At 39.4% G+C, this 53,865-nt stretch overlaps 8 protein-coding genes across 11 annotated transcripts in view; 2 read left to right on the top strand and 6 right to left on the bottom strand.

The window, feature by feature from the left end:
• rgs3a (regulator of G protein signaling 3a) overlaps positions 1–1,319 on the bottom strand; it is a 51,159-nt gene extending 49,840 nt beyond the window's left edge. The window contains exon 1 of the mRNA XM_057321044.1: positions 1,111–1,319. Within this exon, the coding sequence (XP_057177027.1) occupies positions 1,111–1,125 (15 nt within the window). The 5' untranslated portion in view covers positions 1,126–1,319. The remainder of the gene's footprint in view (positions 1–1,110) is intronic.
• Positions 1,320–9,559: 8,240 nt separating this feature from the next.
• dnajc25 (DnaJ (Hsp40) homolog, subfamily C, member 25) lies at positions 9,560–13,811 on the top strand. The gene is made up of 4 exons (XM_057326424.1): positions 9,560–10,068; positions 11,128–11,280; positions 11,451–11,921; positions 12,971–13,811. Exons 1-4 carry the CDS (start codon positions 9,670–9,672, stop codon positions 13,091–13,093), a joined length of 1,146 nt encoding a protein of 381 aa, XP_057182407.1. The 5' UTR covers positions 9,560–9,669; the 3' UTR covers positions 13,094–13,811.
• A 127-nt stretch (positions 13,812–13,938) lies between these two features.
• Positions 13,939–17,742, bottom strand: dguok (deoxyguanosine kinase). 2 transcript variants are annotated; one of them, XM_057326438.1, is made up of 7 exons: positions 17,457–17,742; positions 16,484–16,590; positions 16,143–16,318; positions 15,919–16,066; positions 15,503–15,618; positions 15,298–15,397; positions 13,939–14,784 (listed from the first exon to the last, which is right to left on the bottom strand). In XM_057326438.1, exons 1-7 carry the CDS (start codon positions 17,557–17,559, stop codon positions 14,758–14,760), a joined length of 777 nt encoding a protein of 258 aa, XP_057182421.1. In that variant the 5' UTR covers positions 17,560–17,742; the 3' UTR covers positions 13,939–14,757. The 2 variants fall into 2 exon arrangements, with proteins under 2 accessions (XP_057182421.1, XP_057182414.1); XM_057326431.1 differs by having other exon boundaries at positions 16,143–16,321; positions 17,457–17,740.
• Positions 17,743–20,254: 2,512 nt separating this feature from the next.
• On the bottom strand, positions 20,255–21,783 carry arl6ip4 (ADP-ribosylation factor-like 6 interacting protein 4). Its single transcript, XM_057320778.1, has 5 exons — positions 21,465–21,783; positions 20,992–21,318; positions 20,766–20,883; positions 20,604–20,673; positions 20,255–20,537 (listed from the first exon to the last, which is right to left on the bottom strand). Exons 1-5 carry the CDS (start codon positions 21,565–21,567, stop codon positions 20,481–20,483), a joined length of 675 nt encoding a protein of 224 aa, XP_057176761.1. The 5' UTR covers positions 21,568–21,783; the 3' UTR covers positions 20,255–20,480.
• A 983-nt stretch (positions 21,784–22,766) lies between these two features.
• mthfd2 (methylenetetrahydrofolate dehydrogenase (NADP+ dependent) 2, methenyltetrahydrofolate cyclohydrolase) lies at positions 22,767–27,295 on the bottom strand. The gene is given in 8 exon segments (XM_057361237.1): positions 22,767–23,692; positions 23,905–24,030; positions 24,262–24,354; positions 24,461–24,568; positions 24,698–24,850; positions 25,215–25,337; positions 25,761–25,945; positions 27,088–27,295. Coding segments are annotated over 8 exon segments (1,017 nt in total). The 5' UTR covers positions 27,168–27,295; the 3' UTR covers positions 22,767–23,543.
• A 411-nt stretch (positions 27,296–27,706) lies between these two features.
• On the top strand, positions 27,707–30,874 carry mob1a (MOB kinase activator 1A). Of its 2 annotated transcripts, XM_057351672.1 has the most exons (6): positions 27,707–27,881; positions 28,620–28,786; positions 28,862–28,955; positions 29,168–29,301; positions 29,391–29,554; positions 30,135–30,872. In XM_057351672.1, exons 1-6 carry the CDS (start codon positions 27,868–27,870, stop codon positions 30,210–30,212), a joined length of 651 nt encoding a protein of 216 aa, XP_057207655.1. In that variant the 5' UTR covers positions 27,707–27,867; the 3' UTR covers positions 30,213–30,872. The 2 variants fall into 2 exon arrangements, with proteins under 2 accessions (XP_057207655.1, XP_057207646.1); XM_057351663.1 differs by having other exon boundaries at positions 28,620–28,955; positions 30,135–30,874.
• Positions 30,875–32,399: 1,525 nt separating this feature from the next.
• ythdc1 (YTH N6-methyladenosine RNA binding protein C1) lies at positions 32,400–42,098 on the bottom strand. 2 transcript variants are annotated; one of them, XM_057351523.1, is made up of 16 exons: positions 41,883–42,098; positions 41,209–41,310; positions 40,799–41,097; positions 40,340–40,709; positions 38,551–38,616; positions 38,345–38,448; positions 38,142–38,250; positions 37,791–37,908; positions 37,522–37,606; positions 37,167–37,336; positions 35,228–35,307; positions 34,873–34,909; positions 34,763–34,802; positions 33,797–33,862; positions 33,561–33,719; positions 32,400–33,245 (listed from the first exon to the last, which is right to left on the bottom strand). In XM_057351523.1, exons 1-16 carry the CDS (start codon positions 41,908–41,910, stop codon positions 33,024–33,026), a joined length of 2,055 nt encoding a protein of 684 aa, XP_057207506.1. In that variant the 5' UTR covers positions 41,911–42,098; the 3' UTR covers positions 32,400–33,023. The 2 variants fall into 2 exon arrangements, with proteins under 2 accessions (XP_057207506.1, XP_057207515.1); XM_057351532.1 differs by having other exon boundaries at positions 33,588–33,719; positions 41,883–42,097.
• A 555-nt stretch (positions 42,099–42,653) lies between these two features.
• Positions 42,654–46,532, bottom strand: LOC130565050 (UDP-glucuronosyltransferase 2A1-like). The gene is made up of 6 exons (XM_057351586.1): positions 45,818–46,532; positions 45,114–45,262; positions 44,321–44,452; positions 43,494–43,581; positions 43,190–43,409; positions 42,654–42,954 (listed from the first exon to the last, which is right to left on the bottom strand). Exons 1-6 carry the CDS (start codon positions 46,530–46,532, stop codon positions 42,654–42,656), a joined length of 1,605 nt encoding a protein of 534 aa, XP_057207569.1.
• Between the last annotated feature and the right edge of the window lie 7,333 nt (positions 46,533–53,865).

Genomic DNA, 53,865 nt, shown 5'->3' on the forward strand with positions numbered 1-53,865 from the left:
CCATATAGTCACTATAGTATTCAATAGTGTTCCTATGGTAAAATGATCAACTGGAGTAAATACTTTAGTATACTATGGTATTTTAAGGTTAAAAACATTATAGTTTTTACTACAGTTTACTATAATAAATGTACACTATAGTATGTTTTCATGTGGGACAACAAGTCCCATGTTTATGGTGTCTGTCTCTGTCGATTCTCTCTGAACATTGTGGGAGATTTGAAGGGTTGTGCAGTCATAAACCTCACGAGACATCACGCCACTGATCTCTGTGTATGTGAAAGATCATTCAGACACTTGATTTAAATATTTACTACTCTCTTATCTACATCGTCTCATCGGAGTGCCATTCATAACCAATAAACACACACACATCGTTAGACTTTCCATTTACTCGGTTGTCTTTAGTCAATGGGTGCATAAATGTGTGTGTAAATAAACCGCTGGGACAGGTTCACGTCAATATTAAATATCACATTCATCTCTCATCATAAAATGTATAAAATATGACGAATGTAAATGCTATAAAATCAATGATTCATTGATGCGCTTCATACGTACATTTATCATATTTTAAAGTCAACCTATAATCTGTATTAATAATTCAAACAAAATGTACTAAAATAGGACAAATATGATCAATGCATCAAATGATTCTCAATAATCAGCAAATCTCGTCTATGCACAAACTTCGAGCACCTTGTGAATATTCTGCAAAGCAGACACGAAATAAACGCCAACCGGTCAACAGGACAAAATTAAACGACTAATAAAATGTCAACAAGGCGCTTTGACAAATACTCAGGATAAAAGCATCCGCTAATTGAAGAAATGTAAATGCAAATGCTCCAGGTCACAAAAATGAACCCTGGTTTTACTATAGTAAAAATGTAGCAATGTTTTTTTTCTGGCAGATTGATCATCATTTGTATGATCAAAGTTTTACTACAAATCCCATGTTTAAACAATGCAGTAAAACCGTAGTTAATTTGAGATTACCGTACAGTAACAGTGCTTTTTTTTGGTTAATTTCATGAGGGACATGCAAACAAACGGTGTCATGGAGAATAAAGCTCATGCGTGGTCCCGTCAGCAGTGGAGCAGGTGTACCTTAAAAATGGGCATCTGTCCGCTGTGAGCGTGTGATGTATCCTGTAGACGTCTCCTTCAGTGTCTTTGTCCTTTTGGAACGGTTTAATCTCAATCAGACTCTCCGCTGTCTTAATCTGCACTGATCTGTCTGTCTGGACCTGCTTCACACTCCACACGCCGATTCATCCCGAGTTACACTACATTATTCGCTGCAGTCTGCGCGTGAGCGTGTGTGTGCGTGTGTGTGTGTGTGTGTTAGCAGCTGCATGTGTGCCAGTGAACGACTGGAGAGAGAAAGCCAGTGAGCGAGAGAGAAGACAGGAGGGCTGCCCATGCCCTCTCTCTCTCTCTCTCTCTCTCTCTCTCTGGAGACGGGCCCCTGTCCCGCTCCGTGTGCTGTTATTTTTAGAAGCGGCCGAGCCATGAATCAAAGTGTCACAAAAAGCAGCAGCACATGTCACACATGCGACGGTACATCAGAGGTTCCCTCAGTCCCAGATTTCATCAGAGAAACTGCAGGATGTTTTGTTTTTGTCGGCCCATTATCAAGGGGGTTTGTACACCGTGTTCTCATAAACGGGGGTTTTATGACTGCTACAGTATGTGTTATTGTGAGACGCATCCTCTAATATGATTTGTCAGCAATAATGAAGAAAGATGAAGCCACCTGATCTCTGATCCACGCGATGCAAAACTGAAGTAAGGTCGCGTAACATATTAGAAGTCACATCTCTGTCCGCTCGATCGATCTGGTGTCTCATTACTTTTTGTTTTTTGAAAGAACAGTGCTCACAAACACCTGCGAGAATGAAAAAAGTCGAAAAGATCGAATGTCTGTTTTTTTTAACCTAAATGGAGATTTTTTTGTTTGTCAGCATCATGCAATGACATTTAAATGGTGCTTTCAGGTGGGACATTGACTTGAACACCTGCCGAATAACACAGGTTTTGTGAAATGGCTAATAGCGTTCACTCATGATCTGCACATTTAAGGCAAAAAACAAAAAAAGCAAATTACTTGCTGCAATAAACAGAGCATCAAAACTCAGTCATTATTTATTCTCCCTCTTGTGGTTGTAAATCTGTGTGTGAGTTTTTCTTCAGTGGCACTCGAAAGAAGATATTTTGAGAAATGTCTCAGGGGTTTGTGTTCATACACTGGAAGTCAATGGAGTTCAATGTTGTTTGGTTATCGACATCTCTCAAAATATCTTCTTTTGTGTTCTGCAGAAGTAAGTCAGACAGGTTTGGAATGAGGGTGAATAAATCATGGAGTTTTTTTTGGAGAGGAAAAGAGAGAATTTTTTTTATAAATGAATAAATATTGGTTACATTGCAACACATGGCACACATCCAGGCTAAACACACACATTTCTATTGACGAGTGTAAACAAATGAGGAATCAATTACACAACAACAATCCACAGGCTTTCGTAATCGTTTATCAGCGTTGGGCCATGGGTTAAAAAAAGTCTGAGAGAGCCGTCGCTGTTCTCATTTTTCTTCATAAACTAATCAGACTCATTAGGTTGAAGATTTATGTTTGTTTTTGGGCTGTCCCACTCCTCAAGTTGTGTTGTAAAATCAAAGACCAGACGTCATACAATCATTTATTTCTGCTCAACACACCTGCATGAGCACACGTTTACTTCTCATCTATCTTACACATATTGTGTTCTTCACCTGCAGAGACGTGTGTGTGTGTGTGTGTGTGTGCGTGTGCGTGCGTGTGCGTGTGTGTGTGTGTGTGTGTGTGCGTGTGCGTGTGCATGTGCGTGTGCGTGTGTGTGTGTGCGTGTGTGTCTGTCCACCCACTCTAGTGTGACTGACAGATTTTCCCTGGTGTCCAGTATGACGCAAAACCGGTCAGTCAGTGAGACAATCGAGTGGTCAGGGGTTATTTTTAGCCTTTTCCAAGACTGCAAAACAATGTTTATATATGATTTCTGAAGATAAAACACGACATCAAAGACAAGGCATCTCATGAAGTTCCCCATAGGTCACCAATGAAAGCGTTCCGCTTTAGAGGAACTGAGGTGTAAATCTTTGTGACATGCACCTGTATGTGCCGAGAATTCTGCAGTAGGCCAGAAAATTGATTTGCATGCACACAAAGTTCCTGATTTACTTTCCCAAATAAAGGGTTTTAATGATCCTGCGCGAACTGAGAAGTTCCGCATGCACTTTATAGCCGTGCTGTGGGTGGGGAAAAAATGTGCACATAGAATGGACACACCTGTGCTATGTGTTTATAAAACATACAGTTCCAATATCTAATATGTCATCATAATTTCGTTTTCATTTCGGTTACCCTTTTGGCATGTTTTTGTCATTTAAACAAACAGATCTGTTTCTTGCAACCAATTAAAATGATAGTTCGCCTAAAAAAAGATGCAAACCAAAATGTGTTAAATCTTGATCTTGGCTAAAATCAAATCATTAATATATAGCCCATTTAATAAAACACGACAATAGCATCTTTCATTGGTCACGAGTCACACAAGGACCAATGAAATATGATGTCATCGATGTCACATCATATATAAGTGAAGTCATTTACTAGCATTCTATGTTTAAGAGCAGACAAAACATTAAAAAGTCCTTGTTGTGTTCTCCAAATAGATGTTTGGGTGAACTTACTCTATTCTGATTGGTTAACAATAGATGTTTCATCTCAAAAGTAACATAAAACAGCACTAAAGCAAAGTCGAAGCGATGAATTATGAGCCTAAATAATAATCAGTATCATATTCTTAACCCGTCCTCAAACCCTCAGCTGACTTTATTATTTCCGTTCCCTTTCATCATTAAAGCTTCTGTTCACAAGATTCTGTCCACTATGCTTTGGCAATCTTGGGGTGAAAAGCAAAGGCAGCTGAATAAATTTGCCTTTGACTCAGTTCCTATCTCTGGAGACTGTAATGCACTTCAGATGCTCTTTCCAGAAGCTCTGCTCTCTGTGTTTAACAGCATCAGCAGCAGCAGCGAGTACAGCGGGAATAAAGCGCTCGCTGTGCAAACACTCTGAGTAACTCCAGGAATAGAACTTGTGTTATGCAAGCGAGAGGACGAGAGCACAAACCCATCAGGTGATAGTGTGCGTGATTGGGAAAGAGGTCAAATGCCAACGAAAGAACCTAATAACCATCGCTCCGAATCAGATATATAATCCTGAGCTCGACGGGATCAAGAGCGTTGCCGTCAGTGTCTACACAGCAAAAATGAGCTTTGAATGTGAAAAAAATCAATCTACCTGAGATTTTAGAGGTGTATTTTCATGAGTATTTCAACTTTTTTAAATATCAACAATTTCAAGATTTATCCGTTTGTGTGTTCCTGGGACTTGTACCCATGATCATTGAGCTGCTAACACAACGCTGTTCTTGAAGCTACACACTGTTAAAACAGGTGTAGAGGTTTTATTCGATGTTGCTTCTCTTGAAAATCTTGTTTTAAACTTTTTTAAGACACAAGTCCTGCCTCCGGTTGCCCTTTCTTTCCTTCTGCATCAGTACAATGTAGAGATGATCAGCGCTTGAAGTGGGAAAAGAGGTTCCGGTACTCTCTTGTGCACGTTGCCATATGCACATTATTACCTCATTTGAAATTTCTAGAACGAAAAAACTGTATTTGAACATTGCTGGTACAACATTTATTTACTCAAGGAACCATTTGCCAAATAACTGATTTAACAATGTTGAATACAAATTTGACCAAACATAGTCATTTAATTACCTGTGATAATAGTTCTGCAGTCTATTGAATTTATCTGTTAATTAAATCCGTCATATCTTATGCCTTATGGATGCTGTTATGTTTCTAGGCATGTCAAGTCTAACATGCATTACATTACGTGACAAAAACCTAAGTTTTCATTTAAAGTCACCATGAAATCAAACAGGAAAATTCCAAGTGTTTTACACAGTGTTGCAGTGATTCTTATAAATGATTATTTTTTCAAAATTCATCCGCACTTGAAATTTTCAATCAAAAACATTAAGCTCCTCCCCCTCTCAACAACAACTCTTCACCACATGACGTCAGCAACAAAAGAGGTAGGACTATACTGACTGTCCAATGGCCAGGCATTGTTAGCCCTCCCCTCCAGGCCCAACTTACAACAAACCAATCAAAAAGGGAAGGGTAAAATAAAGCCCCGCCCTACATTTATCAAATTTCAGAAGCCATTTCACTCGGCTATACATCACAATATGGAAAAGAAGTCAATCGCAACTTCCGTTTCATGGTGACAAACAGCAGAATTCGCAAAAGAGAAGTAGTTTGCATCTCTGAAATCTTACCTTTTATTATTATTTTTATTGCAAAACATTGTTATGTTTGCCTTCTCACATCTCACTACACAGCCATCCTGAGCGCCCGCCTCCCAACAGTCAAGTTCAAGTCAGTGTCTTCTTCAATTTGATTGGCTGAACGTTGTGCCTTTTTTGGTTTTATTGGTTTAAATGCTGCTTGGCCTCTGTAATTTGACTGGCTGGAATTTTTGCAAACCCTGTTTGATTAGTCAATCTGTTGAAATTGGGTAGCTCCGCACCAAAGACACGAGATGGATAGTCTGCAATCTTCAGCCAAAAAATCACAACGGCTAATGCTAATGCCGTGGCTCCAGCAAAACGCAGGAAAGGAGACCAAAGCGTACCGGCACGTACCGGCCCACTTCAAGCACTGGAGGTGACAGTGAATATCAAAATAATGCTATAAATACCAAAAATATATGTACACTGAAAAACAAGCGATAAACGCTGAAATACACTGAAAGCTCTAAAGCACCACAGATTTTCACTTTCTCTAAAGCTCGGTGGATTTATTTGAACAAGCCACAGCCAGAAGTAAAGAAATCTGAGAGTTTTAAAAGAAATTTTCACACTAGCATCACCAAATGTAATAGCAGAAAAGCTTTACTGATCACTCCCCCGTCTGCCATATCTTCAGACAAACAGACGGTCCCGTCCCAAACTCAAATCATTCAGCTAATGTTGGAGTGTCGGGATGCTCAAACGAACAGCTCAGTATATTTTTCATTGGGTTTAACTGAAAAGGATCTTACGCTGAATAATATCACGGCACAGAAGAAATAAAACAGACCCAGTGTTTGGTCTGGCAGTTTATATGGATGTACAGAATTCTGCAGCAGTCGCATAAAACATTGCTGATGCTCTACTACTAAAACTGCATCAGACACACTGGAAACATAAACACAAATCAACAATGATCTAATAAAAGCACAGAATAGCCGGATCGGATGTAGCCTTTACCAGTCTCACTGTTCCTCATCCCTCCGGATTCAGTCACCAAATATCTGTCAACACATCTGTCTTCCTAAAACACTGCTCTGTCATGAACCTTAAAATATGTTTTATTCACTTTTGGTTGTTTATCTGATCATTGGAGCACCTTTAATGTTTCATATTTGTCATCCTCATCCAACAGTTAGACATTACTTGTTATGCTTGGATGGTTGTTTGTCTTAATGAAGGCCTATCATCCATGAGTCTGTCCATGTGCCTCTGGGAAAACCGTTTTCCAAAACATGAGCCAATTACTGAAATTCTCACAGTTAATATGTCAAGTGGAAACTACAGATATGACACAAAGCCAGCAGTGAACGTGTCACGAAATCACGATCACGAATATCAGACTGACACTCAATTCTTTATTATACAGCGATCTGACTCAAGCAGCAGTAATCCAGAGCTGGACGAAGATGTTTTTAGGCTCGGAGTATCAAGGTTTAATTACAGCTTCTGTATGTCAATTAATTAAAATTGAAAAGGTCTGTCACTGAAAAATACATCTGAATTTTAACATAAAATTAAGAAAAGAATGAAGACAGCTAAACCATAAGAGAGAACAAAATATGATGTTGGCAGCTCAACCGAATAAACAGATCAAATTGCCATAGCTACACAATACTTAAGAAACCCACAAACCCCCTGTACTACCGACAGACCTGTCTCTCTCCTCCCATTTATTGCAAAAACACTTGAAAGGGCAGTTTCAACCAGGTGTCGTCCTACCTATCCCAGAATAAACTACTGGATGACAAGCAGTCTGGCTTCAAAACAAACCACTCCACTGAGACTGCACTGCTATCAGTCACAGAAGCACTGCGGCTAGCCAAGGCAGAATCTAAATCCTCGGTCCTGATTCTGCTAGACCTATCGGCAGCGTTTGACACTGTCAATCAGCAGATACTGCTAGCAACCCTGTCATCTCTAGGAATCTCAGGTGCTCCTCTCTGCTGGTTCAAATCCTACCTCTCCGGCAGATCCTTCAGGGTGTCATGGAGGGGCTCGCTGTCCACTGCTCACCACATGGTCACTGGGGTCCCTCAGGGCTCGGTGCTTGGACCGTTGTTTTTATCCATCTACACCATCTACATCCATCATACGGGCACACGGTTTCTCGTATCACTGTTATGCTGACGACACCCAGATCTACATCTCATTTCACCCAGACGATACCACTGTAGCAGCTCGCATTACAGCCTGCCTAGAAGACATCTCGGCTTGGATGAAAGAGCATCACCTCCAGCTGAACCCTGCCAAGACAGAACTACTCGTGTTTCCGGCACACCCCACGGTGCAGCACGATCTCACCATCCAACTTGGAAATACCACAATCACTCCTTCCAAAACAGCCAGTCATATTTGATGAACAGCTGTCCTTCAATGATCACATTGCAAAGACAACGCGGCCATGCCAATATGCCTTATTCAACATTAGAAAGGTTAGACCCTATCTCACTGAGTATGCAGCACAACTCCTTGTCCAGGCCCTGGTAATCTCAAGGTTGGACTACTGCGATGCTCTCCTTGCTGGTCTTCCTGCAAAGGCTATCAAACCACTCTAGCTGGTTCGGTACGCAGCAGCACGCCTCGTCTTCCAAGAGCCCAAAAGGGCTCATGTGACGCCCCTTTTCATCTCTCTCCACTGGCTACCGGTTGAAGCCCGTATCAGATTCAAGTCACTAATGCTTGCCTACAGGACTATCACTGGATCTGCACCGGCATACTTTCACACCCTCTTACACCCCATCAAGATCCCTGCGTTCAGCAAACCAGTGGCGTCTTGTACTGCCTTCTCATAAGGGCAGTAAATCGCTTTCCCGCTCAAAGCTTTAGTCGCTTTGGATAAAAGCGTCTGCTAAATGACTAAATGTAAATGTAAATATATATCTTGATTTTTTTTGTACTCTGCTCTATGATTCTTTACAAAAAATCGATTTCTTTAACGGTGTACAAATGCACACATTTTAAATGCCCAAGTTAAAGAAAATGTCAAATTAAGACAAAATATAGTCACAATATATCGTGTCGGACATAAACATCTCAAGGTGTCCCGAGTCTGTTCTTCGTCAACTTTAGTGTGTAAACTTTAACTGTTATTCTGTCTTTGGATGTGAAGTGATATTGGATATTTGTTTGCTAAATACTTTAGCAGATGTTTAGTGATGATGTTTGTTAGAAGTGAAACTGTGGTTAGTGAACAGTTACTGACCTGCATTTGACCACTGAACCCATCAGTGATGTCGCTACATGCCGCTGTATTTTCACGAAGGAGTTTTCATTCCGCGTGCGTTTCTCTCTTCCCTATTCCCCACTCGACGCGTCTTCTCCGCGCTCTGTACATTTTAAACCTAACTAACTGCGTTTCAACTGACGCGTTGTGAGCAAATGTTTTCTGTTCATTCGTGTGGAAGCGCGTCACGCAGTCGAAGGGACTTTTGGGATTTACGGCGCGGGAAATCTCAGCGCTCTGGCGTTTGTGAGCGGCGCGAGCGTGTTTCTGTGTAAACGTATGCCGAAGAAGCGCGCGGGCAAATTATCAGAACTAGAGATTATTTATGTATTATTAAATGCATACTCTGGAAATAATCTTTTGTGTGCATTATGGAGTTATGATGTGTTATACGTGAAATGTTAAATTTATGAGGATTTCCATTTGCCTTTTTGAATAAATAATGTTAAAACAATGACGAAACACATTTGAAATACACATCCACTGTGTGGGATAGGGTATTTCAAGAACTAAATTAATTTAAACAATACAGACGTAAGAAAAACACGTTTTGGGAATAGTTTGTCAAATTAAAGCTTTTAAGATCGCCTAGAGATGTTTTTTCGTCTTTCTTTCATGGTGTCTGTGCACATTTTAATTGAACTGACTTGCCGTTTAATCATGTAAAAAGTTCGGATGTCAATTTCTTTCTTTTTTGCTCGAAGCTTTGAAATATTTCTAAACAGGCGCTAGATCTCCAACCCTGTTCCTGGAGAGCTGAGCTACCCTCCTGCAGACTGCAGCTTCAACCCTGTCACAACACACCTGTTTATAATTAGCCGCAAGGTGTGCTTGATTCGGGTTGGAGCTTAAATTTTCAGGACGGCAGCTCCAGCAGGAGCAGGGCTGGGGATCCCTGAGGAATGAATAACGTTACTGACAATCGGCAGACCTTGAACAGTAAAAATAATATATGAAATATATGACTGTAGATGTATTCAGGTAACTATTTAACAAGTAAATGGAAAAACTTAACAATTGCTGGACTAATTTACTCAAATGATTAGTAAGATCTCACGTAAAAGTCCTGGGGAATTTTTGACACGCGTTCATTGCGTCATCATAGCGCGTCAGCAGCAGTATCCGGCCGCATCAGAGCGCGACATGGCCGCTTCCACAGCGCTGACACGCAATGCGTGGGTCTGTGCTGTTCTCTTGCTGGTGTTTCTGGTGACTTCGGTGTCCGCGCTCATTGAAGGACTGTACTGCGGGACCCAGAGCTGCTATGACGTGCTCGGCGTGTCTCGCGACTCCGGTAAAGCCGAGATCGGACGCGCGTACCGACAGCTGGCCCGGAGGTTTCACCCGGACAAATATCAGCCCGGAGTGGCCGACGAGAGCCGCGAGTCTGCGCAGGAAAAGTTCCTGCTGATCGCCACCGCATACGAAACACTTAAGGTAAACAGAACTCCGAGCTTTTGGGTTTAAATCTCTTTCAAGCTCAGGTGACTTCAGACAGTCTGGATCTGAAGCTGTCACCACATAGGCATACAAACATCCTGGGCTGTTTCCTCCAAATTACTAGTCACTTCACTAGTCAGTTGTCACTTCAATATATATTTTTTAATGAACTATAACAAAATATTACAGATTTACATAACAAAATGGCATACAATATAAATTCAACATTTTTTTTAAAAGGACATTGGCACAGACGAATAAGACAACAACTATAACACAAAAAAATAAATAAATACAAAGATAAATAATAATGAAAAAAAAACTAAGAACAATTAAACACTTTAAATAAACACCATAGTATTAAATATAGATCATACAAAGGGGAAAATATTATCATAAATTATTTTTATCAAATAGATCTAATAGTATTCTAGTTTTTTTAACCTTTGTTTTTGGCAGAGTTTTTATGTATTGTCTTAGATAATTTTTAAATACAACAAACGGGGGGTGATTTAAAAAACCTACATTTGTGAATAACACTTTTTGCTAGCAAAAGTAAATTGTTAATCAAAAAACATTTTTCGATCATCTTCTTCATAGTTGCCATACTTAATATCTATAAAAGAAAGACTCTCTTCAACCACCTTTTTCTCCTTTAACCATAATTGGAAATTTTCCCAGAGTGCACTAGAATATTTGCAATTAAAGAAAATATGATCTGTATTTTCTGGAAATAAATTACAAAAATTACAATGTATTGTTTCAACATTAAATCTAATCCTTAGAAACTCTCCAGATGGGTGTATATATATATTTATATCATTTAAAATCTTAAAATGAATTTCTTTAATTTTAGGATGAACTGGGAACTTTAAATAAGTGGTTCTAATATGTTTAAGTAATTTTTTGTCCACATTGTCACTTCAATATAACCGTGGTCGCAGTAGCTCCTGATGTCATTAGAAGAGACAACAGAATGATTAGAATTGGCCAATCACAGTCGAGTATTCCCGCTACGTAATGGCTGAAAGTTATGGATAATCTTGTGTGTTTCAGGATGAAGAATCACGTAAGGACTATGATTACATGCTGGACCATCCAGAGGAATATTACAGTCACTACTACACATACTACAGGAGAAGACTCGCTCCTAAAGTGGATGTTCGGATAGTGATTCTTGTGACTGTTTGTGCAATCTCGTTGTTTCAGGTAAGAACAACTCTCAATTAAAACTATAAGGCACAATAAATAGGTGTTATCGATAATAGACACCACCAAAATCTGCCGCATTATGGTACGGCTATAAAGATGTGTATGGCGTTGAATGTGGCTCGTTAAACTAGAACTGAGAGTCATAACTTTCCACATTTTTGAGTCAGTATTACAGTTGGTGGAGTAGCTACACAGAGGCCATCAATTACCTGATGACGGTTCCCAAGTATCGCATCCAAGCCACTGAACTGGCCAAACAACAGGGTCTGCTGAATAGAAACAAAGAGAAGGGTAAGAACCGGCGATCCAAAGAGGAGATCCGCGAGGAAGAGGAGCAGATCATCAGAGACATTATTAAAAACAAGATCGACATCAAAGGAGGCTATCAGAAGCCCAACGTCTCCGACATTCTCCTATGTAAAATCATCCTGTTTCCTTATCACCTGTGTGTTTATGTTGCGTGGCACTGCTCGTGGTTTTATCGCTTTTTTCTCCGCGGGGAGGAGTACGGCGAGCAGGAGAAACTTTACCTGATCCGCAGGTACATGAAGATGTCACAGGCTCAGTTCGACAGTCTGGACAGCCACCAGATAGAGGAGTTTTTACAGAAAGAGCTCTGGATCAAAGACAAGTGTGAGGTCAGTTTGAAATGGAGATTTACTTGATTTACTTCTGATGAAATGTTTCTGAAGGTGTTTTGAAATGTATGAATCAGAATTTCCAATAAGAAAATGTGATTCAGCAAATAATAAACTATTCCCAATTTATCCAGTAAACTGTAAGAATATGAAATATACAGAAGTGCTGTTGACTGGTGTGTGATGTGCCTCATGAAACCAGAACTGTCCTGATGTGTGTCCCATTCATGTTTGTCTGCTCTTTCCATCTGTCTGTCTGATCCATCCTTCTGTCTGTCCCATACATCTGTCTGTCTGTCTGATCCGTCCTGCTGTCTGTCTGTCCCATACATCTGTCTGTCTGTCTGATCCGTCCCGCCGTCTGTCTGTCTGATCCATCCCGCTGTCTGTCTGTCTGTCCGATCCGTCCCGCTGTCTGTCCGATCCGTCCCGCTGTTTGTCTGATCCGTCCCGCTGTCTGTCTGTCTGATCCGTCCCGCTGTCTGTCTGTCTGTCCGATCCGTCCCGCTGTCTGTCTGTCTGTCCGATCCGTCCCGCTGTCTGTCTGATCCGTCCCGCTGTCTGTCTGTCCGATCCGTCCCGCTGTCTGTCTGTCCGATCCGTCCCGCTGTCTGTCTGTCCGATCTGTCCGATCCGTCCCGCTGTCTGTCTGTCTGTCCGATCCGTCCCGCTGTCTGTCTGATCCGTCCCGCTGTCTGTCTGTCCGATCCGTCCCGCTGTCTGTCTGTCTGTCTGTCCGATCCGTCCCGCTGTCTGTCCTGTCCGATCCGTCCCTCTGTCTGTCCGATCCGTCTCGCTGTCCATCTGTCTTTTCTCTCCAGTTTTCTGTTTATCTTATCCGTTCCTGTCTGTCTGATCCCTTCCCATGTCTGTATGTCTGATCCACCCAGCTTTCTACTTGTCTGTTTGATCGGCCAGGCTGTTTGTCTGTCTGATCTGTCTGTCTGTTTTGATTGGTCCCGATGTCTGTCAGATCTTTTTTAAGTCACTGTAGTTATCAGTATGTTTGTGTTTATCTGATCGGACCATTCATGATGTGTGTGTTTCAGGTATACAGAGAGGAGCAGGAGGAAGAGATGAAGTTGAAGATGGCCACAGACCCCAGGTGGAAACGCTACAGACGCTGGATGAAGAGCGAAGGACCCGGACGTCTCACGTTCGCTGACGATTGACCTCGCACTCTGTGGCAGGTGTCGCCACACATGGACGTCCAGAAAAACGAGCTGAACACACGCGGCTCTGCGCTCTTGTTTACAACGTGCATGAGATTTCAGTGTGCACATGCCTTTTCACATGATCTCAAGTGAGGGCCATTTGACAGGTTGGTGTTCATGTCTTGAATCGTGGAATAAATAAAACGACTCGCTTAAAACTTGTGGCTTGTTTAAGCAGAAGCAGTCTGGACACGGATAAAAGTGTCACAGCAAACTGTGCTTTTCCCAAATACTATGTTAGTTTGTTTACATCATCGGTTCTGTGGGTCTTAATCTCTATGTGCAAAGTAAAATCATATAGAAGTGTTCAGTGACGGGCTCCGGCGGTGTGTTAAAGCACAGGATTATGAAAGGATTTGAATGGATAGATGTGTGTTTTGGTTGGCAGGATTGTTACAGCAGAAGTTCTGTGTACACGAGCATACCAGAGCCAAAGATGTCATGAATGTAGACGTGACCAGCAAGAGAGGATGAGATGCAATAATAAACCATCATTATTGCATATAATCATCAATGCATTTATATTGTGTTCAGAGATCTAGCCCATAAAACCTTGTTAGAGGGACTCATGACTGTGCCTTCTGTCAATGCCTTTAGAAAATGCAGTTGTTTTATTTATTCTAGCCCCTGTATTGATTTTTCTGCCTGACAATGTTATTAAAATACATATTGTACAGGTTTGACCCAAAAATGAGAATTCTTTCATCATTTCTTCATGTCATACCAAACCTGTATGAGTTTATTCCTTCTTCAGAACACAACAGAAGATATTTTGAAGAATGTTGATAACCAAACAACACTGAACTCCATTGACTTCCATTGTATGAACACAAAACCACTGCGACATTTCTCAAAATATCTTCTTTGGTGTTTCACTGAAGAAAGAGTTGCATGCAGGTTTATAACCACATTAGAATCTCATGGCTTTGATATGACTGCATTTAAGGTATAGTTTTCATCAGTTTGTGTGTGAATGGTTTCACACAGTCTGGTTAGGCATGGTGTTAAAATTTCTACCCGTTGAAACCAAAATGTCTGAAAAAATCCTTTAATATAAAACCTGTGAATGTAACACTGCAACGGTTTCTGAATTTCATTGCAAATCTAAAACTGTAGTACAGATGAAACCCAGGACAAAAGGTCTTTCTCCAAAATTCTATGGATTAGAGATAATGCGCCCCATTAACTTTGCGTCATGGTAAACATTCACCGATAGTCTGGTGATTAATCTCTGGGTAACTATTGCACACACTTGTGGCTAACTGACCAGTGCAGTTCTTTAATCTCTTGTGCTATGAATACACTAAAATATACAAATAAACACCTTACATTATGATCACTTATTATCATTTGACAGGCAAGTGTTTTAAAACAGTATAGTGTATCAGTTACAGAACGATTTTTCAGAATCTATTAATGCATTTCTATAAATAAAACACATTTTTGCAGTAAACAGTCATTGAACGTGCTGGTATTTCTGTGCTCTTCTGTAAATGGACGTTCACATTCAGACATTTGATCTTTGGATCAGTGATGGGGTCAAACATTTGTTAGGTTCAGATCTCGGGGCTTGCTCATTCTCTCCACCACGAGGAAATGGTCCATTAATGGAAGGGTTCCTTTTATAATCCGCTGAAAAACGTTTCGACCTAGATGAAGAAAAAAACATTTGAGGTATTTTATCATTAGAACTTCATCATCACATTAATTTTTTTTAATCTTTTGTGAAGGATGTCGTTCATAGTCAATTCAAAGCTTCAAGTCAGTCGTGTTACAAAAAGTTTATAAGTTTAAGACAATAATTCATGGATCTGCTCTGTGATTTATACAAAATAACTGTAACGTGCAACAACAATACTATGATGTCATTTCTTTTATATCAAGCCATAAATCCTATAAAGTCTTTTAAACTCATACAAATGAATGTAAAGAAATATCATCTGGCGAGAGTATATGTGACCCTGTGTGTGAAACCCAGCTCAAGTCATTTTTTGTGATTTGCTTTTTCAACATCTTTAATATTGTCTGAGTAATGTCATGTCAAAAACTGAAATCACTTTGATGCTCGATATCTCAAAATTAGATTACGAGACCTTATTCATAATCAAAATGATTTTCACAGCCAGTGAAACTGTGAAGTGTTGTGAGAAAGATAGATGCACCTCTGTCAGAAGCTTGGCCTGTACACTAGGATCCTTTTCAAACTCCACCCCGACATCAAGAACCAACACAGGAACCTTCTCCAGGTGCTCGAAATGAACCCTGAAGAACACGAAACCATCAACACAGATGCCGTAATCTTCAAATAAACGGAAGACGTCGTGAACCCCGACAGTAATAAAATAAAGGACCGATACGAGGACTCACTCGGTACTCTTGTTGACAAGCCAGTTTTCATGTCTCGTGTGAAGTTTCTCCAAGTAATCCAGCCGAACGCCCTGTTCCTCTGTCCTGCCCCGTCGCCCTAACCTCTCCATGCACGTCTGAAGAATACAGCATCTCCGTTCAGCTAAAGGAAGGATGCTTACACACCCAATTAAACTTTACATGTGCCATTCGCTTTTATCCGAAGTGCACTCCAGGTATATTTTACGTGTACACTGGGAACTGAACCTGACCTGATGTTGCTATGAAATAATGCTCATCTAACATTACCAAACGTCTCCTCTGGGATAGACAAGGCCTGGCCGTGCACAACATATTAACGAATATCTTACATGTTATGTTTTTGGCATGGCTGCAGTTCTGTAGACCAGCACTGTCTGACGGTTGTGTGCGCACACCTGTGGAGATGCTCGGAGATATATGATGCCTTCCAACTGTATCTGATGACCAAACTGCTCAACGAGAAAGGAATGCCAATCCTGATACACGGCCCACTCCGTTGAGTTTATACAGCGCAGCTCGAACATGTTTAAAGCAAAGATGTACCTGACAGAGGAACAGACACAATTGTTTGATAACAGAAATGAAAGTCGATCTGATGCTGGATTAAAACGGCTCTCACCTGTCGCTGTAGACGGAGCGTTCATACACCTGTACCGGTGTTCCTCTGGACTGAAGTAATCTGGCAGACGGAGGTTCCAGATGCGTCCGCAGGCGACTCATGCACGAGAAGGTCTGGAAGGTGTAAGACCAGCGCTTTGGATCCTGATACATCATCTGTAACAGGTTACTGCTTGACTGCTGGCGACGAGACAATTACGGTACAATTATCTCACAGAGAGTCAAACAATTTAACAGCACTACGGATTAGGGGTGTCACAATATACCGGTATTGACAATAATCATGATTTTAAAATCACGTCACTGTTCCAGAGATGTGTGTGACTGCTGTAGTAGACCGACCTGAGACATGTGATGCACGTTTTGCCATTTGCTGATGGGTTCTGATGTCACCTCCCAGTCCGGTCTGGCATTCTGTAGCAGTCGGGCAAATGTTGACTTCCCCACCGCTTGACACGTTCACAAAGACACACAATTATTACTATCACGCTAATACTGTATGCGTCTGATAATAGACAGATGATCGTTGACACTCACATCTTAAGATAAAATGTACACTACTGTTCGGAGGTTTATGGTCTGATGTTGTTTTGCAGACAAAATTATAATGGTTCAAACATATTTGTTTCTTTTGTTAAAAAGCTAACCTTTATATATAATACAAATAGTTTTGAAGTGACTGGACTGAATAATGAATTAGTATATTCCAATAAGAACTCAGAATAGCTGTGACCTCCTTCGGCACTGTCTACTGGGTGAGACCTCGAGAAGCTTTGCCGAAAAGAGATTCTAACGGCAACAACACTGAAGATTATCAAATATAACATAGGTTTGTCACGCTGTTGAAGAATATCTGAGTTCTGATATCTGATCATTCCTTCAATGCCTCTTATAGTACCTGAAAACAAAAATATAAAAACTCCAGTTGTCTAACTGACGTCTTTTGAGGAGTAATGGACTAGAATGTTTCACTGTGGAAACAGTTGGATGTTTGTACAAATTTTGTACACTTCTGTACTTCTGTACTGTATAATACAAAAAGTTAACTGTGGGACCTCATGCATATGCAAATTAACTCCGCCCACACACACATCAGTAACCGAAAATATTTAAACATGTGCGAGCTTTACGAAAATGAACCGTGGTTTTACTAAAGTAACCCCAGTTTACCAATGATATAGTAAAACTACAGTAATACAAATGGTCGACCGAAACACGTGGTTTATTTTACTAAAATAAAATATTTTACTCCCATTTTATAATGGGAATTCATAAGGTATAGTTAAAAAAAATACGTAAACACCAAAAAACATACCAATATTTCCCTCTATGGAAACTCGCTTTATTCGCAGATTTTGCTGCATGGAGCTGTAAACAGCAGCGCTGGAGAAAAAGCGTCCTATCGTCCTCATAAGCATCGTGATATAACACAACAAAGGACGATATTATAAGCATTCATGTTTATATACAATACAATGTTTCCTCTGGGTTTTTAATGTCAAATCGATGAGGTCTGTTTATAAATTCTTCATAACTAAAACTAATTTTTTTATAAACTCACATTGCAGCACGTTCACTTCCGGTTGAACTCCGTAATTTCAAAATAAGAGTTGTGTTATTTCGCCCTTTCTTTGAGCTTTAAAAAGCGCCACAGACACTCATATGAGGGACCCGGGTTTGCACGCCGTCTCTTACCCTCATGCTCCTGTCTATCTCCACTGTCCTGGATATATAAATGAAAAGCCCAAAAATAAAAAAGTTGTAAAAATTGTATTTTTGTCCTAACATAGAACTCAAATACGCAATTTAAATGCAATTGGTTGTCAGGAACCTCAACTTGATTTCACCATCATTTTTACATTAATCTTTATCTCCAAGACTGGTATATATATCAATTTTTTTTCTGAATATTTACAATAAGTGATGCTCCTCAAAAACAAATCTGATTTTTGTTTGGTTTGGAGTCATTATTACGACCCTTCATGAACGCACGAGGACCGTTATCACGTTTTTCTGATTTGAAATTCATTCACTTAATCTGTTAAATCAAACAAGGATGGTGTGCATCTTCAGACAAAACAAAGGGACTGGTGTATTTTTGGATATGTCAGTCCAAGCTTTTTTCAGTTTAGACAGCTTCGACATTTATTTTAGTCTAGGGCTTAAACACTGTCCAGGAAACTGCACCCAAACAGTGTTGGGCAAGTTACTCTGAAAAAGTAATTAATTATTAGTTACTAATTACATATTCAATAGCGTAATTCGATTACTGTACAAATTACTCTCTCCAAAAAGTATTTAATCACTTATTACTAGCCGATTCTTCCTATAGGCAAACTACGCAAGTTGCGTAGGGCCCCTGCGCCACCAGGGGGCCTCCTTGAGTACTGAATCAAAAACATTATAATGTAAACAAGACGCGGATTCAACTTTATGCCTTCGGAGTGTTCTGTTGCAACTTTACAGGAATCATTTGTAAATTTTAGTTTGGGTCGGGAAGACGAGAGAACCGCTCTGCCGATTTCTGTCCTTTTTCTTGTCTATTTTTTGCTTTTGTTTACCAATGTGGGGGATGTCTTATGTTTTGTCGCTCAGCCCGCATGTAATGCTGACGAGTTGACGACGTGAGAACTTATTAAACCCGTGGAAAGTAAATCAGCCTTGTTTCTCGTACATTATTTTCCCTGGCAACGTTAACTTTTCTTCTCTCGTTGCACAAGGCACCCTTACGTTGCGTTACAACAATTTTTTATATATATATACTGTATAACATCCACATAGCAATAGAAACAAGAAAAATCATATTACATATCATGCTAGGGGAAGATACAAACAATATTATTGGAATACTTCAAAAAGTGCACAAGCTCGTACAATTCTTATTGCCTTGCGTTACAACATGCGCATAATGTGATGATGCGTCTTACATATGGCTTCAAAACGAAGCTATCCGTATGTAGCGGGACAAAACGCCAACGTGAAGCAAAAGAACAAGAACTAGAAGGCATGTGTTTTTGTACTATTTTAAAGTCTTATTTGGTTTTGTCAACTTATGCAAGTACATATTTACAAAACAGTTGGTTTGACTGGACGTTCGATCGTCGTGAATTTAGGGACCGTCTCCAAAATTACATACACATTCATATTCTAACTTCAATAGCATTTACAGGGAATGACTTAGTCACAAAACCAGCTGTACAATGTTCACGTGAGTCTCAGCTATAATGCACACCACTGTATTTCGTTTGCCCATGATAATATGTCATTTTTGCATCATCACATTTAGAGAATAATTGATATGTTTTGTTTTTGAATGCTTAGCTTTCTTGAGTAAACTATATTTATCATGTTTTATTTTTGTTAATCACTCATTTGATTAGTAAAAAGCTAGATGGTTCCAGAGCCATGTGTTACTTTAGGTAAAGGATTATTTACATGTAAATCAAAATGTGAATTTAATTTATACTTAATTGTTCTTATACTGTCAGTTTAAGGTTTTTTGTCTTTCAGTTTTAATTTGTTTAAGTGTGTTAATTTACTTATTTTATTTCTTATAGTTTACAGTTATGCTCATCTAATTTGAACTATTATGACAAGGGCCCCTCACAAAGGTTTGCATAGGGCCCCCAGATGTCTAGGATCGGCACTGTCTATATCCTATGTCAACCTTGATTAGTAAAGTGATTCAAGGATAGACATGAAACGGCTCTTTTAATTCATTCCAATAAATAATATAAAACTTCACAAAGTAGTATTATTAACTGGCCAAAGTATTACAAATGTGATAATTATATATTAAAGCACAGATTTTATAGCTCGAATTTTGATGTCAATTCCAGTATTACACACACATATATTACACAAAGTATTTAGTTTAATTACATCAGAAGTAACTGTAATTAAACTACAGAAAAATATAAGAGTAATCCCTTACTTTACTTTTCAAGGTAAAAGTAATTAAATTACAGAAACTAATTACTTAGTAACTAGTTGCACACAACACTGCCCCCAAATGTTCAGTCTTTTAATCAAACTACCTGTACATTATGCGTTGCTTTGTAGCCAATACCTAAACAGACAAATGAGACCAAAAAAAGCTTCCAAAAGGAACAATGAAGAGAAACAGTGTTTTAATGTAAATATGCATTAAACATACTAATTATTACACAACATCTGAAATAAAATGTAAGAATACAACCAGATTTCCATGACATTGTTATGTTGAGTCCAAGCGTAACAGAAAAATAGGACAATAAGAATTGTATTCCTTTAAAACTGCTGAAGCAGGAGAAAGTGGAGTTTCAGTCTCAAGTCTGTAGAATCAGCGCTGCTCTTCTTGCTACCTGCTGTTCCCTAATCTCTTCTGAAAGGCATCACCATCTCCCTTTGTGGCTTGCTACAAGAAGAAAGGGTTCAAGTATATCTGAGTATTTACGAACTCAATAGTCAAGACAAAGCATACCTTGTTGATGTCTTTGTGTCGTTCCTTGCTGACGATCTCTTCTAAAATTTCCCCATCTCCTCTTACAAGCCTGTGAGAAGATTGAATAAATGTAGAGTTGATATTTAGAGATTAAGGCAGGGAAATCAAAGTAAAGATATGTTACGGAAGCATCTGATGGACCTGGTGCGGCCTGTTTCAGGATCAAGGACACGACGGATGACGCTCTGCCTGGCCTCGTATTCTTCCTTTGTCAGTGGTCTCCTGGTCTGAAGTCTGGCCTTCTGTTCATCAGTCATGTCTGCAATAAGAATGAAAGCATCATTTGATAAAGCCTCCTATATATCCATATAAAATGCTCTCTGTATGTTTTCTCATATATGTGAGATGTGTTTTAGTGTGCATGTACCAGGCCCATGATCTTCACACTGCCACGTCTGCAGGTACGGTTGAGGCTTTTCAAGAGGAATGGGGTCTTTTTCTTCAAGCTTCTTTTGCTCCTTCTTGACTTTTTTCTCGTTCTTTTTCTTTTTACGCTTTAGTTTCTTCTTGGTCTCTTTGCGCTTCTTTTTCTTCTTCTTGGCCTCTTTACTACTGGATGAGGAGCTTGAGGATGAAGATGATGTTGAAGAACTCCTACTTTTTAGCTTCTTTTTCTTCTCCTTGACCTTTCTGTGACTGGATGAAGAGGACGAGCTAGAAGATGATGAAGCACGACTTCTTTTTGTCTTGTTCTCTACATTTGACATCAGAAGTGAAATGCATTTACTGTCTATTTAAATACAGGATACGGTGTAAGGGAGTATTTCAAGAAAATGTTCGGATCTCATGTCACGTCGTTACAAAAAAATGTTTTTACGACACAAAGTGATGTTTTCTCACCAGAGCTCCGTTTGCGTTTTCTTCGATCGCAGGATGATTTTCTATCTTCTCTGTTTCTGCTCTTTGATCTGTGATCTATATCATCCGACTCCCTCCGACCCATGACTACGAAGCAGTCACGAAACAATAAATCCTATTTCGCTTGTGCTTTACTAACTAAAATAACAACATATTTCACAAAACACACGATCACTCCTGTCAGTTATTAATAATCGTTTAATACTAGCACATGATTTAATACATATAGCCTACTGACTCGTTTCTGTGATTTCGAAACAATCGTGCTTGCAGTTTCAATAACACTTCCGGTGTTGTAGTCCGCGTTAGGACCCCAAAGCGATTTCATTGGCTGAAAGACATTTTCTTGGTAATATGTAACGCCTGATTAGAAATCATGCTGTAAAACGTCTACAAATGATCAATTTATGACATAAATATACAATCAGTTTTGGGTGTAACTAGTTACTAAGTAATTAGTTACTGTAATTGAATTACGTCCCTTGAAAAAGTAAAGCAAGGGATTACTATACTTTTTCTGTAATTTAATTACAGTTACTTTTGATGTATTTAATGTAAATACTTTGTGTAGTATATTTGTGTGCAAGAGTGGAATTGACATCAAAATTCAAAGTCGAACTTTACAATCCGTGCTTTAATGTATAATTCTCACCTTTGTAATACTTTGGTCAGTTAATAATACTACTTTATGCAGTTTTATATTATTTATTTGAATGAATTAAAAGAGCTGTTTCATGTCTATCCTTGATTCGCTTAACCAATCAAGGTTGATGTAGGATATAGAAAGTAATTAGCAATTAAATACTTTTTGGAGAGTTATTTGTACAGTAATCTAATTACACTATTGAATATGTCATTAGTAACTAGTCATTAATTACTTTATCAGAGTAACTTGCCCAACAATGTACACATTTATATATTGTAATAATATATAAATAAAGTGTAACTTAAAGTGTTTCTTTATTCTACAAAAAAACTGAAGCATTTATTGTCGAAGAATGTTATTCAATAGTCAGATAATTAATATAAAAGCAATAGCTGTAAGATTTTAGGGAACGTTTTCAGATTTAGTGACTGGTTGCACACAAATTGCTCATATTTGTGCATTTGACGGAAATAAATGATAAACAGCAGTAAATACGGTTGTGTACTCACTATAGTAAATGCTATAGTATACTACAGTATTATCTCATGTGGCTGGGGTCAAACCCATGACCTTTGCTCTATCAACGGAGTGAGAGAAACACCATATAGAAGTATCATAATAAAAAGTAAACCTTTAAATCAGATTAAATATATTACTTTAAATTTATTGTTTTCAAGGCAGCAAGTGTGCAAAGGAAAATTATGATTTTCATACAACATAACAAATCATTGAATATTGCTTATGTAGCTCTAAATACAAACACACACAATTATTTAGCACCAACCCAGTCAACTCCTCTTATCTTTCAAAACACTGCATGTTTCTAACCGCTCCCACAACCCCAAAGGTCAGATAAAGGGGCAATAAATAAAACACGAGGTAATGTGTTGTTTTTGCCACAAACCCCTTTAATTAAGGGGTCTTTATGGGCTGAGGGTGGTAACAGTAACTTTTTGAACAACATAATTGATAAATAAAGATAATACATTAAAAAAAGAGTCTTGACAAAGGTTATTTAAGCAGTTATCTGCTGTGATGACTCAAAGCTATTCACCTGTACTGGCCATGTGGCTTACCTCATATTTTACCCTTGTTTAACAATCAATGCCACAAAGACAAACGTGTTTGTCTGACTGCACGACAAAAACACGTGTAACATAAATAAAACGCCAAACCCGAACGTAGTGTCAAACAAAACAAAGCAAAAAAACGAAACGAAAAAGCATGCCGTGTAAAAATGCATGTCTAATGCTTTGCAAAGCAAAAACTAAATATACGGTAAATGTTATCAAAGTAATGATGAATATATTTAAAAGTCTGAGACACATGAATGGAGAAAGCACATTCATGTTGTCGAATCGTGGCAAACTGTTCATTTTGTAAAAGTGTTAATGGAGTGGAGTTTAAAGAGGACATCAGGAGAACACTGCCATTCGAATCTGCTGAGAGGGCATTAAAATGGTGTTTTTTGCTGCTTTGATGGTATTTTTCATCAGCATGGCTACAGTCATGGGTCCAACACCGCCTGGAACTGGAGTAATGTAACTAGCCTTCTTTTTTACACCTGCGGAGACGAATGTTATATGTTGTCATGGTGTGCGTCTTAACATGTATATGTGACAACTCCTTATATCCTAAACTAGAGTGTGTACATCAAATGAGACAACTGTAATATAATTAACAAATGAGATGAATAATAAACATTTATTCAAATAAATGAATAAATAAATGATTCTATTAAGCAAAAATGCCAGGTGGGTATTTCCGGTTCCTTACCCTCAAAGTCCACATCACCAACAAGTTTATCTTTGCCCGTCAAGGGGTCGAATATTCTGGTGATACCAACATCTATGACAGCTGCACCCTCTTTGATCATATCAGCAGTGATGAGGTTAGGAATACCTGCAGCGATACAGACAAATAAATCATATCCAGGTCTCCGTCCTTCTTCTTTTCTTAACCTTACGATGCTTGAAATAGTTCTGTAGACATAAATTGCATCCCACGCATATGTCATGAAACTACCGTGTTGTAGCCAAAACTTACCAAATCGCCATGACAGTATAACAGATGTGCATATTAAAGACAGCTTGAATCACAAACAGAAACGTGCAATGCGAAATAAATGTGTACCTGCAGCAGCGACGATGATGTCAGCGATCTTTGTGTGTTGCCGCAGCTGTTCTTTGGGTGTGTAACGGTGAGAGATGGTTACAGTAGCGTCGCCTGAAACAAGAGATGAACTGATCTACGTGCATGCGGATCGTTACCCAAGACACATTTCTTGAGAGCAAAAACATTGACTTGCTTTGTTGCTTTTAGTCAAACTCACCTCCTGGTCTTTCATGTTGTCCATCTGTGTGAAGCAGCATTGCGATGGGCATTCCCACATTCTTAGAACGACCGGCCACCACCACGTTCTTGCCTAGTGTCGGAATGCCTGGAGGAAAAGACGGATTCAGTGAGCCTGACAAGCACAGACACGCCGCAACTAAATCTATTCACAGATTAACTGGAGGAATAGCTATACATTTCATTTTAAATGCATAATAAATCGTGTATTTTTTACCTGTACGTCTGATGATTTCCCACACCCCCCACGGGGTGGCGGGCAACACAGTCTACTGGTCCAGACACATGCGACCAACATTGACCACATGGAAACCATCAACGTCTTTTCTTGGACATACGGCGTTACACACGCGACGCTCATTGATGTGATCTTTGTGTGAGAGACGACGATGTAAAACACGCATAAAACCGTCAGTCATGTGTTTCACATTATCGAAAGCATCTTTACACTAGTGATTGCTTAAAGGGACAGTTCCTCCCAAAACGACATTTCATCATTTATTCACTCTCATGTCAAGTCAAACCTGTGTGACTTTCTTTCTTTTGCAGAACACAAAACAAAAAGATATTTGGAAGAATGTTGCCTTGTATTCTGTTGATGGATGAACACAAAAGCACTGAGACATTTCTGACAGGATTTTTATTTCAGGGTGAACTATCCCTTTAAGAAATATGTCAATCTTTGTACAACGTGTTTAATGAATGTAACGTGATGAAGTCAAGTAAACGCGCACCAGGAAGGGGCAGCTGTACCAGAAGACCATCTACGCTGTGGTCTGAGTTGAGTTTGTTGATCAGTTCGATCAGTTCCTCCTCACTGATACTAGAAGGTTTCAAGATGGTCTCGCTGCTAATACCTACAGAGCAAGAGACAAAGTCATACAACAGACAAATTAACATTTGATCTAGATATGTGTATTTATAGGGAAGTATGAACACCAGTAAGGGCGTCTGGAGATGTGATTAGTGTCATGTACACGCTACACACTTAAAATAGATCTACTCATACAGCCAAACTCCCCCCTCAACTGTGTCAACGTCTTACAAGCTACACAACACTGAAGCACATTTGATTTAAAGGAAGTCATGTGTGCAGTTTAAGAATCTCCAAAAAATGAAGGTCCTTAAACTCTAAACTGACCAAAAATATCACATCACTTATTTTAGCTTCATCAATGCAGTCACCCTTTTCCTAGATGACACACTAATTCCTCCACATTTCATAAATCATGACACCATGAATCGGTGACACAGGTGAGAATGCATTTGTGCGTTCTTACCGACATCAGCCGCGGCTCGTGTCTTGTTGAGAACATAAGAGTGACTGGCTGGATGGTCACCCACTAACACAACACTCAGGTAAGGCCGTCGGTTTCCAGCAGTGACCCACGCGTCCACATCCGAACGGACTTCATTACGGATCTGACGCGCCAGCTTCCGGCCCGAGATCACCACTGCATCCGGTCTGCAAAATAAGAGGTACGGCGGGTTCACGCTGATCACATGAATGAAGTATTGTTGAAAACGGATATCAACACGCATACAACCCCTATAGATGCCTTGCTACAAGACTGCTGTTGTGATATATGCAGTCTTTTGTTTTCCTATTTACAAAGCCAGGAATATGTACAAAAATGTACAAAAATCGCACACACAGTGAACAGACAAATGCTCTGCAAAAATTCCTAAATACTGTTTGTTTGGGTATTGAATTCAATTTTCAACAGCGTTTCTCAGAAATCACTTACTTCCTCTATAATGATAAATCTATGTGCTTTTTGAAACATCAAAACAGTGGAGTTCATCCAATGGAATTATACAGACAATGAGTATATTGGTATATTATTTAAAATAATTCTGTTTGTATTCAGCTAAATAAATGTAATACCCATACATCTGGGATAGCACGAAAGCGAGTAAATAAAGAGAATTTTCTTTTTAGTTTGTTTTGTTCCTTTAACGAAGAAGCTGTGACCTCGATGCGCAGATCCATCGGCTCATGACGTCAGAATATCGCGATTGCAGCCTGCTCCGTACGGCCCCGAGTCGCTCTCGCGGTACTTTGAGATCAAGTGTCTGCGCAGCGTTGCATGATGTCGAGAGTTCCTCCGCAATCTTAATCGGCTAATTCAAATACACGTGATCGAGCCGGCAGTTTAACATTATTGTCTGAATTTAAACGATCACGTACACTAAACACAGATTGAGACAGTGACATGACAAGCAGGGGTGTTTCTGAAGCCTGACGCAAGCCGCGTGCAAGCGGTCTGTGCGATTACATCAGCCACGGAAGCGCGTACCATTCAATCGAGGCTCAAAGCGGCTTTCTTTCGTTACATAATAAGTAAAATAGTGATTAACAATTAAGGTTCAGGCGCTTTAACGTGCTGGTTATGGGGGGTTAATGAAGACACGCGGGGTTTACACCGTTACAACTGGGGTGTCACTGGTCAGCTTACAGACTTGTCCCGTAACACATGACAACCGGTTTAACAACAGCAGAGCGACATACTGCATGTTATACAGCGCTTTAAAAAACGAACCCTTTTTATATGTATTCCGTTAACCTGCATATAAGAAAAGACCGTAAACGTACACTTCACTTACCTTGAAACCGACACGTGAATACTGCACGACTGATGGTGAGAATCCCGACAGAGTTTCCGCAGCGCTCGGAAAGCAGCCATTAATGTGTAATATAAATAAAACAAATGCTTGAAAACTAAAATGACAAATGAATACAACTGCAAATAGAGCCGATAGATGTGAACACCAACATCTGGTGGGAGTTTTAACCCCAGTGACCCCTCGAGGGGTTTACGTCACTACATGGGAGGGTCTACATAGTCTCCTTTATAAATTATCCTTACCCTTATTAATTTTTTGCTTAAATCTATTATTACTGCAGTTTTATCCTGTGTATATTCTTTTAATTTCTTGTGTGAGTTGACAGGCATAACTAAAGCGTTTTAAAATACTTAACGGCGCTGACCGGACAACGCGCCTGCGCAGTTACTTCAAGTGACAGCGCAGGGGAACCTTCAATCCACAATAACTCCAGTTTTACTAATAACTAAGTAATTACAATGTAATAACCAAACAATTCTAATAATATGGATGGTAACGAGTCTGCACCAAATCAAGCATTGATTTTACCCGCTTGTATTATTTTGGCTACCGTACAGCGCGGCTACGGCAGCCAATCACAGACGCTTCCTGAGAAAGCGAGTCCGGATAAACTCCGCCCATAATTTATTCTTCAGGCTGCAAAATCTCTAACTTGAAATAACTCTTTACATTTCATGTTTATGGCATTTGAAAGTTAACTGTATCTCGGATTAGTCATTACTATCGCCTTCTAGCTGTCTTTGGAGAACAGACCCGGACATGAGTTTCTTATTGTGAGTATTTTAGTCGGCTAACTTTTTTTGCACGCAGTTTCGCGTCACAATCGTTTTTCGCGACGTGTCACTACCAAACAGTACATTTCTGACAACGGTATTAATATCAATGTAAGTTCACCAAGAAAAAGTTAAAGCAACGAACATTTATTCGCTCTGAAAACGTTACGTTCATCTAGCAGCAGCACTTCCGGTTGACATGTTCCTGTGTTGAGTAACGTTACATGTAAACATATCTCATATAAGATATCTCATATTCAATGCACTTTATTTACTTTATTAAGGACCTTTAAAGTTTGTTGTGAACGTTTGTTCGTAATTACTTCACAAAGTAATATGACGCATCAAGCATTTTATCAAATGGCCATGTGAGGGTTAAACTGTATTTTTAATTTAAAGTTTTAAAACAATATTCTTTTTTCTGTTGAATCTTGTAAAATTGCTGCTGATGTCATGGTGGTTTTCGTTATGTTGCTTGCTCAATTTTACATTCATGGGTCCACATTCAAAAGCAAAAAGAGCAAAACCTTATGCAAAACTCTTGATCTGTTTTCAAATGTTCTTATACTTTAGTAACCTGTAATCTGGAATTTGTTTTGCGTTCTTTGTTTAATATTGTCAAAATATGGGTTGTATTTTATTTAGGCATTTAAAAAAAAAAGAAACTTGAATAACTTTATGTCAGAGTTTTTTGCAGACCTAAAGGATGCGGTAAAATATATTGACTTTGTCTTTTAGTGGAAGTCGTTCATCAAAGACATTCAAGCCAAAGAAAAACATCCCAGAGGGCTCTCATCAATATGAGCTGCTCAAGCACGCCGAGGCCACGTTAGGAAGCGGAAACCTCCGGGCTGCAGTGATGTTACCGGATGGAGAAGACCTCAACGAATGGATCGCTGTCAACAGTGAGTTTGTGTGGATGGAATACGTCATACATCAGAGGAATAAACTGCTAATTCTCATCTGTTTATTTTTTTTAGCTGTGGACTTTTTCAACCAGATCAACATGCTGTATGGCACCATCACTGAATTCTGCACAGAAGTCAGCTGCGCTGTGATGTCTGCGGGGCCCAGGTGAACAAACCGCTTCATGCGCACTAACCGTGTTTGATCATGGACTTGAGCAGTTGTTGACCACAAGATTGTTTTAAACTATGAATGAAATGTCTTTTGTTTAGGTTTTGTTCCATAACAGCCTGCATTTAGTTTGCATTTTATACTACACGTATTTAAATATAAAGGAGATATGTCGTCTGAAAATCATACTCTTGCCTTTACGTCCATAGATATGAATATCACTGGGCAGATGGCACCAACATCAAGAAACCCATCAAGTGTTCTGCCCCCAAGTACATTGACTACCTGATGACCTGGGTTCAAGATCAGCTGGATGATGAAACCCTGTTTCCATCCAAGATTGGTTTGTTTGACTTCGAGTGACCTTATCACGCACATCCAGCCATCTGAAGAACTTGTGCTGTTTAAATAATACTTCATCTCTCTTTCCAGGTGTTCCTTTTCCAAAGAACTTCATGTCAGTGGCGAAGACCATCCTGAAGCGTCTGTTCAGAGTCTACGCTCATATTTACCACCAGCATTTTGACTCGGTCATGCAGCTTCAGGAGGAAGCCCACCTCAACACCTCCTTCAAGCATTTCATCTTCTTTGTGCAGGTAAGCCCATGAACATGCGCAGGTAAAACGGCGTTTCACACCTCGTCCTAACCAAACGCAGCCGCGGCAGCGCTGCACAACGAGTAACGGCCGTTTTCTATTTCTGCGACGTCGCGGCTGACAGCTCCGCCCACACAACGGTCTCATTCGATGCAAGTTCTGCGCCTCATGAATATTAATCGCCAAACATGGATGAGGTCAGGCTATATACGTTTGATTACATACGTTTAGATTCTAAAATGATAGCATAGCGTCTGGTGAGGCATCACTGAAGTCATGAGAACAGGACGCATCTCTCTTTGTGCACTCTTCAGCTGCAGCGTGCGAGGCTGCGTGGACAGAGAAAAACTGTTCTGATTGGCTGTGTCTCGTGATTGATTGTCGCGTCCCACCCCTTTTTTGCGTTCGGTATGGACAAACAAATTGCTTATCGCAGGAATCTCATCGCGTCGCGTTTGGTTAGGATGCGGTGTCAGACCTTGACACGTGAAATAACATGAAGAGTCAAGCAGCATTGATCATTTTTAGCACCGCACTGTTTTGATTTCTTTCATCTGTGACTTTTGATGACCCTCTGTAGGAGTTCAATCTCATTGATCGCAGAGAGCTGGCACCTCTTCAGGACCTTATTGAGAAACTGGGAAGCAAGGACAGATAGACCCTGACACCATCACCATATCAGTCGCACTTTCTGCAGTCCGAGCACTCCTGAAGACCACTTCTTTCTTTTTGTCTGTTTTTTGAACTCTGCATTGCTGTTTGTGCAAAACACTGATTGTCTTTGCAACATCCAAGCCGTGCTTCATTGAAGTGTCGTCCTGAAAACTTGTTTGTGTAAAAAGATTTTTTTCACCCATTTTTCAGTATTACACTGTGAGCTGTGATTTGTTTTAGCTATTTTAATGGACTGGGAAATGAAATCAGTATCAGAATTTTTTATAGAAGTATACAAAATTTTTTTAGTCAAATCTGACATGTATTCCTGTTTTTAAATGTGTTTAAAGGGTAAGATCTATTTGGGACTATTTTTGTAAGATTGCATTCCATTTTATTTTATATTGTTTTTTAGTTGTTTTATTCTAATCTTAATAGTAATTTTTCATTGTTGTTACTGTTTCTGTGTGATTGTAATTTTCAAGACCTGTATTAGGATTTCAAAGAAAAAATGAGTAGCTTAGAACTTAAATGTTTGTTTACATTTCTTCATTTAGCAGACACTTTTATCTTAAGTGATTTACAAATGCTGGAGCATTTAACATTTTGCCTTAAGAGCCAACAATAAAAAATATATATAATGGTAAATTGCGTATTTATTTTTTGACATTTAGTAACTAATTTAGCCTGTATTTAACCTGAACATGATCACAATTATTACCTTTCTTATATCTTGTCTGTAATGCTTGTTTGTAAAAACTACTTAAATGTCCTAATTTAACGAAGGCCTATACTTAACCTAATCCCTGTCCAGAAAAGCACAATTTTGTACCTACATTAATTCTGTATAAATGTGTGATATAACTTATTTGAGCTGTTAAGTTGTTTACATGTGTTAAGTGGAAGTACCTCTGTGTATGCAGATATTTCATTGGAACCAGTTTGTTTTAATGAACTTTTTTCTGTAAATGTTTCCCATCTGTGTTCAAATGTTACTCCACTCGCCCCATCGGCTGCAGCCAGCCCTTATTGGCTGAACCGGAAGTTGCGATCGTTTTTACTTCCGTATTCTGACACATTTCCGAGTGAAAAGAAATTTAAAAGGAGAACATTGGTGGGTGTGGCTTGCGTTTTTCACTGCGAATTGATTGGATGTGTAAAAACTGTTGTATTGATTTTGAAAGGAAACTGGCAGCAGGCTGACTGTTGTTGCTACAAGGGATACAGCTACGGCCGGAAGTGGTGCAAAATCTGGCCATATAATTACAATAAATTACATTAGATAACGCCTATACCTACCCAAACACTAAACCTAACCTTACAATAAAAAAAAATTGTAATGAACTGTTTTCAGGTGTTGAATTGCGCATGCCCAGTAGAGGTAGCTGTATCCCTTCTAGTCAAAACCCAAGCTGCGTCCCAATTCGCCTACTTATACTATGCACTAAAAGTATGTACTGTTTTTGTTATGGAAAGTATATACATTATAGTGTGTAGCAAAAGAATATGCACACACTGGGACATACTAACAGGAAACGGAAGTGGCCGTTGTTCCCTAGACAACATTGTGGCAATTAACTGTCACACACACATCAAAATACAGCTCTTCTTTCCATTTAAGTATTTATTCATTCATTGTTTCATATGTAATGTTAACTCTGTACTTATATTTATTAATTTAGTGACGCATTAGTTATTTAAGTTTATTAACGCAGTGGAGCGTCACTTAACTCCGCCTACTCGCGGTGAGTTGTGGGTAATATTAGCCATTAGAGTGTGCATCATTCTGCACTTCGAATTTCTACCGGTAGTAGACCATCCGGGAATCTTTGGAATACTCTTTTCAACATACTACAATTTGGGACATACTAATTCTATTTTCGAATACTATTTAGAACGGATAGTATGCAAATTGGAACGCAGCACCAGACTCACAGTTGAGGGGGAGGAGTTAACGGATGCTCCGGCCAAGCCGTCTAGTTTACGTCATTTCAGATGTTAACTGAAGACTATGAGGGTACATGCATTTTTAAAAGAAAATCAATCACATTGATAAGCGATTTACTATAAACGCTGCAATATGTCATGAAAAGAATTGTCATTTTTAATTTCACTGGGACTTTTAAGCTACAGGACGTCTTGAAAAAATTTCTAATTTTTACACATTTTCACACTTTATCATACTTTCTGGTCGATTTAAAAAATGCAAAGTTTTTATTTGTGATTTAATGCTTCATTCCGATAAACACAAAACAGCAGCGATTCACTTCGATTTGTTCGTACAAAACAACTTCTCCAAACACAAATGTCTCGAGTCCTTTTACAAACCTTTATAACATTTAGGATTCTTCCATTTGACATAAGGAACAGCTCATTTCCCAATCCAAACACCAGGAAACGAGTCTAAAGCAACACATTAGATACAACAGTCATATTTAGCAGTGCCACCGAATATGACTTCATTTAAATGTACAACGCAATACACAAAGACAAGCGCAGAGCTAGCAAACACGGTCACAGACGCTTAAAAATTGTGATAACCAGACAGTACAGGAACATCCCTCACAATCCAAAATGAAAAATCCAACGTTTAACTCAAGAACCGATTATTTAAAAAAAGCAATAAAAGATGTGAGGGTAAAAGTTTTTTGGTTTCACAGTTCAGCTTGATGCACTGCTTACATGATACAATGGCAGTTTGAGAAAACAGAGTAAAAAGCACAGATTTAATTCCGCTTTCTGACGAACAGCTCATTGTAAAAAAACGAACATTATCTACAAAACAAATGGGGGAAAAACAGATTTAGAAGCATTATTATCTCCGGTAACGGCCTCTCTCCTTCTCTCTCTCGCGATCTCGAATCCGCTCTCTCTCACGGTCTCGCTCTCTGCCGCGCTCCCTCTCTCTGTCCCGCCGGGCGTCACGTGGGCGGTCTCGCTCTCTCTGACGGTCTCGTTCGCGCGGTCTGCTCCTGCGTCCGCTCACCACCGCCTGCGTGCGTCTCAGGAAGTCGTCCACGCGCATGTCATAGTCATGCTGCCAGAAAAGTGAGAAAGAAAGAGTGAGCAACGCCGTACGGATGTATCTAATTAACCTGCCAGCTCGGTCCCAGACCCTGAGCTTCCTTGCCGTCTACTGCCTATATAGTCAGCATCAGGAGTGCACATATTTATACTAAAATACATATGCGTGCGCACCCAGAAAGTTGAATATGGCCCATCCGTAATGTGTTCTGATGGTGTTCGAGCATCGCAGACACAAATCGAACATCTAAACTGCCCCCATGTAGGCAGCTCACTAGGTTTCACAGCTAACGGCACATTCCTCAGCTGAGCTGTGGCTAAACATTACCAGACTGGAAGCAAAAGAGCGAACAACCCTTTTCTCTCTGAAGCGGGCGTCATGGGGCACGGGGTGATGTCCGGAGTACGGCGGGTGGGCCTGTGGTGGCGGAGGATGATGCTGGTAGTACGGGTGCTGAGGCGGGTGCTCCATTCCGGGGTACGGCGCCTTCACGAACGAAACGTTCATGTTAAAACAAATCACGACAGCCGTGCATCAGTCTGTCACTGCTCCTTATTACTCACCATTCCCTGCCACGGTGGTGGAGGACCCATGGTGTGGTGGAATTCTCTCATGTAGTCATTATAAGACTGGAAATTAAAATGTGTGTGTTAATCATTTTGAACGAAGGGTGATTTATGACCACTAACTCAAATATAATCTTTAATGGACACTTCTGGTCTTACTGTACACCAGTGGCGTAGACAGAATTTTATTTTTGGACGGGCCTGGGCAAAAGTGAGCGGGCACCTTGACTGTCTTGGCTGTTTATTTTTAATAAACTGCGGCACATAACATGCGCAGCACAACAACAACATCTACCACGTGTCAGTCCCAAACACGATTTTAACAAGTATTGCATTTATATTATACTCACTGCATTAATATTAATCTTATTTTTATTGATTTACCTAAACACCTTAATTAAAATGTTCGGAAAAACGAAAATGCCACTTAATAAATTAAGCACATTTATTTAATAATCAACACCAAAATAAAATATTTTACCAAAACTTTAAATCGCACATAAGACTGTTCAATATAAAGTTTTTAATAATTACTCATTGAAAAACGAAAATAGCGCTTATTTAATAAATTAGTTCTCTCCCAGGGAAATACGAGTTTTAAAAAAAAAAATTGTTAATAGAAATTTGTTTCCACATCGGGCTAGCTAACACATAACGTTAGGCTAACTGCATGCAAAGTGCGTGAAAACAAACTCGCACTCACGAAATGGCCAAGTCAATCAAATTCATTAATGACATTTGATTATTTTAAGATTTGAGATGACACAGTCATGTTTGTAATTATGTTGAATGCAATAACATAATAAATAAAATATTTTTGTAATAACTGGGTGGGCCTATTCATAAAGTGGGCGGGCCTGTGACCGTCAGGCTCGTCCGCTGGCTACGCCCCTGCTGTACACCATTCGAGAAATCTATTTGAAAAATGTGCAAAATAGGAAGAACAGGAATAAAAAGACTCACTCCATTAAGGAACACGTCTCTTCTGACACCAGTGAAACGCCTGTGTGAAGATACAGAGGTTTATTATGCGTCAATTCACCAATGAAAGAGAAGGAAAGCCGAGATTTTACCTGTCCACGTGTGCGTTGCGAGGGTCCTGCATGAACCCTAGAATGACAGCAAAAAAAGAGAAAACCTCAAAGACAGCAAAGACCTTCTGAACACCTGTATGACTTTCTTTCTTCTCCAGAATACAAAAGAAGATATTTTGTAGAACGATCAGAACCAAACGACATCGAACCCCACAAAGCATTTCTCAAAATATCTTCTTTTGCCTTCAACTGGACAGAGTCATATACAGGGTTACAACCACATGAGGATGAATAAGCGATGACAGATGTCATTTTCTGGTGAACTTTGACTTCAACACGCTGAAATGTAAAAAGAGAGAAAACGTGGCGATCGTCTCGTGCTGCAGATATTGACCTGGTCTCTGTGGGAATTCTGGAGGATAATCCATCCTGGGCCGCTTCCGGTTGTGCATGTCATATTCCTCTGGACGACGCCTACGTGAATCAGGTACATTCATGTGAAACACGGCACAGATTGAAAAACACACACAAATGAATCAGCTCCATCCTTCACGTCAATCTGTGTGTATGTGGGCTCACGTGTTTGATGTGAATGTTGCAGGAATTTACTTTTTCACATGTGGATGTGACCTTTACATGATGTACATGATTATTATTCTGCTAACAGGAACGTTACAGGTGCATGTTAAGCTCTCTCGACAGCATCGGTGGCATAATGTTCATTACCAATAACGCTGCAAGCAAATGAAGTACATGAGTATAAAAAGGTAATGTTTCAAAAAACAGTCTCAAACATTTTAGGGTGTTAACATTAGAATAAACAGACAGAAAAAAATGTGCAAGAACACACACATCAAGAACACAAACCCAGAAGATCATACTCAAAAATACTGATTGACAAAAACAGAGCACGAAAATACAACCTCCACATTTCTGCGCCATTACTTGTGTAACCATTGATTTGAAGAATTATTTCTACGGTATTGAACATAATGCCACAAACGCCGTCAACAGAGCACAACTTGTTAAACCTGTAAAATTCCTTCCACGTCAAACCCGTGATTTTGTGGTTCTGTCAACGGTCACCCCACGTGTGACACATGCCGAAGGACGCTTGTGATAATGTTTGAGATTACTCATTGTGAATTCAGCACTCAATAATGAAATGTTAAAGAAACCCAACAAAACAAACAAACAAACAAATCTGGTTGAAGGTGCAACATACCGCATTCTGGTCGTTTTGCGACTCTTAACGTTGGCAAATACTTATCGAGTAAAAGTTCATCATAAAACAGTCCATCTTATGCTTTAACACATTTTAAACGGGAGGGCCCGGTAAGTCGGAAGAAGGGGGAGCGATAAGTCCATTTCAAATCAAACCCAAAAGACCAAGAGAAGATCCAGACATTTGGAAATAAGCTTCTCTTGGGCCACTCAGTCCGTGGAAGGCTCAGAGAAACGCAGAAGAAGGGAGGGGTGGAGGTGTCCAGAGGAGGAAAACCAAACCGCCTACCTACCGCCAGGTGCAACATCCCATCGAAGGGGGGCTGTTTTTTTTTAAACAAAGGGGATGGGGCAGGGGGAATGACATGCGTGATGTTGAGTCCATCAGTGAGGGACAGACAATGTAAAGCATTATTTTTTTCTGGAGAGAGCAGGGATGCTTTATGTCCATGTTTGGGCCCTGCTTGAGAGGTAAAGTGAAGACCACCCTCATTTTGGGACGGAAGAGAGTTCATGTATAGCAGGACTCTATAGGAACAGTCCCTGGTGAGATCGGAGTCCATCGGCACTACCCCTCTCTCTCCCTCACTTTCTCTCTCTACCAGCACACTTTATCTATCTACATTGACCAGCACACACTGGGAAAGGAAACCCAGAACAGAAGTCCCAAAATACGCTCCTCTTGAAAGCTTTTTTTGGGGGGGGGTTTGCTTTAACAACGACTGCTTTCTGCCCCTCAAACCGACGCGTCATCTTCTGCTTAACATTAAAGGCTCCTTTTAAAAGGGTCCCATATTTGACTGGCTCTATTCCCCACGGACTCCTGCAAGAAAAGGCTTTGGGAAGAAATGTAAACAGTCTCATCTACAAACAGAAACCAACCTCAGTGCTACAGCTACACCGCAGCGCTCTGAGGCTCACACTTACACACCACCATCAACATAACGTGAACAGAACGGGAGATGGACGCTCCAACCGGTCCGGTTTCAGGCTCTTCTCTGAGCGATGATGAAGACGAAGCGGGAACAAAAAAACACCCCGCCTTGCGCCCTTCTCGTCAGGTGACGGGGACGCAAGCGTGCACTATCAGTCCAAAGAATATTTCTAACCTTCCCGGGTCTCGAGGGGCGGGCTCTCTGTGGGGGGGTCGGCCCCGAGACCGAGGCTCGGAGTGCATCCTCCTCTTGTGGCGCATTCTGTGAATGACCTGATTCAAATCGATGCTCTCGTCGGGGGGGAAGAGCATGCACAGCTGTGTCCCGCAGTCCAGTTCGATCTCCTGGAGCCCGCCGATTACATCCGTCAGATGAGACGCCATACAGGGCGGTTGAACAAAGACAAAATTAATATGATTTAACAATGAAACTCGTTGGAAAAAGAAACAAGCTTTGTTCTGGTGTTGACACCATTTCATATCAATACGGCCACATTTAAACATATCGACAAATAAAAGATACAGCTAACCTGTCCGTCACGTCCGATCTTCACAGGCTTGTGCTCGTTCCACGGGTTGGTAAGGTGGGCCGTTTTGGTAAAAGGTAATTCACGCCTTTGGACAGAAAGAAAAACATGATGTGGAGACATTTTCTTGTGATTTTGAAGTTTATTGCATGTGGGTAAAACGTAATTTTTGTTTGTTTTGAGGTTTGGTTTGTATGTTTGTAACATTTACATCGTGATGTTCTTGTTTGATATCACAACGAAGAAGTACAAATATTGTCATGGGTTAATACCTGCAAATCCAGTCGATTTTGAAGACTCCTCCGAGCATCTTGGCGTTCATGCCTGCGGGCAGCACCCAGTGGATGGGAGATCCTCCGTGATGAGACTCAGAAGAGAGACGAGCAAAACCTGATAAACCAACCCCCAAAAGATTCAATCTGTCAATTCTCCAGCATTTGAAAAGAAGATTTCATACATCTCCAACAACGAACATTTTTTTCAAGCTGAAAGCCCTCTGCATGTCACAGAGAGTATTACAAAGAAGTCAGGTTAATAAAACCAAACCGTGCATCACCGCGGTGTTTCAAGACTACCAAGTCATTTATATTTCATGAATTCTGTTGTTTTTTTGCAAGAAGCACCTTGAAATTTCCCGCTCTCCCTGACAGAGAAGATCAGTAAGACGCTTCGGGCCGAGCGAAAAGCCGCGTTGAGTTTCTTCTCATTGACAGGCAGAGTGGACCACACACCCTGAGGAGAGAGAACAGACACTGGTTCAACTGGGTGAAATGTATATGAAACACAGTTTCTTTCAAATAAATAAACTGAGCAGGGAGCGGCGTACCTTTGCTTTAGCTAGAGAAACATTCTCGTGGTTGTTGCTCTTGATAAGGAAAAATCTGGCCTCTCTCAGGACATACTTCAGCTTGCTGGTTTGATCTTTACCGACTGAGGAAAGACGGAAATCAAATTAAAATACAGACACTAGACATTATAAACATGAGTGTCACAAATGCTATCTAACATAGCGAGAGAGTGTGATGCTCTTACGAGTGAGTGAAATGGCCTTCCTCACGGCCCGGACAGAAGACGACAGTTTCTCGTGTTTCTTAGAGCCTAAAAGTCAGAAACACAAACAATTTGATCAAAAACAAAAAAGCACGTGTTGCTGCACGCCGATGCAAGACAAGAGCATCCCTGCGGACCAACATGAGGTTCAGTCATTAAATGTCATGACAAAACACGGTTCCCATCATGATAAAACATGAAAGAAAACACTAGGTCTGGTTGCTCGAAATTCACACTATTTCAGGTTGCCATCAGGTGTGCATGTGCGATGCACCGAAATGAAAATTTATTTAGCCAATTTTTTCACTATTGCATAAACTGAATGGTCAAAATGTGCATTTTATATTTTGTCTTGCTTTTCAGTATAATACAATATAACTTAAAATAAAATTGAGCAAAACAAGTAGGTTAAAACAAAAAATCGAGCCCTTCTTGAATAGCCTATATTTGACCTATAACTGACTGCTGAAGGAAGACCCTGTTGGATTATTATAGGCTACAGTGCAAAATGATTTGAAGAAAAAAAAAAAACATCCATGCAAGCAATTCTGACTGAACCAAACCGTTCTTGGACCCAATTGACTACCATAGTAGGACAAATGACAATGGTAGTCAAAATTGCCTCAGAACTGTTTTTGTTTTGTTCTTTTGTGTTCACCAGAACAAAAAAATTATAAAGTGCTTTTCCTACTACGGTAGTCAATGGGGTCCAAGAACTGTTTGGTTACAAGCATTCGTCCAAATATCTTTCTCTGTGTTCAGAGAAACTCCAAATACGCACTGCAGAAGAAGACCACAACACACATAGTTCTAGGAAATGCCTATGGACATGTTTTTATCACTGTTACTCAAGCCTCATCAGGTATTTTTATGATAATAAAGTATATTTATAATGATCATGTTTGACGGGTGTTGCTTTTTCAAATGCACATTATAAGCGACTCAAACTCGCACTGCTTTTAGATCGAGCAGCATTTCCTACTGATCCCAGAGCCGTGCTTCACGGACAAGCTACGCATCAATAAAATAATCGATGCCTTGCATACTCGCAGCCAGCTTGATTACAGCGGGATTTAGTGGTAACCGCGATTAATCGTGCACATGTCTAAAGGTGAGTAAATGACAGAATTTTCATTTTTGGGTGAACTGTCCCTTTAAAAGCCAGTAGTATTTGCAAAACTGCCCATCTTATTTTAAAGACCTGACTCCTCAAGTCAAGATTTATAGTTCTGTTAAATTTCAAAGGTTGTGTTAAGCACACACAGCCTGAGGTTGTTGTTTTCACAGTTTTGCACCAGCACTTAGTTTCCAGACAGCATCAAGCAGAGATTTCAGAGAGTGTGTTCACATTTTGACAGTTTTGGTTTGATTAAACTGAACTCCGATCTCTAAGTGTGAACGCGGCCATCCCAATCCTGGTGCGCTCCAAACAAGCAGCAAACCCTCAGTTACCACAGAACTTTGCAAAAACAACATCAAGCGTTTAGATCAGTGCTGTCATGACAAAAGTTCTGTCGATTTTTCTGTCTGTCCCCATAGCAGTCATTTTTCTTTTAGATGTGTGAAAATTATTTTCAGTGGTCATAAACATTATGCCACAAATGCTGTCAACACAGATTCATTTATATTAGAATGATGCCAAACAGCTGCGTATGTAGACAGCAGACTAAGAGGCCACTGGGATTGAAACAGAGTTACACGCCGCTTAATAGCTAATAATAATGTGAAAATGGTTACAAGTAAATCATCTGTGATCTTCAGTTGCTCATACCTGAAGCCTCAGAGCCTGAGACGGAATGCACAGACTCGCCATCTGAGAAGGAAACAGACTCAGACTGGGAGTCACTGGCCTCACTGCGGGTGTCATAGTCGTTCTGTTCGGTGGCCTCTCGTGGGTCCTCTTCCTCTTCCTCCAGCTCATACTCCTCTTCTTCCTCCTCTTCCTCCTCCTCCCCTTCCTTCTCTCCTTCCTCCTCCATGACCTCCTCCTCCTCTACTTCAGAGCAGTTTCCCTCAGAGGAGGCGGCGGCGGAGCTGGCAGTCTCCTGATCGGACACGTACTCCTCTGAATGAGCCGCCTCCTCCTCGTCTCTGGAAGAGCGGCTTACTCTGCCCGTGCTGTCCTCACTGGTCTTCCGTATCTTCAGAGAAAAGACACACAAGCGGAAAACCATTATAAACGCTGCACTGAGCGCTAGGCATGAAAATATGAGGTAAAGCGGCTACACACCTCAGTGAGGTCTCGCATCAGCGGTTTGATCCGTCTTTGGGACTCTCTGCTGCGTGACACGCCTTTCTCACCATATCCTTTAGACAGATCGGACTGAGGAGCGCTCCCTCTTCCGCCGTGGCTCTTTCTGTCCTCATACAGGTCATCGGGTGCACGTCTTCCTCTGGGATTGCTGCTCTTTTTGCCGTTTGATCCTGCAGAATGGCCGGCTCTCTTCGCCGTCTGTCTGGTGGTGTGTCCTGAGGATCTGAGCCGCTTTGCGTCCTGACTGTCTCCTCGTTCGTTCTTCCTTTTAGACCCTGAGACGTTTGAGAATCGAAGGGATTCAAATGAGGAAATAGTCTAAGAGAGAGATCTACACCTTTTCCAACAACCACCCGAAAAAATGAGAATTAAAACAATAAATGTACCCTTTTTCGCATTAATATCATGTTCGCTTTCTGGGTTGTAGAGCTCGTCGTCCTGGTCGGGAGCATCCGTCAAAATATCTTCCAGTACATTCAGTTCTCCATCTACAAGTCAAGGAGCACACAATGTGAACATAATTATCGATTTTTTAATAATGAATTTTTAAACTGCTACAACAATACACATGTGACCCAATAAGTAAAACGGAATAAAAAAGTGTTTGGTTTATTATAAAACACCTTCAATGAGAAGAGGATTCAGTTCAGTATTAACATCAGATAATAAAGTAACATCGTTTTTATTATTGTTTACATGACATCCCATTCACATTTCACATGTGACAACAATGACACGTTTCTCTAAAACAACATTAAACACCACCAAACACGCTACGTAACACCAAAAACACGAAACCTGTCACATTACACAACATAAACATCAACTCCACCACGTTCAACCACACAACACACCAAATTCTGAACAATAACTCGAGTTAGCATCATGCTAACGTTAAGCTGTTGTCCGTTATAAAACAGTCTAACTCACATAATGTGAGTTTTCTACGTGAATAACTTTGAACTGAATAATTCATACTATTAATAACTGTTTATTGGTTAAAAATAAAAAGTGATGTGTGTAAATATTTGCGCCCAATAAAGACACTGAGATCGTTTACCTTTCTCATCCCTCCTGTCGACGGACATATTCAGCCCGCTTTGGATTGACCACAACCTTTAGCTATCTTTTTCTCTCACTATAAATGCGTGTGTTTGATAACCGTGTAAGTTCACGGCTGTTTTAAATCAAACTCACACACGCAGTCGTGTGTTTTTGTCGTGTGAGTGCGTGTGTCTGCTGTAAAATGGCGGCTCTTCCTCTCGCGCGACGATTGAGGGGTTGCCAGACACTCACAGAAAAAATCACCGACTGTCGCAATGACAAGTACGGTCATCGACAACAAAGAAAGAAATAGATGCGCTGGCATTGTGGAAATTTAATAAAGAAATTATTTCTGTGTAAAGAATAAAATAACAACACTAAATAAAATTATTTTTAATACCACAATACTGTTTACCATTAAAACATCAGACAATTCCTTTGTGTAGGCTACTATGTTTCGGGACTTAATCCAGTAATGGTGTTCTTTTGGTTCCCATCAGCCAGATGCAATCCCACCAATAAAAGCCAACAACCCCAGACCCACAAACACCATTAAACTACATTAAAACAATATTATTTGTAATAACTATTAAATCCATCAGAATAAATTATTATATTTTGTTATTAGTAGAGCTGTGTTTATCTGGGCTTGGCCTGGGGACCAGACACTTTTACTTTTCTTATCTTTTTATGTGAGACCAACTACTAAAATTAGTGTACAGAACTCTAAAACGTGGATTTTTAAGATCTAATCATTTTGATTGAAGGCAACCACAATATTGTACATTCACTCTTTTTTATTCTTATTTTTTGCTCTGTGATCAGGAACAGTCCTCCTGATACACTTGCGGTAAAGAAAACAGCAGGTTTTGATGAAAATGAACACACTGAGAGTACAAATAGTGAGTAAGAAGGCCATGACATCCAGTAGATGATACTGATACCAGGTCAGTTCGTGTGCCTGAACTCTCAAGTGTTTCGCTCCTTTATTCCTCATCACAAACTCGATCCAGAACACGGCCTGATCCAGAGGCTTCATGGGCTGGTCGTGATGAATTCTGGACAGCTTCATCATGCTCTCCTTGTACCTTATTAAACAAAGCACAACATCTTCAAGAACATTCTTCAGAATGACAAAAATGAATTTAATATTGAATATGGAACGTTTTGTACAATAGCCACATTTGTTCACTATTACATGTGAAGATTTGACTCCGTGACCAAAGGTTTTCAAATATAACACCAATTTACATGTTTTGCTTCGCTTGGGGCTCAAACCCATGAAGTAATCGAACAACAGTTTCTTTCTTTTCTTGAACTTACGTTGTATTATAAATGACAGTGTTGAGAGCGTCCACCAGGTCTTTGGACGTCATGGTGTTGACGTCGAGGACGACAGCAGCTCCTTTGCTTTTCATATGGTTGAGATTATCCGGCTGATCAGCAAACAGTGGTAAACCCACCATAGGAACACCATGATAAACAGCTTCATACAGTCCGTTCGTCCCACCGTGAGAAAAGAAGGCCTTCGTTTTGGGATGTCCTACGAGATGAAACAAATCTTCATGTCTCTGACATCACTGGACATGAATAATGTGACGTGAACACATGACGACACTTTCTTTACCAAGTAAATCATTCTGTGGGATCCAGTCGTAGAGTTTTGTGTTGGGGGACAGAGTTTCTGGTGTTTTCCCACTGTGACGCCACACAACCTGTGCAAATATACACACAAGGAAACTTAGTAACATATGTTCATAGTCATAATGGTCGGTTTAATGAAGTTAAAATGTTTTTTATTTTCTCCATTTCTCTGTCACCCTGTCTTGTTTTGACTTTTAAACATTTTTTTTGTGATGAATTGATTAATGTAATGATGTAGAACACAGTTTTTTAAATTTATTTTCAATTTTTTTTTTTTTCAAAGTTATTATTACTTTGTTTGCATGATATCTGAAATAAACGTATTACTTTCTGGCTGTAATAAGTGTTTTCAGAACAGGGAAGGAGCGGTCAATGCCAAAATAATGTCGCAGTGAACTCACATGAACTTGATTAAAATGTTTACATGACATGGGTCAGTATGAAATGAAAATATTAAGTTTACCATTAAACCGAGTTTTCACTGAACTGTACAGCATCCTCCTTTATCACTAAGAAACAATCACATCCAGCACATTTAAAGTCTTCTGCTTGTTTTTTGTCAATATTAACAAACAGTTTTCTTAATTTAATAAGACCTTTACAGTATGTGAGCTCTGACAGCCCCAGCGTCTGTTTTTCAATGACATCATTTACAATCTGTGGTATAGTTCACTGCCTCATAAATGAATAAATGTCTTGCACTTTGTGCTTTAAACCTATAGCACCTGTGTTTTTGTCTTCAAATCAAAGTTTGTAATGTTGTGATTCCTCTCAGAGCATCTGCTGATGTAGTAAGAGAGAGTTTCAGACCTTTTGTGGGATCTGAGCGAAAGCAGAAGCGATCATGTTTGCTCTGTCCATTGTCAGAGTATCGATCATAGAGCCTAATGAAAACACGACAATGCCATGATCACCTGAACTCTGAACAAACTCCTCCAGATCCTAACAACACACACACACACACACACACACATATACTAAAAAAAAGCTAACTAACACAATAAAACACAATAAAAACATGATAACATAATAAAAACATGATTTATGAGTTATCTCATTTGGGAACCAAACTCTATACACAATTTACATCACAAAACTATTCTGATTCGCCCAAAAATGACAATTCTGTCATCATTTACTCACCCTCATGTAATTTCATAGCTGTATACATTTCTTTTTTTCTGATGAACACAGAGAAAGATATTTGGAAGAATGTTAGCTATTTTCAGTTCTGGGACATCATCCACTACCATAGTAGGGAAAAAATATGTTTTTGTTCTGTTGAACACAAAATGAGATATTTTGAAAAATATAGGAAAACAAAGAGTTCTCGGGCACCTTTGACAACCATTCAATTTTTCCTACCATGGTAGTTAGTTAATAATGTCCCGGAACTGAAAATGACTCACATTCTTCCAAATATCTTTCTCTGTGTTCATCAGAAAAAAAGAAATGTATACAGGTATGAAATTACATGAGGGTGAGTAGCCTAAATGATGACAGAATTTTCATTTTGGGGTGAACTGTCCCTTTAAATCAAATGGAATCAAAGAGTGATGACTGAATGCGATTGAACGATTTCCACCTGTCTGTTGGAGACTACCTTTTCAAGAGGTTTGGCAGGTTTGCAGTGTAATCCTCCAACAAATTTAAAATTAGGCACCAATGGTCGCGGATACTCAAAATCCCAGTAGGTTCTAATCAACCAGATGTCGGCCTTTCCCATCATCTCACACATAGTTGTGGGTTTACCTGTGAAAGACAGAAATAATGTTGCTCAGAATCTCTTCAAACATTTTGAGTAACAATAACAACCCGTTATTTGATCCCATTTAGATACACAACCCACCCAATATGGCACCAACAATCATCTCATACCCACCTAAAGACACTTAAAGGGACAATTCACCCAAAAAAATCAAAGATCCGTCATCATTTTTTACCCTCATGTGGTTCAAAACGTGTCTGTGAGTCTTTCTTAAGTGAAACACAAACAAAGATATTTCGAGAAATGTCTTAGTGGTTTTGTTCATACAATGAAAGTCCTATATCTAATTCCACGGCTCAATGACTTTTGATTATCAACATTATTCAAAATATCTTCTTTGGTTTGACGTGACATAAGGATGAATAAACGATGAAAGATCATTTTTATTTTGTTGCAAACCCTCCCTTTAAATAACATTTCTGACCTTTGTGATTTTATATGCGTGGAGTTGCACAACACACTTACACAGTTTCATGAACGTCACATGACATCACCAGCAACAATTACATTTCAAGGTGAGTAAAAGATGCCTGAATTACCATTTATTTCAGTGTAAAGTGCATCAAAGTTAATCCTAGTGTTGAGTGTGAATATAGCTGTGTGTATGATGTACAGGAGCATGTTTTCTAGTCTCTCCATGAAGTTCATGTTGTCAGTGAGGTGGTCGGTCACCCCGGCCGCAGGAACATATGACGGTGTGGTGGGCAGCTGTCCGCACATCCGCTCGAAACCGTATGCGAAGGTAAAGCGCAGCGACAGCACGTGCGGTATATTGAGCGTCTGCGCCATCAGGTCGGTGCACGGCATCATGGGATCGGATAAAAGCACATCGTAGTGAGATTCCCGGAGCGTGCGTAAGAGATCCGGATTGTGAAACATCCCATAGCAGATGTCAGACGCCACAGCCATGAAGTCGGTCATCACGCGCCAGAACATGAAGACCTTCTCGTATTTGGGTGCTGTGTTGATCATCCAGACATTGATGAAACTGTCCCACATGGCCTTGGCTTGTTCTTTCTCCGTGTTGACTTTAAAGACGTTGAAAGTAAACTTCTCCTTCTTCGTGTGTGGCACAGAGGGTGAGGAAGAACTGGTCAGAACGGTCACGCTGTGGTTCCGGTCCACAAGCGCGTCGATGATGGTGCGCATGTTGTGCCAGTGGCTGAACTCGCCCGGCATCACTAAAACCCTGCCGGCGTGGCCAAAGTCTGTTCCACACAGCAGCAGAAACACAAATAAAGGCCCAGAAATCATGATGAGTGAGTGCGGTGTGACAGGAATCCAGATATACATGCATAGGATTTGGGCGAAGGTCGGGTTATACTGTATTTGGGAGGGTGGGTGCAGTTTGTCCCCTGCAAAAACAAGTTATTTATTTGCCCAACAAGATATACAGATAGATAGCGGAGCTTGTGAACTTGGGTTGCGAAACGTTCAACTTTCTCTCCAGTCGGAACTGCATGTAGCTATAAAAGTATCCAGTGTCAACACATTATTTACTTATTTCATCAACTCGAGACCCTTGTAATAATCACACAGATCATTGTTCTACTCCATCTCTGCTGGAAGGGAATTTACTTTTTACAAACTATAATTGAAAAGTGGTTTCATTGATCTGTAAAATATGAGAAGCCGTGCTTGTTCAAGGGCAGGAATTATTGCAGTAGAATATTATATATTTTAAAGAAAGCTTTTGCGTTGCAACATTGCAAAGAAACAAAAAGACTTTGAACATCTTTACCCAGATAGCACAATCCATCTGGTTTACGTCTATTTGACGTCTGCATTTACATCTGTAAGACATCTGCAATACATAGTTTGCTCATCTGCAATACGTCTCGGAGACGTCTGAACGTCTGTAATACGTCTGCTAAAGATCTGGAGATCTGCTGCTTAAAAACATCTGCTAAACATCTTAGAAAGAGCTGTTGTACATCCATTCTAAATCATAAACATCTTACAGACATCTTCTAGATGTCTATATGACGTCTGACAGCAGACATCTCCGAGACGTATTGCAGATGAGCAAACGATGTATTGTAGATGTCTTGCAGATGTAAATGCAGACGTCAAATAGACGTAAACCAGATGTATGTGTGCTATCAGGGTATCTAGTCAGGTAAGGGAAATTAGTGACAGAGTGGTGGTGAAACAATTTACTTCATAAGTTTATTAACTGCTGCATTAAAAGACTTTCGAGAGACTTAATGAACAACCTGCCAACGGGTTATCTGCGGTTTTGACGATTAATTTAACGACTTTTAAACCTTCTTAATAATATCTGCAGATATGAAATTTAAGTACCAATTTCATTTACAATTTCATTATGAGGAGATAGAGATAGCACAACCATCTGGTTTACGTCTATTTGACGTCTGCATTTACATCTGCAAGACATCTTAAATACATAGTTTGCTCATCTGCAATACGTCTCGGAGACGTCTGAACGTCTGTAATACGTCTGCTAAAGATCTGGAGATCTGCTGCTTAAAAACATCTGCTAAACATCTTAGAAAGAGCTGTTGTACATCCATTCTAAATCATAAACATCTTACAGACATCTTCTAGATGTCTATATGACGTCTGACAGCAGACATCTCCGAGACGTATTGCAGATGAGCAAACGATGTATTGTAGATGTCTTGCAGATGTAAATGCAGACGTCAAATAGACGTAAACCAGATGTATGTGTGCTATCAGGGTAGTGTGACATATGACTATCTAATGTTTTGAAGAGACAATGATAACGACACTAAACCTCATGAATTACAGTCTGTTCCTATATCGACGATTAGTGACTTTTTATTTTTAGCATAATTGGAATGTTTTCGAAACGAATCTATCAGGTTTCAGATCAACGTACACTAGTCAGATTTAGCAACTCGTGACATACCACTCCAGAAGTAACAACCCAGGAAGACGCCCCAGATAGCACAATCCATCTGGTTTACGTCTATTTGACGTCTGCATTTACATCTGCAAGACTCTAATAATAGTTTGCTCATCTGCAATACGTCTCGGAGACGTCTGAACGTCTGTAATACGTCTGCTAAAGATCTGGAGATCTGCTGCTTAAAAACATCTGCTAAACATCTTAGAAAGAGCTGTTGTACATCCATTCTAAATCATAAACATCTTACAGACATCTTCTAGATGTCTATATGACGTCTGACAGCAGACATCTCCGAGACGTATTGCAGATGAGCAAACGATGTATTGTAGATGTCTTGCAGATGTAAATGCAGACGCCAAATAGACGTAAACCAGATGTATGTGTGCTATCAGGGACGTGACTGATTGATTCATGGAGGATTCACAAACACTCACAGATGGAGACGATTCTCCAGGATTCAGGTATTATTCTGATGAAAGTTTTGTTTGCATGATTCCAGTGGTCTTTAAATATTACATTTAGCATTGTGATATATGCAAATATACTGTATATATACACTGCTGCCGGAGATTCAACATTACGTGAAGCACGCATCTGTAGGACAGTCCAGCTTGTCGTCTTCACAGTGGTCAGCTTTAGTTTTTGTGTTGCTGATTGTGCTGCTGACTATTTATATTTTATTTCATTTAAGTTAATATTAATTTGTGTAATTATTTTACTGTTAATTGTATTAAATAAACGATTTGTTGAATTTTGTTGTATGTTCGCTTTATTAATTAAACAATTTGTTGAATGGGTACGGTAGTTTGGTAGCATTTAAAGTCCCCGTGAACCGGAAGCTGAGATCGTTTTTACTTCCGTATTCTGGCACATTTCCTAGTGAAAAGGAATTTAAAAGGATAAAATTAGTGGGCGTGGCTTGCGTTTTTCACTGCGAATCGATTGAGTGTTTAAAAACAGCTCACTGATTTTGAAACCGGAAGTTACAAGTAACGCATGGAGCTGCGACTAAACAGACCAACTGAGGTAAACTTCTAACCCATTTAAAGACGAAAGCCATTTAATGAATAAAAAAATGAAAGAAATAACGCATTTAAAGAGAAAACATAACTTCCTGGAACTATCTGAAGGCTCCATGAATCACGTGACGCTCCAGCATTTCGGACTTCCGTTGGCAGAACTCTCTCTCTCTCAATGGCAATGACATGCAGGACGTACTTCTTACCTCAAACCATCAGATTCATCCGCGCTGACGAGCAGTGCCTAAGCACAACCACTCACATCAAGAAAATAACTCCGCCACTGAGCTGATTCAAACAAGTATGGCGGCAAAGAGGAAAAAGGTGCATGTTGCAGCTTATTATTATATATACTGGCATATTTGATTAAATTACAATTAGATATTTTTATTAAGGGAAATATTTAAATGAGTTTTGGCAGCAGCATAAATTCATACAATGTTCTAGGCTAGCCACCATAAATGTTTCTCCTGACGTTTAGCATGTCTCAAAGCGGAACGGAAGAAAGCTTTTTGTCCTGTTTAATGATACTTTGATGTGTTTAAATTTTAAATACCCTTCTGAATAATGCAGTTTAGGATTAAATGCAGGTCGTTCAGGTTGTGTATTTGTGTATATTTATCACTAGGCGGCGCTATATGTCTATGCATTAAAATTACTCCGAACACATGCGCCACAATCAGAACATAGTAGCAATAATTAAGGTAAATTCACTTTTGATGTACTAAAATATTCAATTTACATATGTCCAACGAATAGTTTAACAAACGACTAAATTAAAAAAACTTAAATAGAGGTTGGCTTTGAAAATGATATTCACAAAAAATCAGATGTTATTAATAATTCAATAAATTTCATACAGGATTTCACTTCCAAAAAAACAAACCCAAGACTAAACGAATCCATACAAACATTATAAACATTAAAGTGGTCTATTGAAATACTGCGATTTAGCACGTTTTTAGTTTTCATATTTAATTTTTAATACAACCCAGGAAGTTCTTTTTTTTTTTTTTTTACAAAATGTTGTTTTGTAAGGGTTTGTTGTAATATGTTTTCCTTCTGGTTGGGAAATGTATGAAATAATGCCTTCACATTATACTTACCACAGTATAGACATACTGTAAGTACCCACAGCAGCATGCTTTTAAACTATAGATTACACAAAGGTAAATTATCTTTAAGTGTTGTGATAAATACTGCTGAAGGGGGCTGTAATGCTCCGCAGGGTCAGACACGGTTTTTAAGGAGATTTTCTGTCACTTTGAGAAATAACCTCACCTTGCATCTAGCTTCAGTTTGTTGTGGCGTGTGGCTTGTGACACTGACCCTTTGACCCTAAATCACCCCCCTCCCGCACCCCCACATGCCTTTCTCTCCGTCACAGGGAAATAATAATTGTATGTTTGCCAGTAATCTGCTCTTGTGATCTATCAGTCGGAGTGGTCAACAGAACGGAAACTCTTTATTTAATGAATCGTTTCATCTCAGCAGGATTTTGGAAAGACTTGTTCTCTTAATACCCTCCATTTAAGAAAATGCAGGGTGAACATTAAATATGTCAGCAGCAGTGAGGCTTAAGGGATCATTATTTAATGAGCCGGTCAAAATGCAGGTCTTCCTGGAGCGTGGACATTCAATATAGAGCCGAGTCAAAAGAATTGTGTGTGTTTGGAGGATTTCTCTGATCTTTCTGTAGTGGATTTACTGTACGGCAGTCGAAGTAGATTACAGGATTCGATTCGTACGTGTCATCAGACTTTACATATGAAGCTGCATGGAACGGCGAAAATATTTGACTTATTGTCAACTTTAAAGAGCGATATTACAGCAATATTTCAGATGTTCCCTGATCTAAAGCAACACAATATTTATGCACATTTATTTATCGTTTTTCATGACAAACTTTGTACAGTCACCTCAGAATTTCTCTGCTGAAGAAACTGTAAACAGTGGATTTGTTAAGGAGAATAAATGGGCTGTTTTTTTCCATTAAGTGTCTGATAATCACCTAGCTTTTTACTGTGTCACATCAGAACTGTTCAGCTTATTACTGTACAGAAGAAAAAGCCAAGACAATGAGATTTCAGTAAGCTGCTTGGAGCTTTAAAATGGGCAACGGAATTTTTGATGTGATTTTTTTAATGTCCTGTAAAAACAAGAGCCATCTGTCCACATCACCTTTCTCCGAATGCTTAGATGTTGTTCATATTTGTCTTATCGTTTTTAAAATACCACTGTATCATCAGCTTGAGGTGGTTTGGGGTTACAATCAATATTCTTACCTGGAGTATTATATTTTGAGTCAATAAATCTCTTTAAAAATAATTATATTTTATATCTGCAGGACATGTTTGCAAGATAAAAAAGCTAACACTTTACAGTAAGGTTGTATTTATTAACAGTAACATGAACTAACAATGAGCGATATATTTTTTCGGCATTTATTAATTCATTTTAGCTAATGTCAATATATAGAATCGATCATGTTAGTTGTGATGCATTAACTAATGTTAATAGTTACAAAGTTTTATTTAAAAGTCAATAAACATTATTAAATGCTAAAATGAAGATGAACTAAATTAATAAATGCTGTTGATGAATTGTTCATTGTTAGTTCATGTTAGCTAATGCATTTACTAATGTTAAAAAATACAACCTTATTGTAAATTGTTACCATAATGTAAATGTATGTATATAGGTGCGTGCGTGTGTGCGCGTACACATTTTGTTTATATGTATCTCATACTTTTCAGCCAGACTTAATGGGATAGTTCACCCAAAAATGACAATTCTGTCTTCATTTTCTCACCCTCAAGTTGTTTCAAATCTGTATACCTCTCTGTTCTGATGAACACGTAGAAAGATATTTGGAAGAATGCTTGTAGCCAAACAATGCTTGGCCACCAATGTCTACCATAGTAGGGAAAAAATGTTTATAAATTTCTTTGTTCTGTTTAACACAAAAGCAGATATTTTGAAGAACAGCAAACAGTTCTGGGGCACTTTTAACTACCATTGTCATTTTTCCTATTATGGTAGTTGATGGGGTCTAAGAACTGTTTGGTTACAACCATTAATCCAAATATCTTTCTCTGTGTTCAACCAAACAAAGAAATTTATACAGATTTGGAACAACTATCAACTATCGTAGGTAAGTAAATGATGACAGAATACTATAACTTTTTTTGTAGTTTTACAGCAAAAAAACTGTAGATGTACTGTAATTTTTAAACATAAACTCACCTATTTCTTATATTTTCTTTCATGAAACAAGATTAAATAGGTCACTTTTTTGTTATGTAAATGTATCGTTATTAAAGATGTTTCCAATAGTTTTACTAAAAAACAAGACAAGACAAAACGAGCTTAGGAAAAATGTCATTTTTATTTTCATAGTGTTGCTGTGCTAATGCCAGTCTCTTCTTGGGTGTTTTAATTTAGGTAAAAGTAAAGTTTAACTCAAATTGATAACAGTAGGAAAGTAATTAAATCTACAGTAAGTTACTGGCAAACCTGCTGCAAAACTACGGCAAAGTTTTACAGTGCATATATATACTGTATATATATATATATATATATATATATATATGTATATAAAACATGACTTGGACAAAGTATGCTGAACATGAAAAAGCTTGATGTTAACTGAAAAAAATTGTATAAATGACAGTGCTAAAATGCATGATGTCACGCATTTAAATATGATGTCACACAGATTAGCTTCTTCTTTTTAAAGAGCAAATGCAGTGACAAATTCAGCAATTTCTCAGAAAAAGAACTACACAGATGTGGAAAGATTATTTTTAAAAGTTCAAGTCAGTGTAGTGTCAGTATTAATACTTTCCAAGAAATTTAAGATTTGTATGATAATGGCGGGAATCCTTTTCGCTTGCTATCGGTTCTAGTTCAAATCTAGAGCATGTCGCCTGTTGTTTTTCATGCTAGTCTTTTGTAGTAAGCTATAGAAACAGTAAGCGATACATGCATCATACGTCACTTCTGAAGCCGAGCGTTTCGGAAGCCACCAGACCAATTTACCTAATGAAAACGAAGCAAATCCTGGTAAAGCCCTGCTGCCGGGAGAGGGAGGGACCCGGGCGATGAGCTGACAAATCCACTGCATTGTTTTCATTCCGCTCGGCCACATCTTTGGCATCCTCTTGTGGAAGAAGACTTTTAGCTCTTCTCTAAAACCTTTTAAACTCACAATCCTTAGACAATTTCTCCAAGCGGGGGACAAGCTCCTTAGGCTAATGGCCATTTTGCCTTGACGTTCAGTGTGGTTTGGTCTTACAGTAATGCGTGTTGTGTTGTTCGGACGACTGCGGTAAGCTGACTAGAAGCAGCGATTTCATCCAGAAGATATTGACCCTGGTGTGTCAAAGACTAAATATAGCGGACGCAGGGATAAACATCCAAGGGGATGAATTTCAAATGCTGTGTCGTGATTTACTCATCTTAACATAATGCTGGCCGTATTTGTATTGTTTTGGCTTTATGGACTTTGAGGTTATGCCTTCTTGTTTTTCGGCTGGTTGTGCAAAACAAGAAGAAATTATGTCTTGTGTTAATACTGTCACGCAGTTTCCAGTAAACCATTTCTAAACAGAATCTAGACATTTCTAACATGGTTTCATGTTGAGTGACATATCTTTGAATCATTTTAAAGTTG

The sequence above is a fragment of the Triplophysa rosa genome, linkage group LG2, assembly GCF_024868665.1.
Source record: "Triplophysa rosa linkage group LG2, Trosa_1v2, whole genome shotgun sequence".
Lineage (NCBI taxonomy): Eukaryota > Metazoa > Chordata > Actinopteri > Cypriniformes > Nemacheilidae > Triplophysa > Triplophysa rosa.

Excerpts from the sequence above, each read along its gene's own strand:
- LOC130565050 (XM_057351586.1), bottom strand. The coding sequence starts at position 46,532 with ATGATTTCTGGGCCTTTATTTGTGTTTCTGCTGCTGTGTGGAACAGAC. Across the intron at positions 44,453-45,113 it reads CTGCCAAACCTCTTGAAAAG|GATCTGGAGGAGTTTGTTCA; the intron begins GTAGTCTCCAAC and ends GTGTGTTGTTAG. Across the intron at positions 42,955-43,189 it reads ACTGTCATTTATAATACAAC|GTACAAGGAGAGCATGATGA; the intron begins GTAAGTTCAAGA and ends TTGTTTAATAAG.
- dnajc25 (XM_057326424.1), top strand. The coding sequence starts at position 9,670 with ATGATTAGTAAGATCTCACGTAAAAGTCCTGGGGAATTTTTGACACGC. Across the intron at positions 10,069-11,127 it reads CCGCATACGAAACACTTAAG|GATGAAGAATCACGTAAGGA; the intron begins GTAAACAGAACT and ends TGTGTGTTTCAG. Across the intron at positions 11,281-11,450 it reads GTGCAATCTCGTTGTTTCAG|TATTACAGTTGGTGGAGTAG; the intron begins GTAAGAACAACT and ends TTTTTGAGTCAG.
- mob1a (XM_057351663.1), top strand. Across the intron at positions 28,956-29,167 it reads GTGATGTCTGCGGGGCCCAG|ATATGAATATCACTGGGCAG; the intron begins GTGAACAAACCG and ends TTACGTCCATAG. Across the intron at positions 29,555-30,134 it reads ATTTCATCTTCTTTGTGCAG|GAGTTCAATCTCATTGATCG; the intron begins GTAAGCCCATGA and ends GACCCTCTGTAG.
- ythdc1 (XM_057351523.1), bottom strand. The coding sequence starts at position 41,910 with ATGTCCGTCGACAGGAGGGATGAGAAAG. Across the intron at positions 37,607-37,790 it reads AAAATCGACTGGATTTGCAG|GCGTGAATTACCTTTTACCA; the intron begins GTATTAACCCAT and ends TTCTGTCCAAAG. Across the intron at positions 34,803-34,872 it reads CGCAACGCACACGTGGACAG|GCGTTTCACTGGTGTCAGAA; the intron begins GTAAAATCTCGG and ends ATCTTCACACAG.
- dguok (XM_057326431.1), bottom strand. The coding sequence starts at position 17,559 with ATGCTTATGAGGACGATAGGACGCTTTTTCTCCAGCGCTGCTGTTTAC. Across the intron at positions 15,398-15,502 it reads CTTGTCAACAAGAGTACCGA|GGTTCATTTCGAGCACCTGG; the intron begins GTGAGTCCTCGT and ends CGTGTTCTTCAG. Across the intron at positions 14,785-15,297 it reads AGGCCAAGCTTCTGACAGAG|GTCGAAACGTTTTTCAGCGG; the intron begins GTGCATCTATCT and ends TTCTTCATCTAG.
- arl6ip4 (XM_057320778.1), bottom strand. The coding sequence starts at position 21,567 with ATGGGTCGGAGGGAGTCGGATGATATAGATCACAGATCAAAGAGCAGA. Across the intron at positions 20,884-20,991 it reads GTGTGAAGATCATGGGCCTG|ACATGACTGATGAACAGAAG; the intron begins GTACATGCACAC and ends TTCTTATTGCAG. Across the intron at positions 20,674-20,765 it reads CCTGAAACAGGCCGCACCAG|GCTTGTAAGAGGAGATGGGG; the intron begins GTCCATCAGATG and ends ATCTTCTCACAG.